Here is a 72,089-nt window from a genome sequence, read left to right on the forward strand (position 1 = left end):
AATATATAATAGAGCTAGGGATGTGGCTCAGTGGTCGAGTGCCCTTAGTTCAATCCCTGGCACCCCCCCCCCAATACAGACACAAACACACACACACACACACACACACACACACACACATATTTAAAATCTGGGTTTTCTGTGTGCCATAACAACATAGCTTTGCTGCCAAGCAGTTTGCAAATGTTATTCCTGTGTCTTTGTCTTATGTATGGATTTTATCTCATGTGCTGAATTCTGTGGTAAGTCCCTAAAGACCTGAACAAATGCTTAGACTCAAATTTTCGGTGGGTTGTATGCTTCCTGAAGGTGAAGACTGTGTGTATTTCTGTCTTGGTTGCTTTGGGGCCCAGCCCAGTACCCATAACTTTGTGCCTCCGTTGCATATAATAATCTAAATCACAATATGTCAGGTGGCAACCCATTCTTCTTTCCAGGCTAAAATGAAACCTTATAAATTAAATATTGATTTAGTGTCTTTTAAGTTTTTTTTTTTTTTTTGTGTGTGTGTGTGTGTGTAGAAAGGTCTACCTTGTGCTTCTTCCTTTTATACCGGAGTTAAAAATGATGATGATGATGGTGATGGTGATGGTGATGATGGTGATGATGATGGTGATGATGATGGTGATGATGGTGATGATGATGGTGATGATGATGGTGATGGTAATGGTGATGATGATGGTGATGATGATGGTGATGATGATGATGATGGTGGTGATGATGATGGTGATGGTGATGATGATGGGGATGATGATGGTGATGGTGATGATGATGATGGTGGTGATGACGGTGGTGGTGATGGCGGCTTCATAAATGACAGGGGCTTCAGCATTCCTTGCTCTGTTCTGGCTTGATGACTGATTAGTTTGTCTACTCTGAAGCCAACTTTTTTTAAGAGTCTGTGAAATCAGTCCACAAGCATCTACCACGTCCCTTCTCTTCTTCTCAGAGGTTGGTGCCACATGGTGGCCCGTTGGTTGATCACCAGCTTGCGTTTCCTCTCCATCCACCTTGAGCTTTAAGCTTCACATTTGGTTCTTCCTTCCCTACAAATCACCCCATCTATCATTTCCTGGTCACCATGTGAACATTCCTAATTTCCACCCTCTCCGGCTCGTCTTCTTTTTCTTTCCTTTCCTTTCTCCTCTTCTCCTGTCTCAGAGAAGACGCGTCTGTCTTCTGAAGCTCATTCGCCATTTGTGTTGATTGTGCCCCCACTTTTCCTGTCATTCATCTCTTCTCTCTTCTTCAAGTCTTTCCATCAATGACTCTCCTAATCCTCTTCAGACTTCGAGCTGACCTAGGTAACCCCACAATCAAATAAATCACTATGTATAAAGCCAGCTTCTCCGTCAAGCTGTCCCCACTATTTGGCCACTTGAAGAAACAGACCCTGCTGGTTGCCTCCCCCATGTCACCCTTCCTTAGATCCCCAGAAATCTGGCTCACAGCACAAAATCACCAAATCCTGGATCCCAATGCTTCTCTCTCACTAACATTGGCAGAGTCTCTCTTGTACCTTTTACTTCTTTGTCTTCAACCACGTTCCTCAAGTGTTGGTGTGACTCAAAGCTTTGCCCTCAGATCTGCAGCACCGACGATCACCTCTCTGGGTGGTTCCAAAATGCAAAATGTACACTTCTGGCCCTCGCAGCTCTATCTGGTCATAACCCAGATCACTTGCTCCCTGAGGGAGTCATTCTTTTCACTTTGTCTTTGTTTATGGCATTGCCATATTTCCCCCAAACACCTGGAGTAGAAATCTTTGAAGAGCAAAGTATCAGTGTTGTGTTGGTAAATGCCTCTCTTGCATCTTACTCAGCTTTCCACCACTATAACAAAGTACCTGAGATAATTGACTTTTAAACAGATGAATGGTTAAAGAAAAAATACACACACATACACGCACACAATGGAATATCACTTGGCCGTAAAAAATGACTTCATGACATTTGCCAGTAAATGGATGGATCTGGAGACTATCCTGATAAGTGAAATAAACCAATTCCAAAACTCAAAGGACAAATGTTCTCTCTGAGATATGGATACTAACACACAGATAGGGTGGGGGGAGAATAGAAGTTTACTGAATTAGACAAAAAGGAACAAGGGGAAGAGAAGAAAGAAAGGAACAGGAAGGACCGTAGAATGAATCTGACATAACTTTCCTATGTACATATATAGAATATGCCACAGTGAATCTCCACATCATGTACAACCTCAAGACCAAGTTGAATAAGTTATACTCCATGTTTGTATAAATACATCAAAATATCCTCTACTGTCATGTGTATCTAAAAAGAACAAATAAAATTTTTTAAAAAGAGAAAAGTTTATTTTCGCTCACCATTTTGGAAGTTCCTATCTATGACTGATTGGCCCTGTGGTGAGGCAGCACCTCATGCCGAGTGTGTATGGTGGAGCAGAACCACTGACCTCATGGCCCTGAAGCAAAACAGAGGGTGAGGAAGGGACCAGGGTTCCACAGTCCCCTTGGAGGGCGTGATCCCCGTGACCTAAGATCTCCCACTAGACTCCACCTCCTAAAGGCTCCACCACCTTTGAATAGCACTACCTGGAGATCACTCCTTTAATACACAGGCCTGTGGGGGACATTCAACATCTAAATTATAGCACACTCCAAAGCCCTGATTGGCCTGGTATGAATCAGGGGTTGATAAGTTTTTTCTACAAAGAACCAGATAACCAACGTAGGCTCCCCAGGCCACAGAGGCTCTGTTACAACCACTGCTTCACTCTTGTTGTAGTGGAGATAAATGTGGCTGTGTCCCAGTAAAATGCTATCTATGGACCTGAAATGCAAATTTCATATAATTTTGTCATATGATATGTCACAAAATATCTTCTAATTTTTTCAACTACTGAAAAATGCAAAAAAAACCCATTCTTACTTTGCAACCATACAAAAACAGGCGGGTAGGACTTTGCCAATATCTATACAAAGTTCTATTGTGATTCATTTCAAGCTAGTAATGATATGGCTCAAGAAATTGGTGAACATTTAGGTACCAGTTCCGGACAGCTGGTAGAAGCTGTCTCTGGCAGAATGCTCATAAGTCTTAATTTTTTTTAAAAAAAATATCCATTGTTAAACAAGTTTGGAAAGACTGTCACAAATCAAAGATGTTCCTTTCCAAGTGGACGTCTCAGAATCTTGAATTTCCTGTGTGTCTTGATTCCCTTCAAAGCAGTCTAGGTCACAGTGATTCCCACTGGGTTTCTCCCACAACCAGAACCCCGTGGTGTTTCTGAGGATCAGTTCTCAGGAACATGGGTGGAGGCTGCTGTTTTGGTGTCCTTTGATACTCCCTACTTTTCTTTCCTCTTGTGTATGACCTAGGACCTGCCACGTCTCTCCCTTCATACTGAGGGTTACAAGATGTGGTCTAGAGTAGCCCTGGTTCAGATCACCTGATCTCCACCTGGTAGCATCACTCCCTGTTCTCTACCTTCCCCAGGCTCTCTGCAAATAGAAAACCTGTCTCATTTCTTCCCACTAACCTAGAAGGACCAGTGCACGTCTGTTTTCCTGGTGGAATTATCAATGGCAATCCCTTTAGCTCTCATAAGCACACAGACTCTATTTGGTTATTTTACTCTCACCCACTTTAATTCCCAGGTGTTAAAATCTTCCCATGAAAATGCTATCTGCTTCCCAAGACTCCTCGCATGTTTCGCCCTGACCTGTCCCTTTCCAAAATCACATCACCTTTCTTTCTCTCTTTCTTTTCTTGGTCTCCTAGTTATTGGCAGTCACCATTTTTTCCTTCTTAAAATTTTTAAACACAGCTTTATTTGATGCCATTGAGGTAGCTAGGATAGGGTGGGCCTTGCACAGAGACTAATATTCAATGATGAGCAACTGACTGACTTAAAGTTCAAAGCAACTGACTGACTTAAAGTCTGTGTCAACAGCATAAAGACTTAGACACCATAAGTGTGGGTGGCAAGTCAGCACGCCCTGAAGTTTCCTTTCTACATAAAATATTTTGGTTAATTTTTCTCCCAAGTCTTTAAGAGGAAGAATTAAATAAGATTTTACAACTTACAAGGAACAAAGTAGTTAGCTGGTTGCTTTAGAGCAGTGTATTCTAAGCTGTGTTCCTCAGAACTCTAGTTGAGCATGATATTAATTAGCAAGAATAGAATTATGTGGTCAACTACAGAAACGTTCAAAGGGTTTTTGTGTATTTGTTAAGAGTGGGATTCTCAGAATTCTTAACAAATGAATATTCATTGCAAACCTTTGAAGAGGGGGGACATAGTAGCTAATATTTTCCAAATTCAATAGATTATGGATGCCTTTTCTGAATCTTCTACCTACTTTTCTATGGAGTCTGTCTTGGGATAACGAGGGAAATGGGGATTTAGAACACAGTTTTACCATGACTTATAAGGATATTTCTAACATATTCATTTCCTAGGTTAATTCTAACCACGAGTTGTTAACACATCTTTAAAATATCTTGAAGCAACTTCTGCGGTATCTGTTTCTAAACACTCCTGCTTCCAGTAAACACCACCAAGAGGTACTTAATTCTTGTCTTTGAAACACAAAACCTGGAATTATTATTGGGAGCTGCTTCAGAAAACACTCTAAGTCCGAATTCAAATCAAAGAGAGCTTTATTTACCTGGCCAGGGACTGTCACCCACCCTTAGAGACTGAAGCTCTGAGGGAGAACAGCAATTTCTGGGCCTGAGTCTTGGGAATTTAAGGATGAAAACCACAACTCAGGGGCTTTTCTCAGCATCATGCAAGAAAGCAAGTTACAGAAACTAAAAAAAAGCAGTTACTTTAACTGCATCTCGGGTCCGAACAAGTGTTAGACAACCATATCCTGAGTTTCAGCTGAGCGGGGACGATAATCTATTTTAAAGTCATGTAGACCCATAAATGTTCTCAAACCCAGGATGTAGCTCAGCATGACCACCACCATATCCTGAGTTGGGTACATTCTGTGGGACACAAAGTACAGAAAAACAACTTTTTAAAGGAAAACAGCTTTAGTTTCTGTTTCTCAGAAATGGGTCATGCAACAGTTTTTTTATAGAAGGCAGCAAAATGGGAGTCAGACCTGTCAATGACAGTTCTTGCTTTATAATTGTCTTGTCTCACTTATCAAAATTTTATATCTATAATTCATATTTTTTACTAATCTATAACCTATAACTTACACTCTGATTTTATTGATTAGCTTACACCACAACAGAATATGAGCTCAGACTAAATGCAGGCTTCCAGCTCGACAGTTCCGTCTCCACACCTTGCTTGTCTTACCACTCTTGCTCAGAGCTTTGTGCCCTCATGCTGAATTCTTTTGCTCTCAACCTCTGTCCTTTCCCTCCTGTCCACCTGCACGAGCTTCCGTTTTCAGCATCCCCAGACACTGCTTTCCACAAGCCACACACTTTTCCATAAACCTTCCATAAACCTCTTCCTAGAGAGGTACTTCCTGCTGATTCTCCTGGAAGTTGGCGTCAGGACCACTCTACAGCCATGATCGATTTAATTTCATCAAGCACATAAAGAATCACATAGGAAAAGTCTCCATTGCATCTAATAATAATAATAAAAAATCAGACATGAGCACATTGCCGCAGTCTGGCTGGGCACAATTCAGGAGCCACTTGTCAAAAGAAACTAACTTTATTTTTAGAACCACACTCAATAAACAAAACAGCTCCTCAGGAAAAAACCCTCAGAGCCCAACTGCCACCACCGGCTTCCCACAAGCCACACACCCCAACCCAGCCTCTTCCTCCCACAATCCTCCTGCTCTTGAGGCCGATTGGCTGGGTCGCATGGGCGAAGCCAAAAAAGTCCCCCAATGATCAGCTCCGTGGTCTGAAAGGGCAGGGAAACAGCCCAATGAGCATCACCGCAGAGGAGCCAATCAGCTAGATGTTGCTAGATGTTGCTGGGGCCACTGTGAGCCAATCATCAGCTGGTAGTCTGAAAGGGCAGGGAAACAGCTCAATGAGCATCTCCACAGAGGAGCCAATCAGCTACGTGTTGCTGGGGTCGCTGTGAGCCAATCATCAGCTGGCAGTCTGAAAGTTTGCTGGAGCCCCTTCTGCTGTGGCTCTCAACAGCACATCTCTTTCACAAAAAATGTTGTCAAACTAAGGACTGTTGCTTGTTTCTAGATCTTTATTTCTAGAAATTTCTTGCCACTGTATTTTCATTTTTATGAAATGTGAAATTTTTAAAGGATATCTTATGGGAGAAAAAATTTCATTTTGATGACCTCACTGAATTCATTCATCTGTTTTTCTGTCAGTTGGGAAAGTATCACTACTGCTTGATAACTCACTAGCCTTGATGATACCACAGGGCCAAGTCTGGTCTTGCAGCCTGTTCCTGTAACGTTCCTTTAAAACACAACTTCCCACCACTCTGTTCTGCTGTCTCCTGTGTCCTTGCTACAGGATGCATAGACCAGCAGCATCCAGTGCATGTAAAGATCTCACGAGGAACGATGGTGCTCAGGTCCTGCTCCAAACCTAGTGAACAAGAATCTGTGTTTGAAAAAGGTCCCCAGGTGATGGAGAACTTTAAAGGACACTGAGATGAGGCGAGCTGTTCAAATCTCAGCTTGCTCATTTGTAAAGAATAAACTCTCACAGACTATAACGGGATGAAATAAAGCAATGTATTCTGAAAACTGTGGAGCATATTACTAATTTGAGCTATATGTGCTGGTTGACTTACTGTTTCTGCCCTCACGTGCACCTTTTCGTAGCTGAACTCTCTCTGTGCCCCGAACACTTTTTTTTCCTTTCCCTCTAAGTATTCGAGTTACACCTCTTTGGGGCTCACTTGTGTCTCTTTGCAAATTCCTGTGTTAAAGTCCTAACTCCCAGTTCCTCAGAGTACGAATACGTTTGGAGAGAGGGTCTGCAAAGAGGTAATTAAGGGTAAAGAAGGTCTTTAGGGTACACCTTCATCCAGTCTCATAGGTGTCCTTGTAAAAAGAGGCGATTAGATGCATGTGTGGACACATACACACGAGACCATGTGAGGACACAGGAGGAAGATGCCCATCTGGAAGCCAAGGAGAGATGCCTCCAAAAGAAACCAACCCTACCCACGCCTTGGTGTTGGTATTTTAACCTCCAGAACCATGAGGAAATAAATTTCTGCTGTTGAAGCCCCCGAGTCGAGTCAGAGGTATTTCGTTAGGGAACCCCCTGCAAGGGGATGCTCTGCTCATCCTCACTGCAGGTCCCAGGGCTCTGACCCCAGCTACCTGCTTTCCCCTGTCTGGTTCTGTACAATGCGGTGGAAGATTTTCTTTCTTTTTCTTTTTTTTAGTTAACTTGACATATTTGCATGCCAAGCATCTTCAGGTAGGTTTGTGATTCTAGAGACCAGGAAAACTCTATTCAATGTCTGCCTTACTTGCCTGTGAATGTCAATTAATATTTCTTGGTGAATTGATTGTTTGAAAGCAGAGTACAGTTCAGGACTTTGCAGTTCCAGTCAAGGCCCTCAGTTAGCCCAAGGATAATTCTTCCGCCTCTAGACAAGCAAAGCCGACTTGACTTTTAGCCTGTAGTAGTGAGCATATATTGAGGCGAATGTCATGATTTAATATAGGTGTTCTGTGTAAGTTAAATTTGGGGGAGCTTTGGAAATTTGCAACTGCTTATTTTATTTGAGTTTCCAGTCCTACTCCATCCACAACAAAGTGAAGTAAGCAAAATGTGACCGTGGTTCCTGTTTTCAAGATGGAAAAATCCGACGTTAAGAATGGTCAAGAGGCTAACGTGGCCAGGTCTGGTGGCACATGCCTGTAATCTCAGCCGTTCAGGAGACTGAGGAAGGAGGATCACAAGTTCAAGATCAGCCTCAGCAACTTAGAGAGGCCCTAAGCAACTTAGTGAGACCTTGTCTCAAAGTATATATATATAAAAATGGGGTCTAGGAATGTGGCTCAGTAGTTAAGTGCCCTGAGAGTTAGTCTCTAGTACCTGCCCCCCAAAAGATACTAACTTGCACAATGTATTATATACTTCAGAGTCAATCACAATGCGTTGTATACTTGAGAATTGTTAAAGGAGTAGATATGTCCTCTACCACAAAGAATGTGAGGTATTGTATGTATTCATTAGCTCAATTTAGACATTCCACATGTATACATATTCCAAAATATCATATTCTACAAGATAGATATACCACATATTATACCTTTAAGAGGCTTAGCAACATACCCTGGCTAACTTGTGGTCAAGCACAGCAAATAGGAGGCTTCTGGTACTTTAACAATGGACCAGGCCCGTGATGTTATGAATGAGTGGTCTTCCTAGGAAAGAAAAGGAAGGGCTATTTATACCCCCCTTCCCACATCTAAAAATAAAAGAAAAAAAAGACCAGAGTTTGCATAAGAACAAGTCAAAAAAAACTTATTTTTCAGTTCTCTGTGCTGCAACTTCTTAGATTTAATACTCCAAATTGAAAGCAATCTCCATAGAATTTCTCTGGGGACAAATGACCTACTTCAGCTTACATTACTCCCTGTAGTTGTTCTGAGCCTTGGGAATTACCTTGTCCGTGTATTTTCATTGAGAATGAATGCTTTAATATATTTCTTTAATCATCTGTTGCATTAGAGAATATTGTTTCATGCATATTAAAGACTTGAGCATGTAATAGACCGGTGTTCTGACTAATAAATGCACTCAAAGCATGTCACGCGTCTTATTGCTTTTCCTAGCTTCAGGATAAATGTATTTTATTTGGCAAACGATAGTGATGATGATGACGATGATGATGATGACTAGAAGACAGTGCTACTATTAAAGAAAAAAGGAATTATTTTGTTTAAGGACAGTGTCTTGGTCTTGCACAGATGATTATTCCTTTGAAGGAGTCAACTCTCTACCTTATTTCCAGAGTATTTTATTCCTCATTCAGGCAAATCAATCAATGAGTGTTAGAGACTTGTTATGTGCCCAGCATGAGGCTGTACAGAGGTATTAAGGTGCAACTTCATGATCAGGGGCCCGGCTCAGTGGTAGAACAATTTCCTAGCAAGTACAAGGGCCATTCCTAGTGCTTCAAAACAAACAAACTTAACTAAATAAATATACCTAGAAAGTATTTTAGTCTGTTTTGGAATTTTAAGACTTTCACAAAATAAATGATTAAAGCTACAAATCATTTTTTCTAGGAAAAGAGAGGCTATACAGAGGTATTAAGGTACATCTTCAGGTTCAGGGGCGTGGCTCAGAGAGGAATGGAAATTGGCTGGGATGCAGATAAAAGGGGAAAATTGGGATGGGTGGATAAAAGTACCCTGGAAAGAGGAAAGAGTATTAACAAAGGCACAATCCTGGGAGTGAGTTCAGTAAAGCATTCCCTGTTCTGGGTGATCGAGCTGGATGATGGAGGATACGGCCCTTGTTCTGGAGTTAAGGGGAGCAGACTAGCAAGCGAACTGATAGGCACTGGGATCAAAGGCGTGCTGGAGCTTGGCAGGGTGTGCTAACTGATCTTTACTTGACACAGCTGGAGAGAGAGAGGACCAAGAAAAGTCTTCCAGAGGAGATCATCCTAAGAAGCAGTTTTTGGTCTTTTTATAGTTGTTCTTTTTAGTTACACATGACAGTAGAATATATGTTGACATATTTATACAAAATGAAGTATGTCTTATTCTAATTAGGATCCCAGTCTGTGGATGTACATGATGTAGACATTCAACCCTTCTCAGTATGTATCCAAAGGAATTAAAATCAGCATACTACAGTGATGTGGCCACATCAATGTTTACAGCAGCTCAATGCACAATAGCAAATCTGGGGAACCCACCTAAGTGTCCTTCAACAAATGAATGGATAAAGAAAATGTGGTATATTTACACAACGGAATATTACTCAGCTATAAAAAGAATGACTTTATGACATCTGCTGGTAAATGGATGAGTCTGGAGACTATCATTCCAAGGGAAGTAAGCCAGTCTTAAGAGGCATCCTGAGATAAAGGGAATTTTAAGACAAGAAGGAATTAGACCAAGGAAAGGACATCTCAGGATGATGGAATTATTTGGGAAGGGCAAAGAGGAAGAGACACATACCATACCTCATAAATATGTATAATTTTTATATTCAATAATTTTTTTAAGTTTGAGAAGAAAGTGTTAACTACTGTAATGTGATCCTTACACACTGCATATATGTATTATATTATCATAAATTAGTCCCATTAAAATAATAATTATAAAAAATATTTTAAAAGAAGAGAGCTTGCCAAGTACCTCAGTTTGGCTGGAGCAAGGCACGAATGCCAGGGTACAGTGAGAGACACAGGTAGGGGAGAAGCCAGGGAGAAGCAGGTACATCATACTAAGGGATTCTGACTTTACTCTGAAAAGAATGGGGAGCAAATGTTAGACTCAGAAAAATGAGAGGGGAGGAGGCTTGGCTTGAGCACAGGTTTCCAAGGAAGTTTTCAAAAAATAAGGATAACGTGTGACTTCACTTTCACGAGTTTGGGGTTGAACTAGAAAATGCTGAAGTTCATGGTCTTATTCTGATATTTATTTATTTATTTTTCTAAATTCACTTGATGTGAGTCTAGTGTACATAACACGCAGTCAAAGTGATCCAACCAGATGGTGTGAATAGGGGCAATCAAAGTCATCCTCTCTGATTTAGCCAATGTCATATAATGATGACAGGTGGAAAATTAATGTTATGCCCTTAATGATCTCAACTAAGGCCACTCTTTCTCAAATAATCAGTTTTGCCCCAATTTTCAATGCACATCCATTCCTTGTACTATGTAAAATGGTTTGTCTCCAGTGAATCTGAACATTGTGACTAGCATTTTTTTTTCATGTTTTTAATCTCTAATTATGGGTTCAACAGTCTCAAGGAATTTGATTAACCTCGCACTGTATTAGAACTGTGAAAATTCTTTGGACAGGCTTCCTTCCCAGGTTCCAATCCATCAAGAATATTTGGATGACCTTTAACAATAAGGTAATGGAAAAATGGAAATGTGTAAGAGATATTCCAGGAGTGAAATATTTCACTACGATCCTTTTTGCATGACTCTGAAAATAAATCCACACAAGCCTGCCATTCAGTTGACCAGCCTATAAAATTCCTTAATGCTTTCCTACCCCAAATGCCCCAGGGATGGAGGACATGGGGAATGTCAACTTCTTACGTTACAGGATTTACTGCTTCAATGGGACATACTTGTTATTTAGAGATTTCATGACTTTCAAGCGAAGGATATGGAAAACAACAACCCCCGGGAGAAAGGGGAACAACGACCCCAAGGGAGAAGGAAGGACAGTGGGTCTCAGGGGAAAAGGGCCCAACAGTGGGCTCTGGACTTTCACCATTTCTCAGCAACAGTGGGCTTTGAACTTCCATCACTGCTCCCCTGACTGCCCAACCCATGCATTCAACTATGATGCAAGTTTCACTTAAACCCTATAAAAATAAGACCCCTCTTATAACCAGTTGGCATTTTCTGCCCTGAAACAGTCATGTTAGATGGCCAGTGAGACTTGGGAAGTGACCATTGGTCGCCTGAGATTCCTAAGGCTCTCTGAGATTGGGGAGACCCCCAGCCATGACACGTAACTATGGCTGAATTCGCAGACTGGTGGTCTGAACAAGAATGTTATGATATAATTTGTCTGAAACAAACTTATTCAGAAACATCTCAGAAGAATGGGGGAAAGGTCAGAGGGGCAGGGCAGGGTGAAGAGTCCCAGGCAGAACAGTCTCTGGTATCTTCCGCAGATTGGGGCAGAGGAGACTCGGGTCTTGCAATGGGGTCTCCTGACTCAGCTCTGCATTCCCTGGAGCCTCGCTGTTCGTGGAGGTGGCATGTTCTCTGTCTTTGGAGCCACTTTATTGCTGACATGGCCTGCAGCAGCAGAGGCTTCGGGCACAGGTAGCAGTCCTCCTCCTCACCTGCTTCCAGGCATTTCTGTGGCCACGGCCTGGGCCTGTGGGTATATCTTGGGAGGAGTGTCTGCTCTCTTTCTGGCCCACCTAACGAACATCATCCAGGGATTGGACATGAGGGACCCAGGGTCAGACTGGGAGGCTCCCCTGGGAGTGAGGCCCTGCAGGAAGGAAGCAGAGAGGAATGGCAGGCAGGCGGGCGCATCTGATGCCCTTCTGGCCTGGCTCTTGGGCCTCCTCAGGCAGCCGAGTGTCAGCGGGTAAGGGGAAGCTGCACAGGACAGGCTCACTGGTGCTTCTCTTGGGGAGGACAGGGCCATCGGAGAGATCCTCAGGGCATGGATGAGGCATGACCGTCGTGGGAGGCACAGGCTTCCCCTGGAACATGCATCTTCTCCCCTGGCCTTTCTGGTGCTTGATGATGAGGTAGGTGGCCATGGCCGAATGGAACTTTCTCTTGGCCAGAGACACCCAGGTTTTGTATGGATCATGTCAAACAGGATGGTCATGTTTACCGGATCTGGGTGTTTGTGTTTGGGGAGTGCCTTGCTACAGTGATGGGGTACACATGGGTCACTCTGCCTCAAATACAACTGTGAAAACTTCACAGCCCCTTAACAAGTGGGGGATGAGAGGGAAGGGACCTGCCTGAGATAAACTGAGTACTTACTAAAATGCACTCACCACCACCCCCAAAAGGCCTTCCCATCACAAGAGATCAAAGGAGGTGGGGACAGCTAAAGGTGCACTTATTTAACCCAATGGGAGGCAGTAAAACCTAGGCAACATTCAGGAAGACTGTATCCCCCACAGTACTCAGCCAATGAGGAACCGGGGGAGGGGCCTTGCACACTATAAAATCCTGATTGCAACTGCTCTGGGTGGGCCTGCTTACCCAGACACCGGATCTCGGATCTTGCAGACTGTCACTGAAAGCCTCACTTCCTCTGAACCTCCTGTGTCTTGGCCAATTCTTTGGGTGTGGACAGGTGTGCTTCTCACATGTACAATTTGGAAACCACCACAATCTCAGAAGTAGCAAAGAAGGAAAACAGTATAAAATCCAAGGAAATGGCCTCGTTTGCACAGCATCATTATGTGGTTAGCTTGCTTATTTGGAAGTAGTTTAGTTTTAGTTACTCCAATACTGTTTCTATAGTGCTCACCTTATTCCGAAGGATAAGCTCTATGTGTTCAGGGTAGAATTTTTCTTTAGTTAATCTAATGTTTTATTTAGCACATGCTACTTTAAACTTATTAGACAATTCAAAATACGTGCACTTACATGGGACATACCCTGTTGGCATTTCAGAATCACAGTATAGAAACACTTCGTATCACTGCACAACCATCATTCATACTTCAGAGGGGAGATTCCATAAATGGTATCCCTATAAGACGGATGTTGACCAAATCACATGCTTTACTCAGACTCTTTCCCCAAGGATCCTTTGCTTTCCCAGAGGACCTTTGCCATAACCCCCATCAGAATTATTAAAGGGCACTCACTTAAGGCAAGTTAGGCCCATCTCCTAATCTGACAGGAGATCTGCTTGTTTGGTTGGAATTTATGTGACTTCTGGTGCCTGTGGACTTTAGAGGTGAGGGTTTCACTGAAGGCTATTCTTGATTGAGAAGGAGTAGAGATAGCTGCTCTGCAGGAAGGCAATGAGGGAAGCAGGAAGTAGTCCTGTGGACAGAAGGACCACAAAAAGCTGTCTGGGATCCTGATGGTTATTTTGCCCATCTTCTGGTCCCCTTGGAGGCCATGTGAAATTCCTGCTCTTGGGTTCTTCTAAAGATACCATAAAGCCCTGGTAATAAATCTACTCTTCCTCTTTCTTAAAACTACTTAAATATGACTTTGACTCAGCAATCACTTTATCACAGTATTTTATCTTGGCATACCATTCTAAAGTTTAATCAAATTTTTATTAGCTTTTTTTTTTCAACCAGTGTCACCTTATTTGCCCCTACCCAAAGCAATTTTATATAACTTGTTTACATAGTTAGCAAATATTGTGCTACTCTGGCCAAATATGGCCATAGTGTGAAGTTTAATGAACATCCAACCTACTAATTAATCTGTCTCAATTTCCAAGAAATATGTACTGTTGTTTAATAATGCCAGATTAGGATTTAGGGCACATATTTCACCATAAATCGATCACCATAAATCCAACTGAAAATGCCCCATGAATATAGGTTAATAGTAAGGGAAAGGAGTTATTTGCCATAGCTATTGGAGCTCTAGGCCAGAAGGGGGCCTGACTTTGGGGGTTCAACAAATCAATTCTGGGTACTTGCCCCCAAAATCAAATAGAAAAACTAGTGATGAAGTGGGAAAGGAATTTATTCAGGATAGCTATACTGGGAAGGACCAGGGGGACAAATTGTACTCAGCCCTGTGTTGGGGGGCTAACAAGAGTTGTGCAGTTATAAAGGGAAGGAACAGAAGAGGGGCAGGAAGCAGGCTGAGTTAATCAGTCTTGATCAAACTGTGGTCTCCTTGATCATTCTCTCGGGGTTGGCTAGTGATATGAAAGCTGCTGTTGCCCAGGGGTAGTTTTTAATTCTTATCAGGAGATGTTTATTGATCAGATCTATTGTTCTTGGAATCAAAGGTGACAGCAGGAGGAAATGACTTAGAGAAAAGAGCTAGTCAGAGAGGAAAGGAGGCATTTGTTCCTTCAGGTTTAGGGCAATGACTGGAAACTTCTAGGAATCATTCTAGTGGTCTTGAACAGTGCCGCAGCCCGGCTGGCTGGGCAAAATAACCGGGGGGTGACGAACAACTTGTGTACGTTGATACAGCAGGAATGGGAGCCGTTTATTGTAGGACTGGAGCGATATTTATACATTCCACACAGCTTATCTTAATTAACATAAAATAGATACATCAGTCAACCAATAAGGAATCTCCACACTTAATGGCTCACTTTTGTTACTTCACAAACCACTCCCTCTGGCATTTTGCCAGGCACCATCCAGACTTGTTTACAGACTCTAACGTTTCTCTTGCAAAATGCCAGGCGCCATCCTGACTTGTTTACAGACTCTAACAGAACAGGATGTTGTAAAAGGTGGCAGTTGACAAACTTGGTATTACATCCCTTGCAAAACTCAAAAATATTTTAGTTACTTTGATTTTGGTGTCTTCAGCTTTGAAGGCAAGAGTTACCAGCTTTAGATGAACATTTCTTAAATGATTAACATGTATTAATATGTGCAAAGTTGAACAGGACTCTGACCCAAACTTGAAGGTAGAGAGCAGACAGATACAAAATAAAGGCAGGGATGCCAAGTTTTCAGTCCAGTTTCTAGTTAGTTACCCATTGGACATTTGCAGACCCAAGAGCAGAGTGAGTGCAAAACCAGCCACTAAGTCCCTATTACAATATCTGTCTTATCTATTAAATAATTTATTCCTGCAAATGCTTAACAATGATCTCAAAACCTCACTGAGGACAGAATTGCTCAGGAAAACTTTATAACATAAATTCTTAGGCCCATCTCAGAACTGTGGAATAAGAAGCTGTAGAAGATGGGGGCAGGGAATCTATATTTTCAATTATTTAATTCTGCAGGGAATTCTGAAAATCAACCAGGTGTGACTACCATTACTTTAGAATGCATACACTATTCAGGGTGAATTTATACTTGAGAATAAGACTCTAGTAAGTGTAGAAAAATTGATTGTATTTCTATATGCCAGCAATGAACATTTGGAAATTGAAGTTTTAAAAAGTACAATTTATAACAGCACCCCAAATATGATCTATTTAGGTATAAATCTAACAACATGTTCAAAGTTATATATGCTGAAAACTACAAATTATTCATAAATCACAGAAGACCTAAAGAATTAGAGATATATGAAATATTCACGGACTAGAAAATTTAATATTGTTAAGATATCAATTCTCCCAAATTGATTCATAGTTTCAATTCAATCCAATTGAAAATTCTAGCAACAATTTTTTAAAAGTTGAAAAAATGATTCTAAACTATACATGAAAAAGAAACTAAAATAGCCTAAATAATTTTTGAAAAACCAGAAAAGTATAAAGCTACAGTATAGTATTGGCAAAAAGATAGACACAGAGTTGGATGGAACAGAATAGAATCTAGTAGTAGACCTATGGACATATAGTTAATTTTTGACAAAAAGTGCAAGGGAAGTTTAGTGGAGGAAATATTGTCTTTCCAAAAAAAATGATATTAGAACAATTGAATATCTATAGGCAAAATAACGAACTTGAGTGAGCAAGATCTCACATTATATGGAATACTAACTAAGAAGTATAATAGAACTAAATTTAGAAAACCTCAAACATTAAAAAATAAATTCTAGAAGAATGCATAGAAGAATATTTTTGAGATATTGGGTAAGGCAAAGATTTCTTGGAAATCATCCAAAGCATGATCAACAAATGTATACTTGAGAATAACAAATTTATACTTGAGAATAAATTGGACTGACTTAAAACCTTCTTGTCTTTGAAGAACAACTTAAGAAAATGTAAAAGACCAGGTCTAGGGATATAGTGCAGTGGTAGAGCACTTGCTTAGCATGATCCAACACTGCCATCCCCACCCCCAGCCCCCAAAATGCCACATGCTTGGAGAAAATACTTGAAAATATGTATTTGATAAAGAACTTGAATCCAGAATACACATTAAAATATTCCAGAACTCAATAGGAAACAACTTGAAAAATGGGGGCAAAAGATTTAAATAGACATATTGCCAAAGAAGACACACAGATGCAGAATAAGCACATGAAAAGATATTTAACATCATAATTACTAGAGAAATGCATATAGAACTACAATGAGTTACCTTTATGATATTAAGCAAGATTTCAGTTAAGTGTGTCAAGGAATATATATTTTGCTTTCAGTTTGATCACTTCCAGCAACCAAATTATCTTTTTTTTTTTTCTCCTTTAAAATGAGTAAGGTAACAAATGGGCATGGAAACTCAGAGCGGACAGTGTGCACCACTCTCTTGGCTGTTGTGATGGGCTTTATGCACCTATTATTATTTATTACAAAGGCTTAGGATATAATGGAGTGGTCACCTTCCAGTTCAATGAGGTATTAAGACCTAGAGGGGGTTTAGGGGGAAAGGAAGCCCTTTGTCGTAGTAGTTCCATTCGATATTAGATAATCTGTGGGATGGGATAAACACTCAACAAATTCACAAATGTTTTTTGGAGAAATCTCAATTTTTAAGAAAACCTAGGATCTAATTAAATTGCTAAGTTGCATTGCATTAAAATGGTCATTAGAGGTTCTCAGTCAATTGACCTCTGCATACATTTGCCCCAGGATGTTCACTGGGAAGGGAGGAACTTCTATGTTCTCAGGGTCACCTGTGTGCTGCCTCTCATCAGATATTATGCTAAAAGTAAATATTAGCTAATGTCTAGCATACCACTGAAAGGAGTTGAGGAATATTAATCGAATTATAAAAAAATATATTTAACATGTCTAATTTCCAGAATTAGCTAGGTCACTATTAGACCTCAGAGAAGTTCAATGACTTGCCCCGGCTGGTAAGTGGCAGGAATCATATTTAAATCCAGGTCTCGGGACTCCAAGACTAGTGCACAGCCCATGGCTTTCCTTCTCCTCCCAGTTCATGAATGCATAAGCCATGGTGCTGTGGTAAATCACACCAAGAGGTGCCAGCAGTATTTCTTCTCCTTAGGCTCTCATGCTGTGAAGCTGAGCCCAACAGTTTTAAAATTAATTCTTACTTGGCATTCCATTATCATTAGATTGATTTAACTCAGCTACATTTTTAATATTTCAAAGTTAGAAGATATATGGCACACAATTCCATTTTCTTTTATGACTTTTAAAAATACTGTAGAACTGAGGAAGGAAAATACTTGGTGATAGTCTTCACCAGAACGTAACATTTTCTTTCTCTTGCCTTCCAGGGCGCCAGCCTCCTGACTCTCCCTTTTCTGTTCTTTATAGACTCCTCGGAGGAGATCATCTCCCTCTGCTTGCCCTTGAGATGTTGGTGTTTCTTAAGAGTCGTGTCCTGGGGTCTCCTTTTTTCTTGATGGACATAAATGGATCATGTCTGGAGTGGTCTCATTTATTCACTTTCCATTACCATTGGTCTGTTGTGGTCTTCAGCTCTGGGACAAATCACTCTGACCTGTAGGATTGTAGGTTCCATTCTTCCTGTTGGACAGATCGGCCTGGACGACTGACAGAAGCTCATGCCCCGTACTGAAGGCACCACCTTCCCTATACCGTGCTCTCTGTACCCTGCAGCTGCTCTTTCCCTCTCCTTGGGGTCCTCAATGGTGCCTGGGAGTCATTCTGAAATCGTTTCCTCCTCTCCTCATATCCAAATGTTCATCCATTTCTTTTTAATCTCTCAAAAGTCTTCCCCTCCTCTGGATCCCTTCACTCCAGTCTTCAGCAAGTCTAACCTTTATTACTGTCTACATTTCCTCATGACTTTCCCATTATGGTTTAGATGTGAGGTGTTCCCCCAAAGCTCATGTGTGAGACGAGGTAAGAATGTGAGAGGTGAAATGATGAGGTTACGGAAGCCTTAACCTCATGAGGGTGTTAATTCCCTGGTAGGGATGAACTTAACCATAGGCAGGTAGGGTGTGGCTGGAGGAGGTGGATCATTGAGAATATGCCTTTGGAGTACATATTCTGTCTACCCAGAGGCAAGGGGAGTGTCAGTCTCTCTCTTTCTCTCTTTCTCCAGAGACCTCTGAAACCATGTTCCCCAAATAAACTTTTCCTCCTTAAAATTGTTCTTGTCAGGTCTTTTGGTCACAGCAGTGAAAAACTTGACAAAAATATCCACCCTTCAGATCTGTCCTCCTCTCATTCCCAGGACGTGCTGCTAAAATCATGTTATTTCCAGCAGCAAGCCCTAGTACGACTTCTTCCTCTCGTAGGGAACAGCCCTGATTCCACCTGCAGCCTCACCCTCGTTGAAACCCAAGTTCTAGCAGCACTGAAATTCCTGTGGATACCTGACCCCACTTTGTTCCTGGTCATCTGCCTTTATATGTTGATGCCGCTATCATTCAGGGCTGGCTCATTAGGTCTTTGCCTTAATGTCCTTGTCATTATGGATTTGTATATCTTTTAACATTTAAAATGATTTTCTTTTATTTTCACCTTCTTCCTCCTCAGTGTCTTAGTAAGCAAGCAAATTTTTTTAAATGAGAATATATAATCTCTATTAAAACATTAAATGAATACATTCTGCCCTTTTCCAGCTTTTCTGATATGGTTCAGATAAATATAGAAATTGTAAGACTTCAAAAAAAACATGATTGTTTTAAGTCTATTCAAATTGGCAAGATTTTCAATTTTATGCATAACTCACATGATTTGGGGGCAAGCCCAGGAGCTCTGGATTTATATACAGATGTCTACTAAGAGAAAAGGGTGTAACTTGCTTATAGTGGTAGGTCAGCTTCTTCATCCCCTTATTCTTCTTTCTAGAAAATAACAAATACCCTTTTTGAGTATAATTTTAGATTTACAAAATAATTAAGCTATTAGCATACAGAGTTCATATATCACCCGATTCCACCTGGACGAGTCTCTTTGTTATTAACATCTTTTACTAGTGTGGTACGTTTGTTACAATTGATACACTAATATCAATGCATCATTATTAAATTTAGCCCATACTTTACATTAAGGTTCATTCTTGGCGCTGCCTGTTCTAAGGGCTTTGACAAATGTGTCCTGACATGTGTCTACCTGCTAGAGTATCACGTGGACCAGAACCAACTGTGCTTCACCTGTCCATCCTTCCATCCCCACCCTCTCCTCCAAACTTTGGCAACCACTGATCTTTCTACTGTCCTCAGAGTGTTGACTCAATATTATATTTTAAGCCAAAGTTTTTATTATCTTTTTAGGCAGAATTCTTGTTATTTTCTTCAGATGAAGAGAGAATACCTTCATGAAATATAAGTTACCAATCAGGAAATGTTCATAGATTGATTTTTTTTTTTTTAAGGTTGAGTTGGCATTTCCTACTCCCATGAATCTGGAGCGCACTCATCTTTGGTCCAGTAAATCCATAGGAGGAAGAAAAACCCTTAGGGAATAAGGAGGGTTTTATGGATCCAGAAATGCCCACAAGGGAAACTGATTTCTCTTGGCTATTACCAAATTGCGAACAGCAATAGTGTTGGCATCAAGGTGAGGTTACCTGTTTTCTACATAGGACAATGATAAAATGACATGGTATAATCTTGGCAGGTGACATGGTCAGCACCATCATTTTCTGTATTTTGCATCAGAAGAACCCCAGTGCTTCAAATTGCAGACCCCAGCAGGACTCTCTTCCAGATGGATAGCTAAACTCATTTCTTGGCGCCATTTCCATTTAAATTGACAGCACTGATGACAAAGAATGGAGAGCATGTGTGTCACTATTTGTTTTGGAGGTAACTATCACACTATCAGTTTAATAAATAGGCTAAAACCACAACTCTATTACTGTGGTGACACAACACAGGCATGAAGCAGTGGCATATCATGATCATTTGATGGAAAAAAAATTTAAGGAGATGTAGAAGGAAGGATTGGAAGTCCACATGAGACATGATCCAAGTTAAAAGAGAAGTTCCATTTAAATAGCACCATATTTTGGTCACGCTTCACTTTGATACAGAAAACACCAAGCATTAGAAGCAGAGTGGATGGTAGGACTGGTGGTAGGGAAGGGGAGGGTCAGAAGAAATTTTCACAAAGATTAATACTTTTCTAGTGCTTGAGGTTTTCTAAGTGCCTTTCGTCACATCTACTTTGATACAAGTTGTCCTTATCATATGGCTTATTAATATAGAAATGTTTTAAGATACTGAAAATCTGCAGCTGGAAGTGAGAGACTACAGTGACCAGAAATGATCCCATGGTAAAAGTTCAATGGTTTTCCTCTCCAGCTTTGTTGCAGTGAAATGCTCCAAAGCCTCCTCTTTTTTGCAAACTGAAAGTATGATTTGTAATTCCAAAACTATTTTAGTCTCAGCAGAGAGGGAGTTTGCACATGCATTTTCTATAACTAAGGCTGATTCCCATTAGGGCTGAAAACAAAGTATATGATTCATAATAAGAGATTGCTGCCTTTGAAATCACTTCCTACCATAATACTGGCCACTTCATTACAGTGGTAATTAGAAAGAAGAAAAAACAGAAATGGCCATTTGAGGGGAAATTAGTGCTTAATTTCCAAGACTGTTTTATTTTAATGGATGCAACTCTGGCAAGATTTTATACTTAAATTGCAAACCTAAGAATGATAAGGCTGGTGTTTTAGATCGGTCTTCTAAATGGAAAACACTTAATGCAGCATGTGATGAAAAAATACCTAATGACTAAATATATCCCTTAAAGTCAAATAAACTCTTTGAAGGAGGGTCTCAAAGATACATTCGTAAAGGTAGATAAATACATGTAGGTACAAATTACAGCCATGTAACCAGTTGCTGATTAATCAGTTAATCAGTCATTAACCAAAGAACAACTGTTGCAGTGCATACCTTGACCCTGGTAAAAGATACTTACTAAGATTACGAAAAAGCACAGCTAAAAGCAGAAGTGTCTGATGCAATCGAAAAGGAAGAAATGGATCTTGCCTTGGAAGAGGAAAACAAGACCCAAGACAAAGAAATAACCACAGGTTAGTCTAAAATTCCCCATTTTTGAAGACAGTTGGTGAGTTACCTTTTAAAAAGTGTTTTATCGCTTACCCCCTTCCACACTGTTTCCTCTTTTTTAAAAAATCTTTCATTGTGGAATGTAATATACATACAGAAATCTGAATGCAATGAAAATACACAGCTCAACAATTTACCTCAACAGGCACCCAGGGTAGATAGCACACAGGGCGACAGAACACTGTCCATACCACACTAGCTCCTGCAGCCTCCCTCCCCATCACTACCCTCTCCCTTGCCCCTAAAATTCAACTTTCTTTTATGTTATCATTTGTTTTTCTTGATTATTTAGTAAAATAATAGTATTGAAACATGCATTCCTAAACATTACAGCTTTTCTGTGCCTGATGGTTTTTTTTTATTTTTATAGAAACAGAATCATGTAGTTTATATTCTTTTGAATCTCTGTTCTTTCCAGTGATGCGTTATTATGTCAAATTTATTTCTTGGTATGAGTAGTGGCAAATCCTCCATATAGATCTGGTAGATAGATAGATCTCACATTGTTTTCTTGTTCTTCCACTGAGGGTGGCTACTACATCTAGATGGCTTTCCGTTTTTGCTTTATGAATGCTGCTGCTATGAATGTTCTTTTTGTGTCTTTTGAATCCATGTGTACACATTTCTGTTGCATTGTGCTAGGTTATTGGGTTTCAATTTGGATTTGATAGATACTGACAAAGTTTTGTACTTCTATCAGCAGAATGTAAATTTCTTCCTTCTCCAGATGGCTGTTGGCAATTAGTAGCTGCAATCTTAATTTTAACTCTTCTGGTAAGGGTATAGTAGAGTTTCACTTGGGGCTTAATTCGTTTTGTTGGTGACCAGTGAGATTGAGACTATTTTAGTACACTGACAACTATTTGGCTATCTTTTGCTGAAAAATGCCTCAAGTCTCTTCTCAACTTTTGCATTATGTTGTCCTTTTCCTTATTGATTTGTAGAGGCTCTTTATATATTCTAGAAATGAGCTTATTTTGATTATATACATGGGGCATTTATTCTTTTAATTGTGGCTTATTTTATTAAACTGTCTTAGCGATATCTTTTGCTGAATATAGTTTTTTAAAAAATTTTTAGTATTTTTTTTGCACTAATTTACAGAAGCATAGAAAAGAGTAGAGTGTTCCTATGGACCCTCCATCCATCTTCCTCTGATATTAACATATTATATAACCACTTATCAAACATATCTAACACCAGGACCAGAAATTTACACTGGTATGACACTATTAGGTAAACTAGCAGTGTATTCAAATTTTTCACTATTGTCTCTTTTCTGCTTCAGCATCCAATACAGAATACCACAGTGCATTTAACTGTCATGTTTCAGTATCCCTCAAACTGTGGCAATTCATTGGTCCATGTTTTTCATGACCTTGATATTTCAAAAATAGTCAGATATTTCATAGAAAGAACCTTAATTGAGACTTCTCTGATGTTTTCTCATAATTAAATGGATTGATTGAATGAATAGATATTTTTTTAATGTAGTTTAGTTTGTTGATCTTTTCCTAGTTAATGCTCTTTATGTTCTCTTAAAATTTTTTTTTTTTTGCTCTAGATGGGCATGGTGGCACAAGCCTGCAATCCCAGTGGCTCAGGAGGCTGAGGAAGGAGGATCACAAGTTCAAAGCCATCCTGTCCTCAGTAAATTAGCAAGACCCTGTCTCAAAGTAAAAATAAATACATAAATAAGTAGGGCTGGAGATGTGGTGCAGTGGTTAAGCACCCCTGGGTTTAATCACCACTACCAAAAATCAAAATAAAACAAAAAGAAAGCCTCTGTTTTTCCTTTCTTATATCCGGAAAGCCACTGTTTGACTTCATATTTAAGCTTAGGGCAAGGTCCATAGTTTCCATGTATAATGATCTAGCATCATTTATTGGGGGAAAATAAGTTTGTCACTGGTTGTAGTTCCATCTTTGAGGTAAATTCAACAATGGTGTTTCTGAGTTTTCTAGGCTATTCCAATCGTCTGACTCTTCTTGCACAACAGCTGCATTAATCACCATGACATTATAACCAGTCTTGGTAGTGCATGGAGCACATCTACAGGCCCTTTGCTATTTACATAGACCATTAGCTAGTTTAGCCCTTTGCATTTCCTTACACATTTTAATTGCTTGTTGATTCTCTCTTGCTTGCTCTGTCTCTCTCTCATACACATGAACTGAATTGAATCCATAAATCTTTGGAAAATGACAATTTACAATGTTGCACTTGCGGATACCTGAATATTAATCCCTTCATTAATGTAGGTATTCTTTTTCAATAATTTATAGTTTTTTTGGTAGAGATCTTAGATATCTTTTCTCACGTTTATTCCAAATAATTTCATGGTACTTGAGGTTGATTCTGGTATATAGAAATACAATTGGTATGTGTGTGTGCCCCTTGTACCCAGAGACTTCACTAAATCCTCTTTTAAAAGTTGTGATTTATCTGTAGATTCTCTTGGATTTTGTGTGTACAGAATAGTGTCATTTGTGAATAAAGGGTTTTTTTTTTCTTTCCTTGCTGGGTGTGGTGTTACACACCTGTAATTTCAGTGGCTCAGGAGGCTGAGGCAGGGAAGATCACAAGTTTAAAACCAGCCTTACCAACTCAGCAAGGCCCTAAGCAACTTAGTGAGACCCTGTGTTTAAATAAAATCTAAAAAATGGCTGGGGATGTGGCTCAGTGGTTAAGTCTCCCTGAGTTGGAGATTGACTCCAGCACCAAAAAAAAAAAAAAAAAAAAGAATCTTTAGTTTTCACTTTCCTTTTTCGTATGGTGAGGACCTCCAGAACAATGCTGAATAAATGTGCTAATGATAGGAATACCCACTCATTCCTGAAATGAAAGAGAATAAATATTTTCAGCAATTTAACCATTAAATATCATTCTTGAAATGGACTTTTTATAAACACTTTACCTGTTACTAATTTGCTAAGAATGTTGTATCAAGAATCAATACTGAATTTTATCAAGCAGTTTTAATGCATCTATTCAGATTTTTTTAAATATATTAATGTAATATATTACATTGATTTAGAATGTTAAGCCACTTTGAATTCTTGAAAAGATCTCAACATGATGAAGATATATTATCTTTTTAATGTATCGATAAACTTGCTTAATATTTTGTCAGGAAGCTCATGTTTATATATGTGAGAGCACTGTCCAGTAACTTTCCTTTCTCATAATGTTCTGGTTAGGGTGTTTTCAGGATCATGCTAGCCACACAGAAGAATTCATAAGATCTGTCCCTGTTGCATTCTCTGGGGACAAAAAGTTATAAGATTGGTGCTATTTCTTTACTTAAATAAATGTTTGGCAGAGTTTTCTTTGTTGAAGGTTTTTAATTACAAATAAATTTGTCCTCTTTAGACAACAACAACAAATACAAAAGGAACTATGAAGATTTTATGTCTTCTATGTCAGTTTTAGTAGACTGTGTTTTTTTGTAGGAATTTATTGCTTTTGTCTAAATTTTCAAATTTTTTGTCATAAAGTATTTCAAAATAATCTTTTAAAATATCCATAGAGCATACATAGCTTTCCTTTTTATATTTAAGATTTGTATTTTTCATTTTTTGATTAGACAGTTAGAAATTTATTAATTTTAATAGTTTCTTCAGAACCAATTTTTCTGTTATTTTTCTATAATATATTTTCTTTATTACTTAAGTAATTTTTGCTTTAATTCTATGATATGCTTATTTTTACTTCCTTTGGGCTTCACTTGAATATTTTCTTAACTTAAAATATGTGCTTAAGACAACAACCATTTACACAATGGGCTGTTCTTTTTTGTTGTTGTTGTTTGATCTTCAAAATCACCTATTAAAGAAGGTATGCTAACTCCATTTTTCTTGATAAATAAGAAGGTAAAGAATCTGCTCATGTTTAATTATGATGCTGAAATTCAAATTAGGTCTATTTGTATGGAAAATGTATACTCTTTAAGTCCCTTGAATTAAAAATGTTTAACATAAAGGCAGTTTTTAATCTTTTTCAAAAATTATATTTGTAGTGGAAAAAAATTAGAATATGGTAAATTTCAATATACAGAATCTGGGATCAACAAAAGAATTTAATTTTTTAAACCCATTTTAATGGTGATCAGCAAATTTTTCAATTGTCTTGAAAACTGTTTTTGGCATTGTTTCTACTTTTGGCTTCCTTTATCTCCCACTCTCTTCCTATGATCACCTTTCTGCGGGTTCTTCTTGCCTTGTGCACCATTAAATTACAGTGTTTACCAGTTCTTTACAAGCATTCTCTTCACGCATAAAAGTGCACTGGTCCTTTTACTCAGGCTCATTATTTCAACTGTTAACATCAAACTCTCAGGTTCTCTTCTGAAATTGTCCATCTAGAGGTTCCAAAGTTAAGACTTTACTCAACCATGTCCAAAGCTATCCTTTTAATATTCCCATAAACTGTTTATTCAGAATTGCTTATGTCAGCAAAAACCATCCATCCAGTGTTCTGAGACAGGACCACAAGTCATCCTATGATTTCCTTCTAGATATTTCTATTAGTTCCATCCTCTTCATCCCTAATACCTGAGTCCTTACTTAGGTCCTCATAATTTCTTGTCACAATTTGCTTAAATGCTATGTTCTAGAGAAAGCCTTTTTGAGTAATACTATTATATTTCATACATATTCACAGTATAGAAATTATTATACCATAACTTCCTGCCTGTTTCTTTCCCCTCACTAAACTGAGAGATAACTGAGTATAGGAGCAATGGCACTTGTATGTATCTCTTAAGAGCCCTACAAATTATCTAATACATATTTGGCCAATGGATGTCACTAGGAAAAAGAAAAAAAGCTTACTATTTTTCTCAGTGTTGTCACAGTTGCTGATAATCCATACTTCTGTGGTGGGCCATGTGGTTCCATGCTATTATTCACCTCTCTGAAAAGACAGTTGAGATGGCACTATTAATTTGGGTACATTTGTGTCAATGTCTTTTGGAAAATCAGAGATGAACCACTTATGATAATGCTCTACTGGCCAGGAAAAGTTCCTGTTCATGTGGCTATAGCAACGCCTGAACATTATAACCACTTCATTTCAATAGTCACGCCTATTTGGAAGATAATAGACAAATCATACCATTGAAGTTGTACGCTTGAGTTCTAAATAGAATAATTTCAAATTACGTACCACTTACAACAGAGCTATCCTAAGTAAGAGAATCCAGTAATGGAGAGGTGGTTTTCATCACCTCTTTTTCAATGTGGTGAAAGAAGCATAGGAAAATCAAGCAATTTATGCCAGCTCTCATTACCGACAATCATTCAGAAGTGCTGATTTGTAATGCTAGATTCTCCCCTTACTTGTTGTGATAACAATGATTCCAGCTAACAGTAGAGTTGTATAAAATCATTAAGCAAAACTCCTTATCTGGTTCCTATATCCCATCTCTTAAAAATTTCCATTGCTAATGACCTTCAATCCCTGACCCCTTGTTGTTAGGTTTAGTCCCATCTTGATCTCTTACAGGGAGGACAAGAGGTCATTGGAGTTCAAAGCTCCAGGAGTCAGATTCCCTTTGTTTTCCTCATGACTTTGGATTCTACCTTCTCTACCTTTTCTCATGACTAAGCTTCTGCCTGATACTTTTTTCCAGCTTGTCTTGACCACATTTGTCTGGCTTCTTGCTCAGGACCCACTTCAACTGAAACTTGGATTTGGGTTGGTCCTTTCATTCTATCCCCCTCTCCAAGTTGACCCTAAGCACCTCTCTGTGGTTGAGCCCATCCCTTGCAGGTAGCACTACTTGAGGGGTCTACCTCTAACACAGCCACCTCCCTCATGCACAGGTGCATCTGGCTGATCAAGAATAACAGGCAGAGAATACTTTTTCACTATACTACTGTATGTCCATTCTCCCAAAGCCTGGTTGGAGAAGAGTCCCCTTTGGTGGGTTGTTAGGTACACCAGCAGGATGGTCTATAAAAGTCCTTGGAAAGTCTTGTCCAGTTTAAGTGTGACAGAGAAGGCAAGTAATCAATGTTATGTCCTTTTAGAGGGCAAACAGTTGCAGGATGTCAATTCTAACCTTCTGGTGTGGTGGGCCGGAAAGGGAATGGTTTCTGGAATAGTGGGTCATCAGAGGCATTAGGGTCCAGGTTCAAAGACACTGACTCAGGCCCATTCTGCCACTTGCTACATGTCAATCTTAGGTACATCATTGATCTTCCTGAAGCCTATTTTTATGTCTGTCAGACACAAATTCTTTCCTGCCTACCTTGTTTTATTTTTATTAATGATATATATACCAGATGACAGAACTAGGAACTCCTACAAGCCATATGAACTGGTGTCATCTCAAATAATCAAAGTTTTAAAGTAAAGTTTTGTAATCTTAAATGATTATAAGTATGGATTAAAAAATGATCTCACCTAATTAGACATAATATGAAACAAGTTTATTGCTAGAACTGAATATTTTATATTTCCATCATTTCATTTTTGTCAGATTTGAAATCTGTATTTAAATTGTAAGCCATTACAAATCTTACTGCTTAAGTTTGAATTCTACCAATTTAAATTGGTAAATGAAAAAAAATTCTAAAATAAAATTGAATATGTTGCAGCCTACAAGCAACATTTATATGTAACTGACTGGTAAATCTGTGAATCAGTAGTATAAACCATTAGGACAAAGAGTTGGAAGAAGTTTCCTTTCCAAAACCAACCTTGGTAAAATGGGAGGTGGGGTTGATTGATTTAGATGAACAGACAGACAGGTGGATTCTAGGAAAAAACAAACAATACCAAAAATCGAGGTTTTGGGGAGACTGAGGCTGTCCTAACTTTGGACTGAAGGCAGAGGAGAGCACAAATGCAGAAGGTAGTTGGAGGGAAACTACCAATAGTTATGCTGGGGTGTCTGATAACTGCAAAACACAACTGAAAAAGTATCTGCCATCGGAAACAGAATGATTAGGACAGGGGGCCCATGATTTACAAGAACCATGGTAAAGACAAGGAAAAATACTGGCATAAAACCAAGAAGTCAAAAAAAAAAAAAAAATTCAAGTGGAAATACTAGGTATAAATATATAATTGAAATATCAAAAATACCACCACAATGAATGGAATGAGGCAGGGTGAACAGATGCAGAACAGAGCAGTGCAACTAAAGACAGGAATGAGAGACTTCCCAGAAGTAGCAAGACAGCAGAAATGGAAACCATGACAGGGCAGCTCAGAAATATAGAGATAAAAGTAGAATCAGCAACATGAAGAGGAATGGGGAAAGAAAGGGAATAGTCAATTAAATGTTCTTGAAACTTTGTAAAGCAACAAGTCCTCAGAATTACAAAGAGGCACACAAAATACTACCTGTGTTTCACTTCTGTAAGAATTTGCACACTGCTAAGAAATAAGTTAACAAAATAATTTAACGTAAGGAAGATTAATGTGTAGAATTTCAGTGTATGTCTGTGACTTACTATTCTCACTAGTCCCCTGACCTTGTGTCAATGATGCCACTGCAAATATTTGTTTCTATTATTTTTCTAAATCCAGCAATAATTCCTTGTGGCTTTTAGACAGTAAAGGTTACTTGCTTTTATAAATATTTTCTGGCTACAGATTCAAAAATATTTTTTATACCTTTATTTTATTTCTTCATTTTTATGTGGTGCTGAGGATCAAACCCAGCACCTTGCATGTGCTAGGCAAGCGCTCTACCATTGAGCCACAACCCCAGCCTCTCAAAAAATATTCTTTGTAATTAAGATATACATTAACAAACTTTTTCAGAACATATGAAAAAAATCAGTTCCCAGATGTTCAAATCAATTCCTAAATGCTTACCTCCTTTCCTTAGAGGCTGGACTGATAGCATGTGGCTCAAAGATCCAATTCTATGGTCTTTCTAGCATGGCCAGCTTCAGCCCTGAAACTCCCTAGGGGATGATCATGAATACTAACACCTTCATCACTTGAGGAATTCCAAGGATTTAGAGGTTGTCTCCCAGGAATAAGGGATAATCTGCCCAGTCAAATCCCTCATTGTACAACATGGTCTTAATGAGAATTATGGCTAGGCCAGTTTATCGGTCAAATCTGAACCCACAGGAATTGACTGGTTCCATTTAAGATATGAAAACTTAAAAATGATTCCCACAATATTTAACAAATGGGACACATAAAAACCAAAGCAGAATTCCTTGTGCTAGATACTTCCATCACCACAGACTATATTGAAAATGAAGGTAAATATAATTTGGGGGGGAGGGCGAAGGATACCAGGGATTAAACTCATGGACCACTGGGCCATATCCCCAATCCTATTTTGCATTTTATTTAGAGACAGGGTCTTACTGAGTTGCTTAGCACCTTGCTTTTACTGAGGCTGACTTTGAACTCATGTTCCTCCTGCCTCAGCCTCCCCAGCTGCTGGGGTTACAGGTGTGCATCACCATGCCTGGCTAGAATTTTTAATTGTGGAAGCAATTCCAAAAATTAATGTATAAAAGGGTCAAAATCTTTAGGAGTTTAAAAACTAAGTGAACAACATCGCTATCATAAGAAAGTTTATGTCACCCCAAATTCATGTGTTAAAATCCTACCTTGTAATGTGATACATTAGGAGGAGGTGGACTCTGGGAGGTGATTTAGTCATGAGGGCAGAAAGCACTGGTGAAGGGATTAGCACCTACCATATGAGGACACAACAAGAAGGCACCATTGAAGGATCAGGAAGCAGCCCTCATCATATAACAAATCTGCTAGTATCTTGCTCTTAGGCTGCCCAGAATCTAGAATTGTGAGAAATTCTGGGTGTTTATAAGTTATCTGGTGTTTGGTATTTTATGGTATCTTTTTAGTAGCCTGAATGGACTGAGAGAAAATATTGCCCAAGTTTGCTAAATCTACTTGTATTTCTTAAATTTATCCTACTTCATCTTTGAATTTCCAAATTACATCTTACTTTTACGAGATAAACTAGAAAATTTCATTATTTTATAATAACTTAAGACATTTCTTTCCTTTCAATTAATCATTCATTCTGTACTTCTTTTGTAAAGAGTAGCAAATTATTTGTGTGATGCAAACTTACATGACTCAGGATGATGACTGCTTTTACTATCTTGCCTATATCCTACATAAAACTTAAGGCATGTTTTCTCGAAAGAATATTCTCATAAGAGACCGACCAAGGTTTTAAAGCTCATGTTAAATCTTATTACAACTTTCACTTCTGTCTTTATAACAAAATTCTATTAACATATTCCTTTTAAAAATCATAAGATTATTTTATTTATAATGAATGTTATTCTCTCCAGACTTTAAATCATAAGTTACTCTTATAACAGAGAATCAATTTAAATACCACCAAAATGGAATGAAGACAAAACAATGTGCTATTACATATCAGTGTTTGGTATTCATAATGACATCCAAAAAGTCTTGTATCATAGTCCATTTCCAGCAAACTTCTCAAGAAACTGCTAGGGAGTAGTCAGTCCTTCATGTAGACATTTTATTGCAAGGTGTGCTAGATGTGGTTCTTGACTGCATCAGAAGTCAGTCAAACAGGTGCTCTGAAGAACAGCTGATACCACAACACTATTCATATGCAATCCATCCAGAAATGCAAAGCATGCCTTCAGATCCTTTGGTTGTTTTTATCACAGTCCTTTTGGAAAGTTGATTGATTGTTCCCTTAAAATTCTAAACAGGACAAATCAGTACCTATACAGTTTGTGCCAACGTCCTTGACTTTCTTACAATCACTGACTTGTTTATCAGATCATATGGTGAGGGTAGTCTTATTTTATCCATATTTTTGCTGTAAACATTGAGAAATATGCCAACGACAACTAATAAACCAGACCATACATACCTAAATGAAAGAAATAAGGAAAAAAGAATATTAAACTTCACAAGGTAATAATTTTTGTTAACAAAAGAATTTGATAATCAGTCTACAATATTTCTTCAATGAAATAAATTTTTTGGTATTAGAGGCCTGTGATAACAGTATGAAAATACATAGTATTCTTATATCTGATTAGCTTGAATTCCATATCTTTTATGATATAAAAAATACCAAGTATCATATGCAATGAGGTTCATCTGAACTTTGTGGATAATAGCATAGAGTACTACTATCACCAAAGTATTAAGACTATGCTTAAAATATTGAGTATATAAATCTACTAAAGGCCATCTTGGGAATTCAACTCCACAGTACAACCAGCTATTCCAGTTGTACAGAATACAAAAGGATAAAAAGGGACATGTAAGCATAATTTAATTACTATAATGTACACCTAGCCCATGCAGAAAGGAAAATCAATTTATTATCAATTTAATAATCTGTTAAACACTGATGGAAACTTATTTTAGGGTTACCTTTAAAGTTCTGTATCAAGTATTCATGATGCTATTTTCAAACAAATATCACTCAAAAAAGAGAACAGTAAGCAATTTCACAAAAAGCCACAAACTAAGTCACTAGGACACAACTTACAGAGTACTTCTCTACTTTAAATCCTTTGTGAAAAAGGCCATAAATAAACAAGTAGTTTTTAAAAGCACATACTGTAAATATGTAATTATTAATTTGTACCAGGGCATTAGGTAATCCCTTAATGTCAACAGTGTACACATTCATATAGGAAATAGGGTCACATTTGCACTGGGCTCTGTTTTGGCAATTTAAATATACGAAATGACAAATTTGAAATAACAAATTATAAACATTTCTAAAACAGAAAAAGACACATTAATAAGAGGTCAAAATGAAAACAATTCCTTATAGAGCATAACAGGAAAAAAATCCCACATTAATTTACTGTAAAAACCACCACCAAAAAAAAAAAAAAAAAAAATCCAACCCATTCAATAAATGGGCTAAGAAGCTGACCAGACACTTCTTATAAGAAGATATACATTTAATTAACAAACATATGAAAAAAAAATGTTCAACATCTCTAGTAGTTAAAAAAATGCAAATCAAAACTACTATAAGATTTCATCTTACACCAGTCAGAATGGCAGTTATCAAGAATACAGACAATAAGTGTTAGAGAGGATGTGGGGGAATGCGGATACTCATACATTAATGGTGGGACTGCAAACTGGTGCTACCAATATGGAAAGCAGTATGGAGATTCCTTAGAAAACTTGGAATGGAACTACCACTTGACCCAGCTATCTCACTCCTCAGTCTATACTCAAAGGACTTAAAATCAGCATATTATAGTAACATAGCCATATCAATGTTTACAGCAGTCTCAATTCACAATAGCTAAACTGTGGAACCAAACTAGATGCTTTTCAATAGATGAATGATAAAGAAACTGTTCTACACAATAAAATATTACTCAATATTAAAAGAGAATAAAATTATTCTCTTTTAATTCGCAGTTAAATGGATGGAGTTGGAGAATATCATGCTTAGTGAAGTAAGCCAATCCCCAAAAACCAAAGGCCTAATGTTCTCTCTGATAAGTGGATGCTGATCAACAATGGTGAGAGGGGCATGGGAAAAATAGAGGAACTCTGATTGGGCAAAGGGGAGAAAGAAATGGGGAGGGGGTATAGGGGCAGGAAACATGGTGGAATTACCGTAAGTATGTGTATGACTGCACATATGGTGTGATGCTACATCGTATACAACCAGAGAAATGAAAAGTTGTGCCACAATTGTGTACAATGAATCAAAACGCATTCTGCTGTCATATATACCTAATTAAAATAAATAAATTAATTAAAAAATAAAATAAAACCTTTAGAGCGAAACAAAATCAATACATTTTCTGCAAAAAAGGTAAAAAAGTTGAAAATAAGGATATTTAAGAAGAAATGTGAAATGATATCTAAAAATAGAGAAATTTGTTGCAATTAAAAAGTACTTACTGAAATGTGAATGGTTTAGCAAAGAATATAAAGGAAAGTACAATGGTCATTGCTTTTCTTCCTGTTGTCACTGTAGGAGTAAAAAATTGATTAGAAAGTGCCTCTTAGCATGGTAACATTTTGGAAGTCATCTGTATTCAACAAATATTTATAGCCAGCTACATGCCAGAATCTCTGTGAGGTGCCAGGAACAATGCAAAGCAAAAACCAAACAACCGGCAGGCCCTGTTCCTGCTATTGTGTTTATGGCTTTGTGGGGAAGCATGAATATTTAATACAGTGAAATGCTAAAGGACAGCTGTAGGAAGTGTGCAGCGGACGCTATGGTACTGTGGAGCCCCACCATCCCTTAAACACAGTTCAGTAGAATAGAATGGCTTTCTCTCCTAAGGAGGATGTGATTAGGTAGAGTGGGCTTCTTTGTTAAAAATAGAAAAGGACATAAAACTATTTTAAAAACGGTGATCTCTGGATAAGACTGAATAATTTTTACAATCCTCTTTACATGTCTGTATTAACTTTTCCCTGTCCTTCTAGGGGTTACAGCTGGAAGTGTGCCATAAGGCTGAAACCTTTTTCCCTCGTCCCAGGCAGAGGTAGGCACTGCACACATCTGCATTGCAGCCTTTCCTCCATGTCGCAGAGCCAGCTGCTGTCAGCCCATGTGCTGTAGTTTCTCCCCTTCCTCATCCTTGGATCCCCACACTCAAGTCTGCTGGCACTCAATATTCAAGGCATGACTGAATGAACACTAAATGAAGAAACTTACGGCAACATGTGCCAGGGCTTTATTTCCAGGATCTATTTTTGGTAAAAGAACCTGTTTTTAGCTCGTATAATTCTAGTCTCTCCTTCATGTAAGTGTGGTCATGTGATTAGGCTGTGGCTAGTTAAACTTGAACAGAAGTAATGTTTCTAGAAATACAATTTTTGAAAGAAATTTCCATAAAGAGATAGGTGTAGCTTTCATCTTCCCTTACTCCATCCCACTGCCTGGAGGGAGAATGAAGACGGCCCAGAAGATAGATGGAGACTGGATTATGGATAACCATGGAGTTACTACATGTGCTTGGGAGGCAGTGCAGAATATGGTCAAGAGCACTGGCATGGAGCCAGATGACCTTGATTGGAACCTTGTCTCTACATGAGTATCAGACAAGTCAACTTTCCTGTGCCTCAGTTTGCCCATTTTATGTTCCATAAAATGGAACAATAATAGAGCCTACTTTTTTAGGACTGTTGCAAAAATTAAAATAATTAATAGACATAAGATATCTAGAATGGTTTCTCAATATAATAAGGGCTGTGTGTGTAGTAGGTATTATTTATGACCACCTCCTGATTTCACAGAACAGGAAAAAAACAAAACTGTCTTCACTGTTAAGATAAGGGCTGCATTTCAGTTCTGGCAAATGACAAGCATATCCAGTTACTGACTCCCCTCATGTAACCAGACCATTCCGCTAAAACAAGAAATACAAGCTTCCTTCCTCTAGAGTGCCAAGCAAAGTCCTGGCACTGAGCAGGTGCATAAGTATTATCAGTGAAGAAAGAAAGACCTTGTTGTACTAGAAAAGATACAAGTGAAAGGTTTAAAAGCTTGGTTTAAATTGAACCTATCATATTTGAAAGGCAAGGAAACTGGAATTTCAGTAATAAGTTAAAAGTGTATAAAGGTAATATTTTCTTTGAAGGTATTCATCCCATTATATTTTTTACAGCAAATTCTTTTAATGCATTTAAAAGTTACTATTTGGATAAGTGCATACATTTCTCTTTAAAATTTAGCCTTTAGGGCTTGGGGTGTAGCTTAATGGTAAGAGTGCTTGCCCAGCAGGTAAGACCATGGGTTTGATCCCTAGCACCACAAAAAAGAAAAAAAAAATGTTTTAAATTTGAAAACAAGAAATTAAATTGAAATATCAATTGCTTTAGAATAATAATTTTAAGAAATTATTAAGTCAAATAATAAACTGGTGTAACAGAACAACTTTTTTGTCTTTTGGAAACAGCATCAGAGAAAACATAAATGCTTACTTCATTATCTAAGCAAATAAATCCCTCCTACCTGTTACAGCAACAAGTGCACCAAAAATTTTAATCAAAGCCAGAACAAAAGAAATTCCAAAGTATCCAGTGAGGGAAAAAAGGAATGCATAACCATAGGTCTGAATTGGATTCTGCAACAAATAAAAAAGCCTGTTAAAAAAATACAAAACCTGACATATTACAAATGAACTAAAACCACAGATTTTAATTAACTTCTTAAGCAATAATAAGCCACTCAACAATGCAGTCAAGCAAACATTATTTAGTTTTGATTAAATGGAAAAATAATGATGAAATTAAAAATTCTCAACTTCTACATTATGATCTGCTTAAAAATTAAATAATAGGGTATAGCAAAGATAAATAAATTCAAATATCATTTCATTTCTTATCTACAATATTATATTAGAGGAGTTATCAAATTATACCAACAATAGCCTTTTTAAATTAGGAGAATTAAGATTATAGAAAAAATTTTTATTTAAAAAAATGAAATTAGTATTTACCTTTGAACAAAATGTTACTGCAGGGCTTAATCCACTAGTGCATGTCAATCCCAATAATATGTACACAAAACCAATTGAATATGAATATAAAACCTAGAATAGATAAAGTGGGAAAGAGCACTATCAAATCAAAATAGAAAATTGAGGGTTTTAAGTAGAGTTCAGTTAATTTATTTAAGTTTGCAAAACAAAACCTTTGTAGTAGTATCATTCCCATTTGGCCCAACTCTCTGGAAATGATGGTTGATCCTAATGGAATATAAGTACACTACAAGTTATCTTATGTACCAAATAACAGCACTACAAATCCTTTCTTATACATGTACATAATTATTTCTTTTTTTTTGCCTAGTTTAATTACTGAATACAAACCAGATTTAATGTTAGCATTGTAAAAATATATACAATCAAAATGAAACCCTTAAAGTTACTTATAGAACACGAAAAGAACCCCAAACATTACGTTTACAAGAGATATTAATATATATTGAAAATAAGCAGTACAAGGCATAATCTATTGCTTAATTTCCCTACTAACCATTTTATCTCTGTTTATTACAGTCCTCATAAATAGTCTCAGGTACTGCTCCAAATGAATTCCTCCACAGATTTCTCACAACCAACATATGCTATAAGTGGTTTTTTTTTTTTTTTTTGGTACTGGGGATTGAACCTAGGGATGCTTAACCACTGAACCACATCCCCAGGCCTTTTTTATATTTTATTAAACACACAATCTTGCTAAGTTGCTGAGGCTGGCTTTGAACTCACAATCCTTCTGTCTCAGCCTCCCAAGCCACTGGGATTACAGGTGTGTCCATCATGCCTGGTTGCAACAGGTGTTCTTAGTCTATTGTTCCTCACTAATTTGCAAATGAAATTATTAAAACTTAGAGATGTATTTTCCCAAATATGAGGTAGTAAAGTTAGGATATGAACTAAGGCTATCAGAGTTTAACATCTTAACCACTACATTTTATTAACTTTCTAACCACCTACAGTTCCATAATTCCCTCTTAGGACATCTTTTTTCTTACTTAGAAAAAGTAGTGATAATGATCAAGAAAATTATCGATCAAGAATAAAGTTACTATATTACTAGGATGTACTTAAAGATGCACCAGTCTGTGCTGAGAAAGTAACAGCAAAGAATACTCCTTTATATCCATAATGTGATGCATTCTGTCTATGAAGGTTGTTGGTTATAAGATTAATGTTCTCTCTCTCTCTCTCTCCCCCACCCAGATATAAAACCAGTTAGAAGATACATTGAAAGAAAAGAAAGTATTTACAATAACAACAGCAAAAGAAACCCTAACAATAACTTTAATAAGAACTGTGTTGGATTTATATGATAGAAATGTTAAGTTCTAATAGACATTAAAAAAAACAACAACACTTGAATAAAAGAAAGTCATACCTTATTCTTGGACTGAAAGAATCAAGTGTACAGATGCCATTCTCCCTAAATTAATTTATAATTCAATGCCATACCAATCACAATACCAATGGGATTTCTAGTTTTTTTAGGGGGGAGTATGGACACCCAAGAATTACTATTGGTAGTAATGTTCTGAAAAAGAAAAGGAACAATGCTGGCTAGTCCTAACAGATGGCAAAGGTATGGTAAAGCTGCTGTTGTTATATGTACTGATGCAGAAATAAATTCAAGTGAAATCTATTGTACATTAGAATATGACATTATAAAGAAGGCATTTAAAATAAGCTGGAAAGTGGCCTTATTTGATAAATGTAACTGGAACAAAAGAGTAGTCATGAAAGAAAAATATTTTTAGAGTCTTGGACTGAATTAGAATTTAACAAAAAAAGGAAATCATAATACCAGACAACATGGTAAAATATTTAAAATCTTAAAGTTAGGAAAATTCCCAGCCAGAAGTCAAAGATAAATTGGACCATATAAAAATTATAAACTTTTACATGGAAAATAACACTAAATACAAAGCAGGGAATAAAATGACATGACAAAGGGTTCTATAAATGGATAAAAAAACTATAAATCAATGAGAAAAAAATGATTAAATATACAGGCAGCTGTTAGTAGTGGTAGTGGTAGTTTTTCTTTTTACCTTCCTATAATGCCTGACTGATTACTTTAGGAAAACAATGATAAATTAGTTTAAAAATGCATGGCAAGTCCTTGATATAAGCACATTACCATTTTTTAATCTGTCTGACACGAAGGAAAAAGCACTTGAGTATTTACCATTTCAGAATTAGAAGCATTGTGCAGTTTCATAGCTTTCTCTTGAACATTTCCAATGACAGCATCTGCACACAGTGCCAGGGAAATAAGCATGACACCTTCAAGAAGGTAAAAGAAACAGTCTCCTTACTTAAATACACAGACCATAATCAAGTTCTAGCAGACGTTAAATAGACTAAAAAGCAAAGGCAGGTTTTCAATCACACCTGCTCTGTAAAGCTAAATATTCTTATCCACAATCAGATGCAATAAGCACACAGGTGAAAATATTAAAACAAACAAAAGTCACACTAATGCTGTTATTATTGCATTTCAACATTAATTAAGAGTTTCACTGTCACTGTAGATTATATGTTTGATAAAACTTACTGTATTAAGGAAGAAGTTCTAGCTTTATTATTTACTGCCTAGTCATACATTTTTATGTACCAAACTTGATGCTGAATGCTCTTTTACTGGTTTCAAATATTGAAAGACATGGGTTTTTGAGGATCTTCAAAGGAATTTCCTACCTCCTAAAAGGCTATTCAAAGATAATCCCCAAAATATTCCAAATAATGGCAATAACATGAAAACACTTCAATTGTATTCTAAGGGGAATATTTTAAAGAAAATTTTTATTTGAGCAAGTCTGGATGTTTATACTATTCCTTTCAAAGTTTTTTCTTTAATAGCCACTTTATCACATCTTCTTTAGGTAATACACTCTACAAAGATCAGAGAAGGGATAAACACTCATCAATTATTCTTCATGAAGTATGGCTGGGTTCTAATTCTCTTCAAAAATATGCAGCTGAAACTTAGGAGGGGCTAGCACCAGAGGTACAATGAGAAGTTATGGTGCCACAGGAGCCCCACCTCCCATTCCTTCACTGCATGTGGCTTCACACCCATTACTCCCTCATCTTAATACCCCTTCCCACTAGCTCTGTGTGAGGCAACTTATCATTATCCTATTCTATGGGTAATTTACTCATGGTTGTTTATTTTTAAATAATTCAAAAAGAATTTGAATCTACAACTCTCATTACAAATTATGTACCTTTTTAAACATTGCCTTTTCCTAAATAATAAAAAAATCAATTCCTGCTGATTTCATAATCTTTAGAGTTTTTGATTTGTGAAAATTAAGCATTCCTTGAAAAATATAGACTATAACAAGAACAGCTGTAATTCACAGCATTCTCTTAAATGAGCAGTGAGTGCTTATAATCAAGTATAAAGAGCAGATGGAGTAGGTCCTACCAGACTCTTGTGGGTGTTTTGAGAGGCAGAACTGTTTACATTGAAATCCATTCACTCAGCCTGGCCAGCCAGGGCATTGAGGAAAACTTGACAACTGGTAATATGTCTTGATTCTTAGGAAAATACATATTTTTTTCATTATGTGAAAGTTTATTATTTTTTCTCAGAAACAATTACACTTTATACTTGGTGATGTTATTACTTTTTTGCTCTTCTCTGAGTTTCTTCGAAGACCTAGACACTTTAAATAGTCTGTCAAGTTAGGAGATGATACTAAATTAGTATTATTAGTAAAATTATTTCAATAATTTTAGTGCAGCACTGTATATACAATAAACCCCAATAATACCACGAAACAATTTATCTGAAAGGTAAACTAGAATAAGAACAGGATACCCACACTTATTTTTTGTTCATATTTTTGCACATCCTATAAAAATTTTTCTGCTTTTGACAAATCTAACTTTAATTTGTAAAATTTTACATAGCACACTAAAGAGAAAACTTTTTGGTAGAAAATTTAAGCACTTTCAGGTAATACTCATATATACATTACATACTTTAATATTAAAGTACAGCATATCTTTCCCCTTTAGCACAAACGTTGACAATAAATGCACAAGTTTCAAAGTTTTTTTGTTTGTTTGTTTGATGGTGCTGGAGATTGAACCCAGGACTTCTTGTATGCTAAGTGCTCCACAACCTGAGCTACATCTTCAGTCCTCAGTTTTTTTTGTTTGTTTGTTTTGTTTTTTTTTTAATGAGAGTAGAAACAATGACTACTGTATTTCCCCTATTACTCATGTGCACAGTTATAATTCAGCAGGTAAAAAATTAATCTAACCTACATTTGATCATCAAAGATTTTGACTGGGCAGCCTCATTATGTTGAAATAAAAGGTACTACAAAAACTTACATTTCCAGAGCTGTGATATTTTTACTATAGCCTATAAAAGTCTAAAGGCCTTATGTTAGATATGTGAATCACAGATGTTATACCATCATTTAAAATCCTTGTGAAATTTTAGAAGTTCTTAGTCTAAACCAAAATGCCAATAAAATCTAGAATTATAAATTCCTTACCTGTCAGATTGAAGTTAGGTGCAATTGTGCTGTCAGCAAGGGTAAACCAGATGAGGCCTAGGCTCATGCATAAGGCAGCAGAGACATCTGCAACATTATACCGCTTTCCTATACAAAACAAAGGTAAGCCCACCTCATTATGAGAATATTCATCAAGCCTAATGTTAGACCTATGTGCTTAACCCAATAGAACTGGGATCTGTTTTTTAATATCCAATGCCAAAAATATGAAGAACACTTAGATCCAGGGATGAGACAGTCACAGAAGGGCTTCTGACGATTAAATGATCAATGGGCACAGCATGTCTTTAAGTTAGAAATGGAATCCTACATCATCTGTTATGATAGTGAATAAAATACACATGGTCATATATTGCTTAATGGCGAGGATATGTTCTGAGAAACCCATCTTTAGGTAATTACATTGCTGTACAAATATTATAGAGTATACTTACACAGACTACGACAGTTATAATTTCCCTGGGCAATACTATCATATGTGACCACCTTCCTATGTGGTACAATGTTGACTGAAACATCTAATGTAGTACATGACTGTATATTGGTGAACACTGACAAGAATAATGTACATTTGAAAGTATTAAAAATTTTTTGTAGAAATGAGTGTTTTTAATGGATTTATATTAAAAGGCAAGATTTTCTTGTTTATAAATACCATGAGATATTCACATTTAATAAAATGAAATGTAGTATATTTTTTAAGGATTATAAGTAATATTATATGTGCCTCATCAGGTTAAGTGTGATTTGATTTTTTTTAAGCATAGAGTTGAATTTATTCAAATGAGAAAAAAAGAGACAGCTCCAGAAGGGTGGGGAGGGGACCCAACAGGGACTGCCAAAGTGTGATTTTTTAATATGGATTGAAGTAAATTTTTCCCACATGAACCACTGCCCTATGATGATATGTCAAGTTGCTATAAAACACACTTTCATTGTATAAGGCTTATTGGGAAGGCGTTGAAGGAATAAAATAAAAATGTTGCTATATATGACATTTAGTGATACAGAAACAATTATTGAAACATGAATATTCCTCATGACAGCTAACAGGTAGAACAACTTGATATACTGCTAGATGCTGTGGATCCTCTTCTCCTCATATTTTCATGTTTTTTAAACTTAGCTGGGGCTCCAAGACATCAGTAAGTTAGCAGGGTTAGTAACCCACTCAGACTAAGCCTTATTTTAATATGACAATTATCCACTGTACAATGGTTGAGTGTGGGCTCTGAAGAGTAGAATAAAAGAATTGAGAAAAGGAACTTTCCAGGTACTTCTGAGCTAAATCTTCAATATGTGAATACAGTATTGCTAGAAATGCCTAAATTTCAAAGTAAAATTTTTTTCTCTCAAATCCAAATTATTGATTCCAGATGAGGTATATCAGAGAAGTATCTATGTTTTTATAATACCTTACTTTTGTAAGATACCCTTATAACTGTTAGGATACCTAGATACTCGCTAAAGTATGATAGATGCTTACTTAGTGTTTTCCTAATGCTAGATGCTATAACATGTCCTACTGGTTTCAAATAGTATGAAAATATATCATTACTATACCTTGAATAAAAACTCCTCCTAGCATAACAGGAATCAATTTGCAGCACTTGAAGATGACTTGGGTGGGATAATTCAGGTAGCCCAAGGAAGTGTTTGATAACCCCATAGTACCCACTGTTAGAAAAGCTATTATCATGTAGGTTTTTCCTGGTATTCTGTAAAAGACAATTTTTAAAACCTTCATTTTGGGGACCCAATTCATACTACTTTGCTTTTCGAATTTCTGGTTAATATTTCTGTAAATATGAGTAAAAATATCACTACTCTTAAAGTTGAAACACTTATATAAAAGAACACTGACAAAATAACAATTTGCTTTTATTATAACTAATCATAAATGAGGACTCTCAACTATGTAAAAAGTTACTGAGATTCTTACTAAAGGTATAAACATTGATCAAAAGGTTTTAAACAGTATTTCTAGCTACAGTTAAAAACAATATTGACTAAATTTAGAAAAAGAAATTGCTTTAAAAAATATTAGCCTCTATAATGTAAAAGGCACCTAAAATAATTTCAACAAAAATTTAACTTCTAAACTGTTGTTCTGTTGTTTCCTAATGTTTCCATCTAGCATTAGGAAAAAATTATCTATCCGTTCTGCTAGCATAAACCTAAGCAGAATTTCTTAGGGAAAAAAGTGCATGAGCTTTAAAATTCTAGACATGATTTTTATTATACTATCTTATAAATCAACTCCCTGTGTTCTATAAAATGTCACAACAATCTGACTCTCTGATCTCAAAATCTTTTAATTTTCGGCTCTATCTAAATTTCCTAAAGGAGATTCCTTATTAGCATCTTTAGAATTTCAAGTCATTATTGTGACCCTATGCTCACACTGACTAGATATTTAATGGTCTAAAATAATAATGTTGTACACTGGTGTTAGAAACACAATGAGTCACTATTCACATAATTTGATAATGCTACATACTTAAGTGTAATTTCCCTTTTGAAATTTGTGATTATGTTTTAACAAAAGCAACAACAATCCCTCATATCTTTTATATAGTCAGACATAAGGTAAAATAATTAACTAGGAAAACTTAATTACAATTTATCACATCTACATTTCAATTTTGAGACCTTTCCCAGGTAAGTACTAATACAGTAATTAATATTTAAATCCACTGGAAATAACGTGATATGCTCATATACAATAGAGTACCCCAAAACATTTTCACACTGTCCGTAAACTTCATTGCCCTAATCAGTGAAGATATATAGTGAAAGTTTCCCTGGTAATGATACAAATCAAATTTCCTCAGACATCACAAAAACAGTGGTAGTGGCCAGAAAATTAAAGTTCAAGTCAAAAAATTTACAAGATTAGAAAAGCAGTATAGCACAGGTAGAAAGAAAAAGAGCCTGAAACCCAGGAGACCTGAAAATCTCAGCAAGTCTGTAGGTCTTTGTTTTCTCATACACAAAATAAGGAAGTTGGCTTTTTACCAAAAAGTTGGCTTTTTGCCTCTAGAATTCTCATTGTATTTTATTTAATACCTCAATTACTTACTTCTTTAGAAGTAGTGTCAAAACTATAACAAAAACAACAACAAAAACCTCTCAAAACTGATTTGACAGATCTCCTTTGTTAAAAAAAAATCAAAGTAATTAAAAATGGAATTAATCTTTGGTGAAAAATAATAAGAGGCATATATAGGGTGCTACAGTTTATGACTTGTGTTAGCACACATTATCACATTTGATTCCCAATAAAATTGAGAATTTCAGTGACTTCCCTGAGGTTTTGCCAGAGCTAATAAGCAGCAGCACCAAAATGATTCAAACCCATGTTTTCTAACTTCAAATCCTGTTCTCTTTCCTATACACAGCTATTTACATTAATATTGGGGGGGGGAATACAACCCTAAGCAAACAGTTTAGCTAATTAAAGGTTTAAAAAACATACTACTATAATATTAATTAATACATGATTGGGCGTATTTTCATTGTATCTTCTTTAATGACAGTTTTTAAAATTTAAAATGCCTCAGAAGGAAAAAGTTTCAATTCAAAATTACATTTAAGTCTATAAATTCTTCTCCCAGATTCTTTCACTTATGTTTAAATCAAATTATCTTTTAAAAACACATCATGGTCATATGGTTTAAAGGTTGAGATAAACATGGCCCACTCCCATCTCATCTAGGTAGCTAATGGGAGGTGTTTCCTTCTGATATTTGACAGGAGATACATCATCTTTGTGTAACTTTTCACTTAACAAATATGGCATTATTGTCTTTTTTACCTTAGAAGCAACTGGAGGCCCAAGAGTTTGCAATAGGTAACAAATCTTCAGGTTTCCTTACTATTAGTCTTGATAGATATATTTCATTGTTTTTTATTCTATCATTTATGGCTATATGTTATGATTTCAGAGCATGAAAATAAGGAAGATGATATTCTCAGACTCAAATATTTTTATTTTACTATAACAGTTTATTGGCAGTAAAGAGTTTGGCAGGCAAAACTGAATATATGAAGAAACTTGTGTCACAGATTCTTCCAGGAAGAATCTTATGTCACAGAATTAAATACTTAAAATTGTACAGTTACCATCACACAAACTTCAAAATCATTTTTTTTTTGTTAAAAAAAGCTATGAAAATTTTTTCAATTAAAAAAATTTTCACTTTACTGAAGGATTAAACATTTACATGAAAGAAGACAGAATGCCCATATTATATTCTTTATTGTATTTGAACTGCACAACAGATATGTGAAATCAATATTAGGGTGTGATAATAAAGAAATGACCACTCTTCTTACATTTATCAAAATTTCACAAATTCCTAACCATCTTCTATTCATAATCAGAGACTATTTCCATGCATGTTGTTAAAAATGCCATAAATTTTTCAATTCTAGATGTTTGTTAATTTGAAAAATATTATCAAACCAGCCACTTAGATTTTAACAAAAAGTAATGAAGTATGTTTTTCTAATGTTTAAGAGTGAAAATCTTAGCTACTGGATGTTCCATGGCCATTTTAGTTGGATATATCCCACAAAACATTAACTTCACATTTTAAAAATCACTACAAAAACAGATATTTCACTCCATTACTTCCATGTCAGCTGCACCCTAAACCTTCCTGTAATTATACTTATTTTAGTGAACTTTATAAAAATATACATATTTCTGTTCAAAAAGATATATTTTACCATAAGTTGAGCATCAGTGTATAAAGAAAACATTATATTAAGCTGATTATACTGATAACAATTCATGATTAGATAACATTAATAGGAAATATACATTTCATGCATATTTAACAAGCTAAATTTTTTCTAAAAGAAGATTCAACTAATACTAGTGAACTTAACTAACAAAAAACCAAGCTACATACCTTCTCCTTTTATCCTGAATAAGCTGAAGTTCTATTAGGCCAAATATGGAGTAAAATGCAAATTGCACTAAAGTAAGGTACCAGCCATAGGACTTAAAACCCTCCACTGAAAATATTAATTCCTGTCAAAAGACATATGGATACTGTTAAGTTCAAGTGGATAGACCAACTTACTCTTGTTAAATTCTCATAAAAACAACATTTTAAAAGAAATCAAGCTATAGTCCCCCACCCCATAGTACCTCAGAGAAGTCAGAAATTAGTTCTCCCCAAGAATTGACCCTACATACCCAAGTATGAAAATCAGCAGAAAATACAAAGCAACATGATGTGCTTCTTTATTTAAGCAAATACACACCACAATTAAAAGTTGCCCAAAACAATGAAAGAGGTGACTAACTCAAGAACGTATAAAGAACAGATTTCACTAGAAGTCTATCATCTTAGGGCTATTCTACAGAAACATAGTTCAAATCAATAATATAATTTTTCAGAATTTTTGTGCCCCAGATTATGTACAACTTTTCCCTAAACACAGTATTATATCATAAAGTCACATTTACATCATTTATTAGAAAGTCATTTTAACAAGTCATTAAGAGTTATTTTACTGAAATTATCTGGCTTAATTTTAAATGAATAAATCAAACTGCCTACCTTATGTGCAGGTGTGTATGTATGTATATGTCACATTAGCAAACCTCAACCATTTTCCTTGAACTATTTCAATGCCTGATTATACACAAGAGCTAAGAACAATGTCAATTTCACAAAGCAAAAGAGGTAAAACTACAAATGAAATTTGCAGTGGTTTTTCCAATTTAAAACTCTGCACGCACTGGTTATTAACGAAAATATTTAATCATTAATCAAATATGAAAAATGCATCTAATGAAATTGTAAGGTGAATTTCTAATTCATTTTCCTTTGCTATAAGTACCTTTGGTGCCAAGCTACTTGTTAACAATGGAATACTGAAGGATAAAAAAATTTCAACAAGAAATTCCAATCTTTATTTTTAACTCTTACTCATAATGATGTCTTAAGTTATATCATCTTCTAATAGGAAATCAATTGTAAATATTAATATTTTTAGTTCATGTTTTGGTTTACATTAATATTCTTCATGGCAGTCTCTTAGTTAGCTAAATAAGTCAAAATTCTACCTTCTTTATTTACATTTATCTTTATAATTCATCTATATAAAACAATGAAAAAGTAATATTTTTGAAATCACTCTTTATTTATTAGTACTAATGTATGCCAGAAATACTGTTTTCAGAAAACATCATTCCTTTTCTTGAATTACAAAGCTTCTCTCACTTTATGGAGTTGTATTAAAAATCTAAATCACTAAAGGATAAAAACATTCATTAATTAAATGGCCATTAATAACACTGATTCCCACTATAACATTTTTACCAGCTAGGAACCTCACTCATCCAGCCCATGTTTTTGAAAGTCAGAGATTTGCTGCTGGCCAAATGTATAGAACTATCCTAAAATACAATGCAAATACAAAACAAACTATTGCAATGTTAGTTAGAAGTGTTCTGTATAAACAAAAATCACAGATAAGATTCTGGCAAAGTGGAATTAGAGAAAATACAAGTTAAAATGAAAAGTATTTGACTATTAAAACATTAAAAGGACTTGTCTATTATAGATGAATTAAAATATCATGATCTATTTTTGTAAAAAGGACTTTTATTGTTGAGCCCAAAGAATTGAGAATTGTGCTACAATTTTATTGGAAAATTATGTTCCCAGGTATCACATATATTTGAAATTTTCTTCTTTTTAAAAACTAACACAGGGCTGCAAATATCTACATTTTGTTGAATATTTAAAAACATATTTTCATAATTTAAATTTTTCAAGATTATCATCTTCCCTCCCCACTTAAAATAATTTACTCTGAAACTCTGTTTTCACTAACCCTTTCAAGAAGTCTGTTTGTATTACTCTATGAAAAATTCAAATTTATAAATCAACTGGTAAACTCTTAGTAAAAATATCTCAGACAAAATTTTTAGTAAGTGCTAATACTGAAATTAACTGCTATAAATGATTAACATATTACAAACAAATAACTATTTACCTGCAAATATCCATAAATTAGGTAAAATACAAAAACTCCAGCAACACATATGAAAAACTGAGTAAGTTTGTTAAATTTGCTGAGATTTATGCCAAGTACTATAATGTCATCAATTGACTTAATGTGTGGTGACATTGTTTGGGTTTTGGATGGCACAGTGATAGAGATGTATTTTCTGGAGTTGTTAAACTTGAGGTCCATTGTTCTTATTTTGCTGCATTCAGGGCTTCCAGAGTTATCTCTGTTGGTTTGCTGTATTTCGTTTAATTCTTCTGTTTGCTGTGCCAAGTCCTAGAGAAGGAAATATGCAATTAAAGTAAAACATTTATATCATAAAGTATTGCTCCAAATACTAATCTAAACTATAAAACTGTGTAGATGAGGCTAATTCTGTGGATGTACTATCTTAACTTCTCAATTACAGCCTCTTAACAACCAAAAACACCACAGCTAACTGCCAATTTATCAAGTATAAACTTGAGAGAGCAACTGCATCACTAAATTGGATATAGACCACACTCATTCCATAGCAACAAACCAAAAGCTAATCTGTTTTGTTAAAGAATTAAGCAGGAGGTTACGGTTTCATATCTAGTAAGTAGATAACTTTTAGAATGTACAATAGTGTAAGCATAACATTCTCAACATTAAAGTTAATCTTTACTTGGAGAACAGTAAAGAATAAGTGGTGTTCCTTTAAATACTAGAACAACTGTAAAATCTATTTGCCAGTAACATTTTAAAAGTCGCCCAACTGTAAGTTGCTTAAAAAGCTAATTTACCAGAGACTGTAGAATGAATAATATGTTTTAGTAATAACATTTCTTAGGCTAAAATAAAATATATATTTTTTTCTTTTGGAGATCATTTTAATTTTAAAAGTCTCCGGGGTGTAAAAGGCTGGAAAACATGTCATCTTTTGTCAGTCTTTGGGGGAAAAAAGTATGAGGCATCATGGAAGACTGTCAATTTCTCTTTGGATTTCAATAAACTGAAACTTAAATTCCATGTAAAGGTTGAAGAGACTCAAGATTTAATGACAATTAAAGATTAGAGCACATTTATGAGGAAAAACCTTTTTTCTAGAAAAGACTATTATGATTCCAGTGAGAATGAAAATATATACACCAAGGGCTGAAGAGATAAGTATAATTTTGACAATGAGCTTCACTTGGAAATCTTTTAATAGAAACTGTTGGTTTAAAATAGTAAGAATTAGTGTTGCCTCTATGATCATTCCCAATTTACTGATTCACAAAGATGAACTAGGCCCTAATTCAAATGAGGGCTGAGGCTCTGAATATAACTTGTAGCTAAGAACACTTCAGTCACCAAAACACTTTATTTTATACCATCTGTGCTATGTTTTTAAACAGAGAATGTGCAGTTTTACAAAGTTTTGCTTTGTTTCTTTGTCTTTATTTTTTTCTTCCTTTACTTTGTTCTTTTTCTCAGTTATGTTTCAATCATTGCTCTCTCTCAATTAAGAATTTTTACACGGTCTTGTAGGATAACCTTGAGATGTGATTGTCTTTATAAACTGCTTTAAATTATTTTCTCTAATGAATCCTGCTTTTATATGTAATTATAACGCACCAAGTAAAAAAGTAAACAGATAAAAGAAAGACCAGTAGAATAAAGAAAGGGACTGGGGAAGGAAGGGAAATGGGAAGTACTGGGAAATGAAATGCAGCAAGATTTTTTAATGTGCAAATATAAATATATCACAATGAACCCCATTGTTATGTATAATTATAATGTACTAATAAAAACATAATACAAATAAGTTATCTTCATTAAACATTTCATCAAACCTGTGCTTGAATAAAAAACAAAAAATTTTAACTATTTGCTATGTATAAGCATGGGCAAAGAGCACCAGTTAAAAATATCTGGCAGAACATAAGCTTCTAAGCTCCCTTTCTCTCACTTCTTTCAATAAAGCCTAAACCAATATTTCATTCTTGAAAAACATCATGGACTTTCAAATAATCTTGCCCTCTGGTCATGATGTCCTTTTACCTGGTCTCCTTTCTCTGGGTCAGGTTTTGAAGTTCAGCTTTAATGTCTCCTTCGTGACACCCTCCCTAACTCCCACAGTTGGGAAGAGACAGATGAAAGAGAAGATTATTCTTGTAGTCTCTGCATCCAATAATTGGATAAAGCAAATAAACTGGTCCTTCCGTTTACAGAAATTCTTACAGAATTTGGAGAAACACATGTATAGAATAAAGCTTATATAAAATCTCATTCCTGCTTTTCTTCATATCAAAATACTTCTCCAGAAGGTAAACTTCTCTCAAAGTCACCTTCTTCTGTGATGTATGTAATTCAGCAAAATGCCAAGCACATGAATACAATTCTAACTAATACTTCTCAGAAAGCAGTATAGCACTGTGCTTTAATTTAGACAGATCTGAATTCAAGATTGGGTTTTGCTATGTATTAGCTAGGGAGTCTTGGGCAAATTATTTAACCTTTCTGAGCTTTAAGTTCTGTACCTCTAAGAAGGGAATAGGGCGGGATAAGTGTTAAAAATATGGTTACCATAGGATTTTTGCCGTGACCATGTGAAATAAATGTAAAAGTCTTTAGTACATGGTATGATAGTACATGTATGTTAGTGATTGTTGTGGTTTAGATGTGGTATCCCCCAATAGTTCACGAGACAATGTGAAGTTTGGAGGAGAAATGATCGAATCATCTTAATCTAATCAGATGATTAATCCATGATGGAATTAACTGAACATTAACTGGAGGCAGGTGGGGTGTGGCTGGACCAAGTGGTTTCTTGGGGGCAAAGCTATGGGGTATATATTTTGTTCTGGAGAGTGGAATCTCTCTCAGCTTCCTGATGTCAACTGTTTCCCTCTGCCCCACACTTCTACCATGATGTTCTCCTCACCTTGAGCCCCAAGGAATGGAGCCAGCCAGAATACTATGGATGAAGAGCTCTGAAACCAGGATCCCTAAACAAACCTTTTCTCCTCTACAATTGTTTTGGTTGGGTTCTTTAAGTCACAGCAGCAAAAAGGCCGACTAAAACAGTGATAATTATTCAACTACTTAGAAATACCATTGGTGTGGTCTCTTGTGCTTAAGCTGATTCACTCTTTGATGTGCAACTGGAAATATGGATCTGTATTTCTTACCTAGACCTCTCTCCAAATGCTTCTTTGATATCTCAGTGAAATTCTACTGTTACCATATATTAAACATGGCCTAATATGAACTTATTTTCCCCTGAAAACAAATCTTTTCTTCTTCCTATATTCCCAATATCATGTAATGTTACTTAGCATGAAACATAAACTCAAAGTCCAGGAGTTACCTTAAGATTCTTTCCTATTCCTCACATTTACACCCTGCAAAGATTCTTATTGACTCTACATCCACAAGTATATCTAAAATATTTGATGTTACCATCAAATAGCCATTTTCTCCAGATTAGATTGTGTATAATCTCCTCATCTTTCACATTGATGAACTCGAAATTTGGCCATGCTGCAACTTTGATTAAGACCTTGTACATTAAAAACTAATTGCTGTTCTAGATCTTTACAGCATGGTTTATGTACATGTAATATGTAAACATAATTTACAAATGTCTAAATCATAATGGCATGACTTTTGTGTGTGCTTTTCCTTCAAAAATATGAGTTCCTTAAGAAATGATGTTGCTTACACAGGGTGTTCAAGCATATAACAAAAATATCAGATATTAAATGAAGGACTCTCTTGCACTTTAGTAACCATCATTGAATCAACAGTATTCTGCTCCATTTCATCATTTTAGCTCTCCCAACATATTTCTTTACAACCTCAGAACTGCCGATCTCGGCCACATATGCAGTTAAATTCCTCCAGCACTATTCTTTCTAAGCATGAACAAAAAGACCAACATCTCTCCTGAATTTTCCACAAAGCACCTGAAATGAACATGAAAATAAGTTTCTTTCCCTTTCTTGCTTGATGCATCAGTACCACCAAACCTACCCTTTAAATGCTTTGCCTTTAGAATGTAGTTTTGTGTTATTAATCTGCACACCGCTGATCAGAATGCATGACCGATGAAGGTCTCTTTCAGCATGATTTATATACCTGTAATGATGCCCAAGGTTTGCCATTTCCCTTCCATTTAAAACATTAAGGACTGATATAAACTAACATCTAAAGAAATTGAGCCTGTCTTTGTGAAACAGGAATTAAAAATAGTTTTCAAATTAAACAAACAATATTTGGCTTTGCCTTAGAACTTCACAATAACCCATGAAACTAAAATAGAAAAGAAAACCACAAGTGTGAATCACTGCCTGAGTTCTCTTCCTAAACTCAAAATAGATATCTACCTTTAGTTCCTTGAAGGCACAAATAACAGCTAAAATGGAATTAAAAGGTAGCATCTCTAGTACATATTGGATATTTCAAAATTATAAAGTGATGGTGTTGACTTATAATGACCTAAGGAAATAAAAATTAGTTATTTCTTAATCTCTCTTTTCTAATCTGAAAGACTCCCACTACAAAAAAAAAAAAAAAAAAAGAAAAAGAAAAAGAAAAAGAAAGGGGGTGGGGTGGGGTAGCACGTAAGGAAAAATCTGTCATTACTATGCAAGTAACCTGAGAAACATGACTCCGTATTTTGCCACACTTGATGTTAGAAATAAAAGTGTAATTTTCCCTGATTAACTGCACTGTATATCAACCACGGCCTATGGAGTACCAAAAAACAAAATAAGATTCTGTCTCATTTCTTTTTACACACTTCATTATACAAAGTTCGAGAAACGGTGCCAATTTGTTACTTTTTTTTTCCCCCAAGGGAAAATGCTAAAATTAGGATTTTATGTATTAATTAAGTACAAATAATACTACCTAAATTATATTCAAATGCAATTGCAACCTCTTCCAAGTTTCAAATTGTCACGACAATTTTATTTTTTCAAAACCCGTTGGATTTTCTAGATACAGGGAAACCTACTACTGCATAAGAAATGCAGATGCCCAATAGCTTAAAAAATTCTGTGAGTGCACCAAATGATTCCCCCTTCTACTTTCAACATTCCTTTGAAAGAAAAACAGAGGAAGTAGCAAATCAGTTGCAAAGACTGGAGGAACTTGCAGAACTTCTAGTAACATAAACTCAATAGCATGGCAAGAACAGTCAGTCACCTTCCCGGGAAAGGGAAATGGGCATCAGAGAACCGTGGAGTCCCCCCAAAACATGGAACCCGGAAGTGATTCTTAAGTGCAAAAGGTCCTGGGGAAAAGCAGGAGCCTGACAGTCCTGCAGAGGCCGACAGGTGCACAGCCCGGAGAGCCCCGGGGCTGGCCTCCTCCCAGGGAGTTCAAGGTGGCCTGAAGGCATTCCCGCCAGCCCCAAGGGGGTAACGGGTGTGGGAGAAACAGGTGCTCCTCCCTGGAAACCGTGCGGGAGGTGTCGGCTCCTTTTTTAAAAAGGAAGTTATCTGCTCCCGTCATCCCGACCGCATCCGCTCCTAGAAAGCTCCTTCAGCTAGGGGGACACCCGCAATGTCTAAGGTCTTTGAGGGATAGAGATTCTGGGTCCCAAACACCAGAAGGGCGCCGGGGGCACGCCCACCCCAAAACTGGCTCGTCACCTGGGTGACCTTAGCCCGGACAACGCCTCGGCCAGACGAAACGTCGCCCCCTCCCCAAGTCGGTCGCCATCACCTCCTCTTCCTCCGCTTCCTCTCCTACTTCTGGACTTTCCACAGCCGCTGCGGCCTCCCCGGAAGGCGCTCTCATCACCGGCACCCACGCGCCACTTCCGCTTATGTGTCCTTGCGCGCGTGCGCAGGAGCGCGACCCCGCCCCCTCCAGGCCCGGGGCCGACGTCGACGCGCGCGCCGTCGCCTCCGGCGCTTGCTCTGTGTGTTTCGGAGCGTGGGACGCGCTCAGCCGTGGAGGGCCGGGCCAGTGAGAGGACAGCTCTGTAGCAGGTCCACTGAGAACACTATCAGTGTCCCGAGTTTTTCCGGGTCCAGGCGTCGCCGGTGTGCTCAGGCCTCTGAGTGCCCGCTGGGGAGGCGACTTCCGCGTGGGTGGCCGTGGACTGAAATTTGAGAAGGCGGCCACGTGGAGGATGTTGGACCCGGATTTAAAGATCCTTGGGTTCTCCTCCCCGCACCCGGTCTCAGGGAGGTGATGCGGCGGTGCAGCGCCCGGGACGCACCTGCCTTTTCAATGGGGTGGGTGGAAGGAAACTTGATTTCTGATCTTGTGATTCAGCTTGTAGCTACAGCCCCGGAGTTTCTCGGGACCTGTCAAACTCGCCACTGTTCTGATTGCTTCTTAACCCTGGAAACGTAAGGCCACGTCTATACTCCCCAAGGTGCACTGAAGTACAAAGATGGGATTGGTGATGAGTGGTTTCTAGATTAACAGTGATGTAAAAAGAAAAAAGAAAAAAAAAATGACCCTAAGGAAGAGGGTCCGTGTTTGAGAGCTTGGGTCAGGTGCCAAGAAAGGGATGGATTGGATGAATATAAATGTCAGAATCCAGTCAGTTGTGTAAACTTTAAAAATTTCTCAGGAAGTTTGCAGTAACAGCGGAGTTTGTGTTTTGTGTTGAAAGCAAGGGTTCGTATTACAGCAACGCAGATAATTGTTACTCTCAGCTATGGTGAGAAAGAAAAGGTCTGATTAGGCATTTTCAGGTTAGTACTTAACTAAGTAGGCCAGGGTTATCAGCATTTTGCAAATGTTGAAACAAATACTCTAGAAAACTTACATTTTCTAAAGAGATTGTAAAAGACAAAGACTTTCAATGATATACTGTAATTAAATAATGTAGATTTAATATTACTGTCAGCTACCTATACGATAATTATTTCTCGATAGGCATACATCTAGGTTATATACATAATCAGTAAATTGTAACTATGAGCTCTCTGCCCCAAAGGTGTTATGGGATACATGTGAGAACGTAAATGGTTCTATAAAACTTACAGTGTAAGAGGTAACATCACAGTAGCCATCAAACAAGAGTCTTCTGTGTCCCCTTTATTTCTTTACAGCTTAGTTCCACTCAACAGCTGGAGTGATCTTTTTAGAATCTGTTATAGGATATGCTACTCCTCTACTCGGAACACTTTGATGACTAACAATTTTACTCCAAGTTCACAATCCCTACCTTGGCTTATCACTTGTGTTTGGTGGGTCATGTCCAAGCTATTCATGCATCTAACCCTCTACAAGCACACCAAGCATCAGTGCTTTGTTATCTACTGTTCCTTCTGCACAGAACATGGCCCTCTCAGGTACAACCTCAGGACTTGTTTCCTCCTTTTCTTCCTTTAGTGCCCCAATTCACATATTTTCACCATCATCTCTGATTTCTGCCTTGGTTGGGTTGGGGGAGACAGCATCCTGCTATCTTCCATGCATTTCTCCCAATAATTTCTCTCAAGTTTACCAGACCAATGTTTTCTGTCCCAAGGTTCTTTTGACTTTGTAGATACCATCAGTAGCTCTCTCAGTGTGTGCTATGCACAGCTTTGAAGTGTTGGTAACTTAACACATCTGGGGTAATTTCTTATATCCTTCAGCAAAACAATTTGGTAGGCTATTCTGTGAATATCTCAGGTAGTTGTAATGAAACTAAGTTCTGGTTGCCCATAACAGTAACTTCAAGAACACTGTCTTTTATCACAATCTGTACCCTTCTCCCTATTCTTTCATTGTTTCTTACTAGGAATATCTGCAAAATAACCTGTTTTCATTCAAGTAGGTTTTCTTAGGTTAAGCTTCTGGGGAATACTTAGCTAAAAAGTTTATGTAAGATGATACTGATAATGCAGACCCTCAGAACTCTGGAACTAGGTTACTTGAACTCTGTTGGTGGCAAATAAGGTGGTTATAACCCCTGGTGTGCTATGACATCACAGTTACTAAGGCTCTTACCTATGGTGGATTGAGGATGAAGATGAAACATAAGGAAATGCTTTTGTGGGCTACCTAATTTTAGTAGGGGCATTACGGGTGATAGGATTATAGAATGGGAGGAACCCAGTGGAAGATTTTAGCCAACAGAAGCAAGAGGATATAATTACTATGGAAAGCAGCAAAGGCAGAGTGGCAACCAGGTTACTTAAAGGGGAAATAGATGGATAGCCTAAGCATGTCACTTACCTTGCCTAATCAGGAAAACAAAACAGAACTGGTGAGCAAAAGGCTAATATCAGCTGCTTCAGTAAAAATAGTCTTATCCCCAGGCTCATCAATTGAGGGAGAAACAGATCCTTTGAAGGAAGAACCCTGAATGCCACCACAGGTATCTTAAGTAGGGGTTCCCCAGTACATCACGCAATCTGGACTATTGTAACTTAGTCACATGACAGCCCAGTAGCAGCTACTGTGCAAGCTGTGGGATTTTTACTAGAATAAAAGCAAGGTCTCTGTTATATGATTATTGATCTAGGTAATGTTCTTGTCAGTAAAGCATAGCAACAACTGTTGGCTTCTTTATAAAATAGCATCAATACTCATTCACTGGCTTTTCCTAGGGTTAGGATAACTCCTATTCTCTATTATGATTTAGTTTTGCAAGAACCTTGATTATCATGAAATGTTGCAGATTACCTTATTTGTCCTCTATGATCTTGACATATATGTTGGATCTAGAGAACAAGAGGTAAGTACTATACCATAGGAAGATACATGTGTGACAGAGTGGGAAATAAAACCTGCAATGAATAAGAGTCTGCCAAAATTGGGGGCATCTAATTTTGAGAGAGTCTATAATATCCCTTATTTTATTTTTCATCTAACAAGAATTTGAGGCAAGAACTTGTGTGCAGATGGTGTTTGGAAAATCATCTCAGAAAACATGGTAGATAAAAGGAGAGGGAGACAAAGAAGAAAGGCAATACTAGAGTTTATTATGAAGATTGTTGTTTTGATCAGGGGCCACAATTTCATCAGGATTGAAAGCGGAAAACTAGTATATTGTTATGGAGTTGACATCTCTTGTGAAGAGTTTTCCTTGATCACAGTGTCTTTGTCAGCATTATTCTCTCATGGACACGTGATTTTTTTGACATATTGCCACTGCCTACAGAAGGCACTGATGGTAAGGCAGTTGGAACACTGGGCGCATTGGGCCATCTATAGGTGTGCCTAATGGAACATTGACATGGTCTAGTGAACATCAGCAAGACTCCTTGCTTAGATCAAATACCCTAAAAAGGTTGTGGTACCATTTTCCAATATACTTATATTCATATAACCAACTCCCGTAGATATGGTCTTATCCCTCGCCCCCCATAGTTGGAATACACAAGCCTGGAAACCAAGAAGTAGAAATAATATTGGCCTTTCTCACAATGCTTCCCAGTAACTCAGAGGCAGAATTTGTGCTTCCCATTTCTCTATTAGGTTAGAGGTTCTGGTCTCCATGGAATAATTCTACCAGGAAGTAGGAACCATTAAAACAGACTATCAGCTGTGGCTTCAGGATGAATGGTAGCAGCAGGATCTCTAGCTGATACTACCAATCTTTGTGTCTTAACTCTTCTGTGGCTGTTGTGTCCTTTCAATCTCATTTGTACACTTCTTGCTTATAGTGTCTCTCTTGAAGCCTACATTCTGATTTTTTTTTTTTTTTGCTTTCTGTTTTTCTGATTCTACAGAGGCCTAAAGGGTCTCATTGGCCCTACTTCCCAATGCACACATACACACACAACCTGCCCTTTAGAAAGTTTAGGGGAATTAATGCCTTGAGGCATTGATCTTTTGGTGAGATGGATATCTATGGACAACTGCTCCTGCCCTGTATCCACCCCCCCTCAAGAGGATGTTGGGAAGTATTTACATTTTCCAGAATGTTTGGGGCAGTCATGTGCTATGAACCAGTCTGATGTCAAAGCCACCTTAGTTTGGCTTTTTGTTTTCTCTTTTCTCATTCTCCTGTGGACATGTAGATGAAGCAGACAGACATAGATCTGTGCCCTCACAAACCTCATAATTGTGTGGTGGAGATAATTATGCAAGTTACTACAATGTGGTTAATAATGTGGTTAATGTTAGTGATAAGGGAATAAACTAAAGGCTGCCGTCAGTGCTGCTGGCTATGCTGAGGAGGCACAATATAGGTTCAAGGTCCATGTAGGATAGTTAACTTCCAGGGCTACAATTTTTTTTTTTCCGACTTCTCCCAAGGGGGAAAGTTCCCCAAACAAACCAGAATACTTTGTTCCTGGGCCACTGGAACAAAGCCCCAGCTGGCCACCTTTCTCAGCACTGATAATTTGTGTGGTACAAAATTTTACATAAGGAAGTAGCATGTGTGAGATCTGCCCACATCAGCCTGCGTGGGACCTGGGCTCACAGTAGGTTCAGATCCACCTCACCACCAGCAGACACCTGCTGGAGCCCAGCCTCTTGCACAGGACTGTCCCTTCCTACCAACAGACTACTGCGGGAGGTCAGGCCAGGACCAGATCTGCCCTCACCAACATGGGCAGGACCCAGGTCCAGGGTAGGTCTGAGTTCGTCCCACCCCCCAACACCTGGGAGCCCAATCCTAACCCACTTCCATCTTGGGACACTGTAGTCATAACCATAGATAGCCTTCTCCACACAGTAGTCCCTACCTTTTTGATAACAGGGCCTAGAAGCAGCTGCATCTCAGAGCAGGCATTCCAAAGAGAGTATTAAGTCCCACCCATTCAATCCCATCTGTGTAAGACATTGCATCCATCGTGGGGCACCTCCAGTATTATCAAGTTGCCTTGGCTATTGCTGCCACCACCTATAGTTGAAATAGTATACATTGAGGGACACCAGCAGGGTCTGGAAGCCCAACATCAGGATGAGGTACAGACATTCTGCATGGGTGCTACAAGAATATAGGGTAGAAACTGTAACATCTCAGATACACACTGCAAGAAAGGAGGACACATAAGACAACATGTGTTGGGGGAAAGTGCTCCAAACAAACCAGGATACTACAATAACAGAACCCATGGACAGCGAAGTTGATGAAATGTCAGAGGAGGAGTTCAAAAGGTTCATAATTAAAATGATTTGTGAATTAAAGAATGACCTAAATGAGCAAATAATAGGCAAAAAAATGATCGCTCCAGCAGAGAGATAGGAGAGCAAATACAGGTAGCAAAATATTACTTTAAGAAAGAGATACTAGAGACTCTGGGAAAAAAAAAAAAACCCCAAAACAGAAATTCTTGAAATGAAGGATACAGTAAACCAAATAAAAAACTCAATAGAAAGCATAACCAACAGACTAGATCACTTGGAAGAAAGAACGTCAGATAATGAAGACAAAGTATACAATCTTGAAAATAAAGTTGATCACACAGTGAAGGTAGAAACCATGAACAGAACATCCAAGAATTATGGAACAGCATCCAAAGACCAAAACTAAGAGTTATTAAGATAGAGGAAGGCAGAGTTTCAAATCAAAGGAATGCACATTCTCTTTAATGAGATTATACCAGAAAATTTCCCAAGCATAAAGAACGAATTGGAAAACCAAATACAAGAGGCTTACAGGACACCAAATGTACAAAATTACAATAGATCTATACTAAGACACATTATAATGAAAATGCCTAGCATGTAGATAAGAATAGAATCTTAAAAGTTGCAAGAGAGAAGAATCAGATCACATATAGGGGGAGACCAATTGGTATCTCAGCAGATTTTTCAACCTAGACCCTCAAAGCCAGAAGATGACAGAACAACATATACCAAGCTCTGAAAGAAAATAGATGCCAACCAAGAATCATATCCAGCAAAACTAAGCTTTAGATTTGATAATGAAATAAAAACCTTCCATGATAAACACAAGTTAAAAGAATTTACAACTAGTAAGCCTGCATATCCTCAGCAAAATGAAATGAAAAACAATGATGATAATCAGCAGAGGGAGCTATTTCACTGAAGGAAAATCAGCTGAGAAAACAAGTCATGTTAAATACCAAAAATAAACAAAAATGGCTGGGAATAAAAATCATGTCTCAATAAAAACTCTGAATGATAATGGCCTAAACTCATCAATCAAAAGACAGACTAGCATATTGGATTAAAAAAAAAAAAAAGACCCAACAATATGCTGTTTCCAAGGAACTCATAGGAAAAGACACCCACAGACTAAAGGTAAAAGGTTGGGAAAAATCATATCCCTCACATGGACTGCCAAAGCAAGCAGGGGGTTCCATCTTTATATCAAATACAGTAGACTTCAAGCTAAAGTTAATCAAAAGATAAAGAAGGACACTACATACTGCTCAAGGGAAACATACACCAACAAGACTTAACAATTATAAATATGTATGCCCCAAACAATGAAGCGTCTATGTTCATCAAACAAACTCTTCTCAAGTTCAAGGGTCAAATAGACCACAACACAATAATTTTGTGTGACTTTAACACACCTCTTTTACCACTGGATAGATCTTCCAAATAGAAGCTGAACAAAGAAACTGTAGAATTAATAACACAATCAATAACAGACTTAGCTGACATATATAGAATATTTCATCCTTCAATGAGTGAATATACTCTCTTCTCAGCAGCACATGGATCCTTCTCTAAACTAGACCATATATTATGCCACAAAGCAACTCTTAGCAAAAATATCAGATCATAATGGAATGAAATTAGAAATGAATGATAAAATAAGAAATAAAAGCTACTCCAACACCTCGAGAGTAAATAATATGCTACTGAATGAACAAGTGACTACAGAAGGCATAAAGGAGGAAATTAAAAAGTTTTTAGAGGTGAATGAGAACACAGAACTTATCAGAATCTCTGGGACACTGTGAAGGCAGTTCTAAGAGGAAAGTTCATTGCATGGAGTTCATTCCTTAAAAGAAGAAAATGTCAACAAATGAATGACTTAACATTACATCTCAAAGCCCTAGAAAAAGAAGAACAAATCTATCCAAAGAAAGTAGAAGAAAGAAAATAATTAAAATTAGAGTTGAAATAATGAAATTGAAACAAATTAAACAATTGAAAAATTGACAGCACAAAAAGTTGGTTCTTTGAAAAAATAAATAAAATTGGCAAACCCTTAGCCATGATAATGAAGAGAAGGAGAGAGAAAACTCAAATTACTAACATATGGATGAAAAAGGAAATAGCACAAAAGACACTACAGAAATACAGAAGATAATTAGAAATTGTTTTTGAAAACTTGTACTCCAATAAAATAGAAAATATCGAAGGCATCAACAAGTTCTAGAGTCATATGATTTGCTCAAATTGAATCAGGATAATATACACAATATAAACAGATCAATTTCAAGCAACAAAATACAAGATGCCATCAGAAGTCTGCCAACCAAGAAAAGACCAGGACCAGATGAATAAATAGCTGAGTTCTACAAGACCTTTAAAGAAAAACTAATACCAATACTCTTCAACTTATTTCATGAAATAGAAAAGGGCAGCTCTTCAAAACTCATTCTATGAGGCCAATATCCCCCTGATTCCAAAACCAGGCAAAGACACATCAAAGAAAGAAAACTTGAGACCAATATCTCTAATGAACATAGATGCAAAAATTCTCAATAAAATTCTGGCAAATTGAATACAAAAACATATCAAAAAGATCATGCACCATGATCAAGTGGGATTCATCCCAGGTATGCAAGACTTGTTCAACATAAAGAAATCAATAAACGTAATTCATCACATCAATAGACTTAAAGATAAGAACCATATAATCATCTCAACAGACACAGAAAAAGCATATGATAAAGCACAGCACCCCTTCATATTAAAAAAAAAAACTAGAAAAATGAGGGATAACAGGAACATATCTCAACATCATAAAGACTAAGCTAAGGCTAATATCATTTAAATGGAGAAAAATTGAAGGTATTCCTTCTAAAAACTGGAACAAGACAGGGATGCCCTCTTTCATAACTTCTATTTAACATAGTTTTACACTCATCAGACTAATTAGATTAAAGAAATTAAAGGGATACACATAGGAAAAGAAGAACTTCACTATCTGCTGATAATATGATTCTATGCCTAGAAGACCCAAAAAAAGTTCCACCAGAAAACTTCTAGAATTAGTTAATGAATCCAGCAATGTAGCAAGATATAAAATCAACATCCATAAGTCAAATGCATTTCTGTACATCAGTGACAAATCCTCAGGAAGAGAAACAAGGCAAACTAGCCCATTTACAATAGCCTCAAAAAATAAAATAAAATAGCCTAGTACATTGGAGAAAATATAGCTTCTTCAATAAATGGTGCTGGGAAAACTGGAAATCCATATGCAACAAAATGAAATTAATCCCTATCTCTCTCCATGCACAAAACTCAACTCAAAGTGGATCAAGGGCCTAGAAATTAAACCAGAGACACTGTACCTTTTTGAAGAAAAAATAGGTGTGAATCTCCATCATGTCAGATTAGGCCCTGACTTCCTTAATAAGACTCCTATAGCACAAGAATTAAAATCAAGAGTCAATAAATGGGATGTATTCAGACTAAAAAGCTGCTTCTCAGCAAAAGAAACAATCTGTGAGGTGAATAGAGAGCCTACATCTTGGGAGCAAATTTTTACCCCTCACACATTAGATAGAGCACTAATCTCTAGGGTATATAAAGAACTCAAAAAGTTTAAACACCAAAAAAATAAATAATTAATTAATAAATGGGCCAAGGACCTGAACAGATACTTCTCAGAAGATGATATAAAATCAATCAACAAATATATGAAAAAATGTTCATCACTAGCAATTAGAGAAATGCAAATCAAGAGATTTCATCTCACTCCAGTCAGAATGGCAGCTATTATGAATACAAACAACAATAAATGTTGGCGAGGATGTTGGGGGAAAAGGTACGCTCATACTCTGCTGGTGGGACTGCAAATTGGGATAGCCAATATGGAAAGCAGTATGGAGATTTCTTGGAAAATTGGGAATGGAACCACCATTTGACCCAGCTATCCCTCTCCTCGAACTATACCCAAAGGACTTAAAAACAGTATACTACAGGGACACAGCCACATGAATATTTGTAGCAGCACAATCCACAATAGCTAAACTGTGGAGCCAACCTAGGCCCTTCAGTAGATAAATGAATTTTAAAAATGTGGCATATATACACAATGGAATATTACTAAGCACTAAAAGAGAATAAAATCATGGTATTTGCAGGTAAATGGATGGAGTTAGCCAATCCCCAAAATACAAATGCTAAACGTTTTCTCTGATATAAAAAGGATGATTGATAGTGGGGTAGGGAGGGGGAGCTTGGAAGAATAGATGAACTCTAGATGTGGCAAAGAGGTGGGAGGGGAAGGGAGGGGGCAGGGGATTAGAAATGATGGTGGAATGTGATGGACATCATTATGCAAATTACATGTATGAAGACACAAATTGATGTGAATACACTGTGTATACAACCAGAGATATGAAAATGTGTATATATGTAATATGAAGTGTAGTACATTCCCCTGTCATATATAAATAAAAGAAATTAATAAAAAAGAATGTTAGAACAAAGGAAAAAACAGTAGCAAGTGTAATGAGGTAAAGAAATATTTTACTCATTTAACAACTGATTTGGGTGTTACCTTTTGAGACAATTTTTTTTTTAAGAAGTAATTTGATTAACTATCTTAGAGTTTTTTGAGCTGCCTTCCATGGAGGGTTTCTCTTCTTTACATGAAGATCTCTTCATTTCTTAGTACTATCCAATAGAAACAGAATGCATGTCACATGGGCTATTTTAAAAATTCTGTTAGCTGTATTAAAAAGGTAGAACAAAACAATTTTAATAGTATATTTTTGTGAACCCAGTATAGGAGAAATATTATTTAAACATGTAATCAATATAAAAATTATTAATATCTTACTAATTTATACAAAGTCTTAGAAATTCAATGTGTAGTTCATATTTCAAGTGCATTTCAGAATGTGGGCATCTTTGAGGAGCTAGTTTTCTGCCTACAACAGTAACTTCATAGTTGCCCCCAGTGATATCTGGATACCAACCTCAACCACTGTATTAGGTTATATTTCCCCAACAGCTTATTGTTGTGAAAGGTGGTTGTTTGGGAAGTGACTCCTGGAAACACTAGTAAGGAGGTAGGCAAGTGAGTCAGTAAAAGGAAGGAAATTCAATAAAGGGTGTGCTGTTGAGGAGGGTGCCATTGTGGGAAACTGGGACTCCATCCTGCTGGAACCTCTGAGAGAACATATAGAATATGAGTTACTTCCCCTGAAGCTTGGATATTTATCCTTTAACTCCCTTCTCAGGGATAAGGGCATTTCCTATTGTTGTTAACTTCCCCAGAGGTTCACTTCCAGACTTCCTCATGCCAGCAAACAAAGCCTGAGGAAGTGTTTTTAATTTTTTTATTTACATATGATGGTGGAATGCATTACAACTCTTATTACACATATAGAGCACAATTTTTCACATCTCTGGTTGTATACATAGTATATCACACCAATTCGTGTCTTCATACATGTACTTTGGATAATGATGATCATCACATTCCACCATCACTAATAACCCCATGCCCCCTCCCTTCCCCTCCAACCCCTCTGCCCTATCTAGAGTTCGTCATGAATGGATTTAAAAAATGTGGCATATATATACAATGGAATATTACTCATCAATAAAAGAGAATAAAGTCATGGCCTTTGCAGGTAAATGGATGGAGTTAGAGAAGGTAATGCTAAGTGAAGTTAGCCAATCCCAAAAAACCAAATGCCTAATGTTTTCTTTGATGTAAGGAGGCTGATTCATAGTGGGATAGGGAGCAGGAGCATGGGAGGAATAGAACTGGAGACACTGCCTGTGCTTGAGGAATGAGTGCTCTTTAATTAACTCATTGCAGTGAGAGAAAGCACCCTGTGGGGGAATTGTGATGCACATTGGTAAGAGCATTAGGAGGACAGGATTAGGGCTCTTGACTAGTGACATGGAGGAAAGTTTTGGAAGTGAGGTTTACTCTGGGATTGTCTTGTCAGGAATATAGATAATCCTAAATTTGGGTCTCTTCAGAATTCTTAATCTCTAAGTAGAGAAGAACACAAGGAAAGTTAAAGTTACAAGTAGTCAAGAAGTAGCTGTCACATGTATTAACCCAGATAGGGAGATGTTTGTGGACAGTGGAGTTTTGTGGTTTAGACAATGTTTTTATTTGTGTCTGCATTCAGACACAATTAGTGGATAGTCTTGTGTCTTTGTCCTGGTCCACTGTGGTCACAGAGTGGGCTTGCCTGACACCGGAGTACAACATAAGAGAGACCAAAAAGAGCTGCTACTCCTGACTCTCCCCCATCCTGCAAATTACTTCCTGGTAAATATTGATATTTCTATAATACTTCCCTCCTCACAGATTTGACATGTATATTAGTTTTCTATCGATACTAAACATATTCTTGAAAACCAGCAGTTGAACACCTTTTAATTTTGAGGTCAGAAACCTGGGTATGCACTGATTGGGTTCTCTGATGAGGGTGTCACCAAGCTGAAATCAAGGTTTGGCAAGGATTATCATTTTATCTAGAGCTCAGTGTCTATCTTCAACTTCATACAATTGTTAGCAGGATCCAGTTCCTTGCAGTTACTGGACTGAGGCCCCTGTTTCCTTGCTGACTGCCAGCTAGGGGACTGCCATCTGCTTCTGGAGAAGACAGAGCCCTGACTTGCTCTATCTCTGACCTTCAGACCCATATCAAGGGTCATGTGATTAACTCAGACCTATAAGGATAATTTTGATTCACTCATTATCAACTGATTAGTAACCTTAATGATAGGAAAATTCTTTTGCCATGCAACATTTTTTTTTATTCAGATTATTTTGAAAGTCATCCATGTTGTTGTGTTTATCAAAATGAATTCATTTTTATTGTTGAATAATATTCCTTTGCATTTGTTACACACTTTGTTTATCCATTCCACTTGCTAATGTACATTTGGGTTGTTTCAAGGTTTTAGCTGTTCTGCCCTAAGCCACTATTGAGCATTCATGCATATATCTTTGGGAGGACCTGAGTTCTTTTTCTCTTGGGTAAATACCTGGAAGTGGAATGATTTCATCATACATTTTACTTTTTAAAGATAAGGCTGAAATATTTTGCAAAGTAGTTGTATTATTGCACAGCAGCATTGTATTTTTTCTACCAGCAGTGGATGAGAATTCTACATGCTTCCCAAAGTACATCCTTGCTAAGAAGACAGTAATGGGCATTCATTGTTCTTTTAGCCATTTTAATAGTAATAGAATCCCACTAGGGTTTCATTTTGTAATCCTGTAATGATTAATCATATTAATCATTTCTTTCTTATGCTTATTAAGTTAATGAGTATTTTTCACCTGCTTTATTGACCTTCATTTATTTTCTATCATGACATATTTGTTCAAATCTTTTGACAATTTTTCTAATTGGATTTTTTGTTTCCTTTAATTTTTTTTCAAATATTTTCTTTTTTATTGTCTGTTTAAAGTGTAAAACATACATGGAGTATGCATATGCATAGTTGAAATGATTACGACAGTCAAGCAAATGAGCATCTCCATCACTTCACATGGAGAGAGAAATTTTGTTTTCTTATATTTTGAGAGTAAAGATAAAGCTGAAATTATATATTCTAGATGCCAGTCTTTTTTATCAGAAATGCATCTTGCAAATGTTTTCTTCCATGATGAAACTCATTTTATCATTCTTATAGTATTTTGTAGAGAAGTTCTTAATTTTGGTGTGTCTTAATTATAAATTAATAAATTTATAAAATTAATAAACAAGTTCATTTTTGATGGATTGTAGTTTTTGTGTCATACCTAACTTTGCTTAATTCTGTGTCACAATGATTTTCTTCATTTTCCTTTAGAAATTTTCTAATTTTAGGTTCAACATCTAGGTCTATGATCCATTTTTAGTTGACTTTTGCATATGTTATGAGGTCTTTAGTTTGCCTTCCCACTGAAAGTTATTTTCAGTGGATTTTTAATTGCTGGATGACAGATGTTTCTTTCAGTACTTTATAAAGATGCACCATCCCGGAGATTGTATTCCGCATCTTTGGACACATGAAAGATGAAAATTGTTCCTGTAGAGAGTTGTTTTTCATCGTATATTTCCCGAACACAAATTTTGACTGTTCGCCAAATAAAAGGACATATATTTTTTGTAAAGTAAAATTTACATCCTAAAAGTTATTTTAAAAATATTTTCAAATGAATTAATAGAAATGATCCTCCAGCAGTAGGAAAGACTTTTGATCTTTAATATAGTAGCTCAGCCAGGACAATAATTGTATACTTCTAGTGGCTCCATGTTGGTAAATTTAGAGACTACTGCAGCAGAGATTAAATGGCCATTCTGCATCTTTGAAATAAAAACAGTTTCATCTTACCAAACCCAGAGTTCAACAAATCATTCTTGTATTTATTTCAAGAGAAGTATTAAAATGTCCGTCAACAAATTTTACCTAAGATACTTTTATGGAAATGACAAGTTTCAATTCATTTACATAATTGAATAAACTAAATATTTACAGTTAGTATCAAAGTTTTCATTTGGCTATAAAATGTATTATGGTTTGCAATTTTAGATCTTTCTAAACTGACTTGTGTAATTAACAAAATGAAAGTTTTTATTATAATTCTAGTCTGTGGAAGTCAAACTAATTTTTGTTTAATTATAATTATAGTTAAAGGTAATTTTTCTATATTTAACACTAGAAAGTATGTAAAAATCTCAAATCAATGTGTGAAATGCATTCTGAAGCTCTGCAAAGAAATCAGAGTTGGGAGGCTGAGGCAGGAGAATCACAAGTTCAAAGCCAACCTCAGCAACTTAGTGAGGCCATGTTTCTATATAAAATATGAAGAGCTGGGGATGTGGTTCAGTGGGTAAGTGCCTCAGGGTTTAATCCTTTGTACCAATTAAAGAGATTAATGGCATAATATATAGATTCATTAGACATACAAAATATAAGATATAGATAAATACAACATATATATAAAATGTACTACACATTATATATATAGTTAACATAAAGATAACTTTCAGAATACATTATGTTTTTGCATTTCAAAGAAAAAGAAACAATGAAGAAAGGACAAACTTAGTTCTATTTGATTTGTTTTTAACTAATATTGGACTGATTTGTGATAGAAAGATAGGGATCCTATTTCTATACCCTAGAGGAAATATTTCTACAGTTGAATAAATACAATTAAGTAAATTCTGAAGAGGTATATGATGTGACTGTTTCCTTTAATCTTTTCAGATATTTGAATATAAAGCTTAGGGAAATAACTACTTCTTAAAAGCTAAAGTCAAACTGAATTATTATAAGCAAAGCCTGAAAAGCAATGCAAAACTACAATGATAAATTTATAACTATAAAAATATTAGCTCACATTTTCATATGAGTCATTTGTGTTCCTAATGATTGCGTACCCTAGTGTCCTTTATTTTATTAAAAGTCTTATAATGCATTTCTACATACATACCTGCCTAAAATATTTATGCACATCCTTTTTATTCTTATAGAATGGAAGAAAAAAAATTGCAAGAATGAAGATAAATGTGGTAAAGTTTTCTCAGCTTTTTGAAATTATTAATAAAACCAAAATTTTGTGTTTTTATTTTTTACAAAAAAATTGGGCTTAGCAGTTTACTGTGAATTGTTTCTTCTTTGAATCATGTCTATATTATATGTCTGGTTGCTAATCTGATTATCCCATATCATAAAAATTTAGTGTCTTTCTACTGGAGTTGTTACTGGGTGATGGCTCATTTTGAAGACATAATCAGACCCATAAATTGCTAACATGACAGAATTTTAAGCAAATAGCTTAAATCTCTTTTCCAATAACCCTTAACAGATCTCTTCTCCACCTCTGAAGTTCTTTAAATTGGTTTTAATCGTAAGTAAGTACTATGTAACCATGGTTCAGCTGCCTTTAGTCTGATGGTCTTTCACAAAATAAGCTTGTGTATGTTCTTTTTTTGTGTGTGTGTGTGTGTGTGTGTGTGTGCATGCATACAACACACATTCTGTTTTTCTATTTATAGTGTATAGTTATTTTGATGTGATTTAGCAATAATGAAAAACATTTTTTTCTCTTAGAAATAAAATGACTAGCTTTCACACATTAGGCACTTAGAATCTGTGATAGGGCTAATATACAAAGGGAAATATTACTTCAGGTGTCTTCTTGCACTAACAGTCTATTGGATTCATCATCCATAAAAGAAAGCTCTCAGGACCAGCATATCTTGGAGGAAAGTAGCAGCATTTTGGTTACTTTCATTTTTGCATTCCATGATGTAGAAGATGGTGTTCTTTATCCACCCTAGCTTCTTTTTTTTTTTTTTTTTTTTTTTTTGAGAATACTAGGAGTTGTGCACAAGCTGCATTTTCTCATTGTTTAGAGGTCACTATCCACTGAACATTATTTTGCATTATTGCCATTGGCTCTGAGACATGAGTACAGTGTTTTTTTTTCCTCAGAGCCAGTGAACTACCACAGTATACTCAGTTATCTGAAAGAGTAAGAGTTATCTATACAGTACCAAACATTTGGTGTGCTCTTGTACTTCTTACCTATCAAACATAACATCAAAGGTTTTAATTGCTTTGTGTACATTTGAGGAAGATAGTATGTTTTGACAGCCTAAGTAGCCAACCTGGTCTTGTATTGAATTACCTGCATTAAGCAAGGTAAGCACTCTGAAACATATTCTTTTATTTTTAAAATTTGTTCTTTTTAGTTAAACATGACAATAGAATGTATTTTGCTATGTAATATATACATGGAATATAAATTCCCATTTTTGTGGTTGTACATGATGTGAAATACATTTTTTAAATGAGAAAGACAGCTATAATGACAAGATTCATCCTTGGTTTCAGTCTACATTCTTCAGGGATAATAGTTTTACAGCAGCACAGTCTAACTGCTTGGTTAATAAACTTTTGGTATCAGTGTTTGTAAATAAACTGAATTGGACTTTTGTCTTGGAAATAATACTTTTTACTAGATGCAAATATCTAATAACTTTGTGTGAAACTGTGTGTAAATATATACCCACGTATGTATATCATACTATGCATGTGTAGAAGTGTTAAGTGCTTCAGGTACAATGTTAGAGGTTAACAGTTCTTTCTTTATTCTGCAGAGTAGGTAATTGTTAGATGCTCCTTAAATATACTACTAAATCTCACAAGCATGTGTAGTTTAGTTATAGTATAAATGACCTTTGATTAAGTTATTATGGAACAGTGTAACAACATGAATACTACATTGAAATCAAGAGATTTGAATTCAAATGAAAAGTCTTACACTTCCAAACTATTAGCTGAAAAGTTGGCATTCTCTAAAGATTATCCTCCTTATTTCCCTCTTTGCCAAGTAGATTAACTTTTCCTTCCCTAGGACCATGATGATTCTTATGTTCAGGTTCTTTTTTTTAATTTCTCCTTTTCTAGCAGCATCATGGCATTTTGCAGTGTTATGTAGTTCTATCTTCTTCAGGAGGCTAAGAGCTCCTTGAGGCAGCAACCATGTTTTGTTTTTCCTCATGGTCTGTTATGGTTCAGATCATAACAATTTCTAGGAGACCCATGTGTTAAGGGTTTGGTCCCCAGCCTGTGGTGCGATGGAGGTGGTGAAACCTTTAAGCGGTGGGGCCTACTTGCCAGGAATTAGGTCACTGGGGATATGCCCTTGAAGGGAATATTAAGATGCAGGTCTTCCTCTCTCTATTTGCTTCCTGGCCATCCTGAGGTGAGCATTCTAGTCCTGCACATGCTCCTGCCACGATGTGCTGCCTTCCCACAGGCCCAAAGCATCAAAGCCCAGTGACCATGGACTGAAACCTATGAAACTGTGAGCCAAATAAACGTTACCTTCTTATAAGTTAATTATAAGGAGGTAATTATAAGAGGTAATTTCTCAGGTAATTTGTCATGGTGATGGAAAGCTGAGTAACACACTGTCTAATGTAGTATTTGCCATATAGGGGAATGCTCTGCCTATAGGCTAAATGATTTATATGTGAGGACTCTGGAATAGAGTATCTTTAACAACTCTTGATGGTTTCTGCTTATAACATATTTAGTAGGTATTAGATATAATTGGCATGTAATATATGTAATTGAGAGATTGATTTCTAAATGTATCATTGGATTTTAACAGAAAACAAATTCTTGGTTTAACTGGCTTCTCATGGATACCTGGGCTATGTTATTTCATTGGTTTGTGACTTACTGTATCATTTTGTAGTTATTTAGTCACATTCTAAACCTTAACAATGGAATAAAATGACATTTTTTATAATTGTTCATGAAGCAAACACTATAATCTGAAGGTTAACTTGCCATACCTTTAAAAAAGTATTTCTGATTATTAGTCTCAGCATAACATTGAACATCTTAGTTAATGGCATTGCTCAAATGAGCACTGATATCATAGTTTAAGATTATTTTGAAACCCCCAACTACAACTTACATATATATAATTTAATTCTGGATGAAATGTGTATAGGCTTGAAAAATTAAAGATAATAATATTTAACAGAAATGTGACTTCCACATTTGAACTTCCTCCATTATTTTGCTTTCTCCATGAGTCTGCATATATAAAGATGAATCTTTGTCTGGATCTGAACCTTGGAAGACAGTCAGCAATTTGAGAATTGAATTCAACTCTTGGATTATCTCATTTTCCCTTGTGCTTAATTAACAATCTATGATCATACTTATGGTTAGAAAAATCCTGTAGACATGTTTTCTGGCATTTTTAGAATTCTTTAATTACTTTTATATTTTTATTTATTATCTCCTTATGTTTTAATGTTATTTATAACTATAAATGTATTCACACAGTTAAAAATACAAAAGTTGCAAAGCACATCTTGTAAAAGTTTGATTACAGAGCTGGGGTTGTGGCTCAGTGGTGGCACACTCATCTGACATGTGTGAGGCACTGGGTTTGGTCTTCATCACCATATAAAAGATAAATAAATAAAATAATGGTACTGTGTCCGTCTACAATTAAAAAATATTTTTTAAAAAAGGTTGATTACATACTTCTGGCTTTATTCACCTTGTTTCCCTCCTAAGACAACCAGTATCACTGGAAGCTTTTTGTATTTTCAGCAATATTACTTCTTTCAGCATAAGAAATATACATGTGTATCAATTTTTCCTTTTTCAAAACTTAAAATGGTAGCGTAATACATATGTTGTGTCTACCTTTTACAGCTCATGTTGTATCTGCGGAGATTTCCTAGGTTTTATAGTTGGAAAAAAAACACTACATTCAGCTGAAATGGACTCATGCTGTATAAAATGTACAGCTTCTTTTTAGTTTATCTATGT

General features: G+C 36.5%; 1 protein-coding gene across 4 annotated transcripts; it reads right to left on the reverse strand.

Moving 5' to 3' along the window:
* Positions 1-30,981: 30,981 nt before the first annotated feature.
* Slc35b3 (solute carrier family 35 member B3) lies at positions 30,982-53,497 on the reverse strand. 4 transcript variants are annotated; one of them, XM_076859179.1, is made up of 10 exons: positions 53,342-53,497; positions 47,721-48,011; positions 45,620-45,741; positions 42,264-42,418; positions 40,680-40,787; positions 38,351-38,448; positions 36,124-36,216; positions 35,637-35,748; positions 33,569-33,638; positions 30,982-31,547 (listed from the first exon to the last, which is right to left on the reverse strand). In XM_076859179.1, the coding sequence occupies exons 2-10, from the start codon at positions 47,919-47,921 to the stop codon at positions 31,397-31,399; spliced, it is 1,110 nt and encodes a 369-aa protein (XP_076715294.1). In that variant the 5' UTR covers positions 47,922-48,011; positions 53,342-53,497; the 3' UTR covers positions 30,982-31,396. The 4 variants fall into 4 exon arrangements, with proteins under 4 accessions (XP_076715294.1, XP_076715293.1, XP_076715295.1 ...); XM_076859178.2 differs by having other exon boundaries at positions 53,415-53,492; XM_076859180.1 differs by lacking the exon at positions 53,342-53,497 and adding an exon at positions 49,743-49,819.
* Positions 53,498-72,089: the final 18,592 nt, after the last annotated feature.

The sequence above is a fragment of the Callospermophilus lateralis genome, chromosome 6 (assembly GCF_048772815.1).
Source record: "Callospermophilus lateralis isolate mCalLat2 chromosome 6, mCalLat2.hap1, whole genome shotgun sequence".
NCBI classification, from domain to species: Eukaryota; Metazoa; Chordata; class Mammalia; order Rodentia; family Sciuridae; genus Callospermophilus; species Callospermophilus lateralis.

What these genes read in the sequence shown, in the direction of transcription:
- Slc35b3 (XM_076859178.2), bottom strand. Translation starts at nt 53,489, where the DNA reads ATGAGAGCGCCTTCCGGGGAGGCCGCAGCGGCTGTGGAAAGTCCAGAA. An exon ending in AGGAAGCGGAGGAAGAGGAG is followed by an intron (nt 48,012 to 53,414) that starts GTGATGGCGACC and finishes TTCCTTCTCTAG; the next exon opens with GACTTGGCACAGCAAACAGA. An exon ending in AGGAGGAGTTTTTATTCAAG is followed by an intron (nt 40,788 to 42,263) that starts GTATAGTAATGA and finishes TGTTTTGTATAG; the next exon opens with GAAAGCGGTATAATGTTGCA.